At 37.6% G+C, this 54,215-nt stretch overlaps 7 protein-coding genes and 2 long non-coding RNA genes across 20 annotated transcripts; 3 read left to right on the top strand and 6 right to left on the bottom strand.

Annotated features, from left to right (window-relative positions):
- Nucleotides 1-577: 577 nt before the first annotated feature.
- On the bottom strand, nt 578-2,579 carry LOC135620050 (uncharacterized). Of its 3 annotated transcripts, none has more exons than XR_010489613.1 (6): nt 2,200-2,579; nt 1,789-1,847; nt 1,573-1,684; nt 1,352-1,503; nt 848-1,129; nt 578-713 (listed from the first exon to the last, which is right to left on the bottom strand). It is a non-coding gene; the product is annotated as an uncharacterized LOC135620050 (long non-coding RNA). The 3 variants fall into 3 exon arrangements; XR_010489614.1 differs by having other exon boundaries at nt 610-746; nt 2,013-2,579; XR_010489610.1 differs by having other exon boundaries at nt 610-746.
- Nucleotides 2,580-2,897: 318 nt separating this feature from the next.
- On the top strand, nt 2,898-7,708 carry LOC135620044 (uncharacterized). The gene is made up of 6 exons (XM_065122642.1): nt 2,898-3,181; nt 3,383-3,448; nt 4,063-4,137; nt 6,700-6,829; nt 6,951-7,067; nt 7,376-7,708. Exons 1-6 carry the CDS (start codon nt 3,006-3,008, stop codon nt 7,517-7,519), a joined length of 708 nt encoding a protein of 235 aa, XP_064978714.1. The 5' UTR covers nt 2,898-3,005; the 3' UTR covers nt 7,520-7,708.
- Nucleotides 7,709-9,234: 1,526 nt separating this feature from the next.
- On the top strand, nt 9,235-9,950 carry LOC135636906 (heavy metal-associated isoprenylated plant protein 47-like). The gene is made up of 3 exons (XM_065149066.1): nt 9,235-9,309; nt 9,413-9,488; nt 9,582-9,950. Exons 1-3 carry the CDS (start codon nt 9,304-9,306, stop codon nt 9,872-9,874), a joined length of 375 nt encoding a protein of 124 aa, XP_065005138.1. The 5' UTR covers nt 9,235-9,303; the 3' UTR covers nt 9,875-9,950.
- A 1,396-nt stretch (nt 9,951-11,346) lies between these two features.
- LOC135620039 (kinesin-like protein KIN-14F) lies at nt 11,347-25,072 on the top strand. The gene is made up of 17 exons (XM_065122636.1): nt 11,347-11,593; nt 13,034-13,197; nt 13,467-13,610; nt 13,750-14,109; nt 15,665-15,733; nt 15,857-16,024; nt 18,157-18,238; nt 18,325-18,420; nt 18,492-18,671; nt 19,138-19,244; nt 19,858-20,038; nt 20,216-20,378; nt 21,400-21,653; nt 22,174-22,337; nt 22,422-22,598; nt 24,085-24,701; nt 24,808-25,072. The coding sequence occupies exons 1-17, from the start codon at nt 11,482-11,484 to the stop codon at nt 24,959-24,961; spliced, it is 3,192 nt and encodes a 1,063-aa protein (XP_064978708.1). The 5' UTR covers nt 11,347-11,481; the 3' UTR covers nt 24,962-25,072.
- Nucleotides 25,073-26,573: 1,501 nt separating this feature from the next.
- On the bottom strand, nt 26,574-30,491 carry LOC135620031 (leucine-rich repeat receptor-like serine/threonine-protein kinase RGI4). The gene is made up of 2 exons (XM_065122623.1): nt 27,209-30,491; nt 26,574-27,107 (listed from the first exon to the last, which is right to left on the bottom strand). Exons 1-2 carry the CDS (start codon nt 30,030-30,032, stop codon nt 26,650-26,652), a joined length of 3,282 nt encoding a protein of 1,093 aa, XP_064978695.1. The 5' UTR covers nt 30,033-30,491; the 3' UTR covers nt 26,574-26,649.
- A 5,851-nt stretch (nt 30,492-36,342) lies between these two features.
- LOC135636098 (F-box protein At3g07870-like) lies at nt 36,343-37,494 on the bottom strand. Its single transcript, XM_065147651.1, has one exon. It carries the CDS (start codon nt 37,441-37,443, stop codon nt 36,343-36,345), a length of 1,101 nt encoding a protein of 366 aa, XP_065003723.1. The 5' UTR covers nt 37,444-37,494.
- A 5,006-nt stretch (nt 37,495-42,500) lies between these two features.
- LOC135620028 (uncharacterized) lies at nt 42,501-44,245 on the bottom strand. Of its 2 annotated transcripts, XR_010489600.1 has the most exons (4): nt 44,098-44,245; nt 43,818-43,912; nt 43,118-43,223; nt 42,501-42,839 (listed from the first exon to the last, which is right to left on the bottom strand). It is a non-coding gene; the product is annotated as an uncharacterized LOC135620028 (long non-coding RNA). The 2 variants fall into 2 exon arrangements; XR_010489599.1 differs by lacking the exon at nt 42,501-42,839 and having other exon boundaries at nt 42,997-43,223.
- Nucleotides 44,246-46,209: 1,964 nt separating this feature from the next.
- LOC135619996 (putative F-box protein At5g50220) lies at nt 46,210-52,480 on the bottom strand. 9 transcript variants are annotated; one of them, XM_065122574.1, is made up of 8 exons: nt 52,201-52,480; nt 51,876-51,970; nt 51,729-51,777; nt 51,583-51,645; nt 51,107-51,222; nt 50,820-50,870; nt 48,552-48,642; nt 46,210-47,563 (listed from the first exon to the last, which is right to left on the bottom strand). In XM_065122574.1, the coding sequence occupies exon 8, from the start codon at nt 47,505-47,507 to the stop codon at nt 46,392-46,394; it is 1,116 nt and encodes a 371-aa protein (XP_064978646.1). In that variant the 5' UTR covers nt 47,508-47,563; nt 48,552-48,642; nt 50,820-50,870; nt 51,107-51,222; nt 51,583-51,645; nt 51,729-51,777; nt 51,876-51,970; nt 52,201-52,480; the 3' UTR covers nt 46,210-46,391. The 9 variants fall into 9 exon arrangements, with proteins under 9 accessions (XP_064978646.1, XP_064978637.1, XP_064978653.1 ...); XM_065122565.1 differs by having other exon boundaries at nt 48,577-48,642; XM_065122600.1 differs by having other exon boundaries at nt 47,512-47,563; nt 52,094-52,480.
- A 594-nt stretch (nt 52,481-53,074) lies between these two features.
- LOC135636091 (F-box/kelch-repeat protein At3g06240-like) lies at nt 53,075-54,193 on the bottom strand. Its single transcript, XM_065147646.1, has one exon. It carries the CDS (start codon nt 54,191-54,193, stop codon nt 53,075-53,077), a length of 1,119 nt encoding a protein of 372 aa, XP_065003718.1.
- Between the last annotated feature and the right edge of the window lie 22 nt (nt 54,194-54,215).

The following is a 54,215-nucleotide window of genomic DNA, read 5'->3' as shown; positions in this document are numbered from 1 at the left end:
GTTACCCGCCGCGCTACCAGGGCCTTGATCGAAGACATCACTGGGACCCATGTTTCAGAAGAGGCACCGGGACCCACGCGTTCATTATCCAAGTCACGTAATTACCTCGTCGGTCACTTGAGACTTCGGGACTCCGTCGAAGACCTGGTCTATGATTGGAGTAACCGGTGGTTCCAGAGTTGGGTCCCACCGATCCAGGTACGTTTTGAATCCAATGCGTCGGTACCGGCCTGTTTTTGCGACTACAGCCGTCACCGTCACCGTATCAAACTTAGAGCCCCTTCATCTGTCCTTTATATATATATATATATATATATATATATATATATATATATATATATATATATATATATATATATATATATATATATATATATATATATATATATACACACACACTTCTCCAAGGTCCAAAACCCCTCCTCATCCTGCGAAAGAGAGAACATTTCTCTTTCGTGTTGGCTTTCTGTTGCCTGTTTGATAAAGATTGGCAAAGGAGAGAAGAGATCGATCATTATGTGGTGCCCGAGCCGGTGCTGCTGCCTGTGCTTCATGCTGCTGGTGGTGATCCTCCTCGTCGGGCTCGTCTTCGGCTTCGACGTCTTCTTCCACGGTTTCCACAAGATCAGCAACGCCTTGCACGACGACACGCCACAGGGAGGCGGCTTCCCCGGTAGGCAGCTCTTCTTCCCTGGCGGCGCCCCTCCTGCTTTCTGAAGAACGGATTCTTCTTATTTCTTAGATCTCTGCGTGTTTTAATTTTTTTATTTGGATCTGTGATATCTAGCTTTGATAATTTGGTTCTTTAATCGTATAAAAAAGATAGATTCATAAAGATAGCCGTTACCTGATGGATGATAGCTTGTGTATAATAATAATGATATTTCACAAAGGTAGGCTCTTCCACATCCTTTTCTTTATTCAGCAGCGTCCATCGAACAACTCAACTCGAGTACAGCCACCCAATCCACACTGTTGTCAGGAAGTATGTGGTTGATGATTGATCAAACCATTGGTTATGCAGTTATGCAGGAATCTTAGCCCATGCTAATAGAGAAGAGAAGGTGGAGAGGATGAGCCAAACAAGTGAAGTCAATGGTTCCAGTGCCGGTCAACAACTGTCAGATACCTGCCAATTTCCAAAGTGTCATCAATCAAATCATGTAATTGTTTCAGGCATAGAATTTTAACTGGTGCACCGTATATAGGTGATGTATGTAACATTTGCTGACACAGAATATTGATGACGAGGAAACTAATAACAAATGAGGAATATTGCCAGCAGTAGGACATCTTTTACTTTATGTATTGGGAGCTTTACAATGAGCACAGAACAACCAGACAAGCTCACCTCCTCTACATCGGGTGCAATTCCTACCGAGGCTTCCATAAAGATCAAGCCAGGCTCTTTGGCAAATTGTTATCCCTCCTCAGTGCTGCAGCTTCTGTGAACATGATTGAGCATCTTCCAGCCGGCTTTCGAGATGATTGAATGTCTCCCTCCTGATGATGAACTCATGAACGAACAGTCCTAGAATCTTGAATTCATTGTATCTAATATGTAATGACTACCTGGTGATGTCATGGACAAGCAATGCACCAGAATCACCTTATATAAGATATGGTGATTGATGTGAAAGATCCTTGTCCAGTCTATAAAGCTTTGCGTCAAATGCTTGTCATTCTGGATGAAGGGGCATATCATCAATTCACATATAGCAAGCAAAAGAACAATCGAATTTACACTGCTTTATTGGTAAAAGCAATGATCATAATTAGAGTCCATACCATTTTGCTGGCTGGTTCATCCAATGAAATAGTATCTTCGCGTCAAGCAACTAAATTTTCTGCAAATTTGTTAGGTCACATCAAAGAAACCCACATAATTAATTTTCAGAATGATATCATGAACTGAATAATCAAAGAGGAATGCAGCAAAAAGGAGTGCATCATCGTCGAACAATACTACAAACGAATATTGAAATCCGAAAATCCCAAAAGAACTAACTTACAGCAGTAGGCATTGAAGCAGGAAATGCGCATTACAGATTGATGCACAAATTCTAAGACCATAATCCCAGATCAAATTGATTAATCTTGTCCTACGTATCCTACCAACAAGACACTAGCAGAGATGTATCCTTGAAGAAATCCAGAATCAAGAAAGAGGGAATCATTGTTTCCGGTAGTACAACTCACCGAAAGAACTGACTCAGGAGACGACTCTCGCGTACCGAGCAGAAAACGATCTGTATCGCCGATGATGATGTACTTGAAAAGGCAATCGTATCTCCGCCATCTTTCCACGCAACGAAGCCCAGATCCGAAAACCCTGATCGACCGAGGCAATGATACAAGAGATCAATGCGATCGAAGATAGATCGAGAGGAAGAAAGATCGATCGCTTGAGGGTGATTCGGTTTCAGGATTGCTTCGAGACGGAGTGTGATGAAAAAATTACGAGGTTTATCCGCAGTTTCCAACAAGGGCGGGCTGCGATCCTCTCCAAACCACACAGGCCGAGTTCTCTCTCCAAGTCTCTCATCCTCGCACCTTCCATCTCTCCTACCCTCACATCTCAGCCATCCCACTAGTGCGAGCCCCGTCGATGGCCTATCTATAGTTGTTCAATCACACGTCATTTGACACATGGATGGTTGAGATATGGAAAGGGAGAAATGGAAGGCTGAGATTAGATTAGAGGAGCTTTAAATATGAGCATCATGGAGAGGATCCTTCCTACACAAGATAAAGAGAAGGCGGCCCTCCTAAGGGTACCAATGAACGCTCCCATTATCTTTCTCATCCGACGTGGTTCTCTATACGCGAGAGATCATCTCACCGTAGGACCCCGCAGATGAGGCAGGGAAAGGGCCTCCCTCATTACTTCCTTGGTGCGAGTCCGAATCGGAATCGTTGGTTTGGGCTCAGCACCGGTGCGTTGCTCATCCCTCAGGGTTTTAATGAGGATTCCGCAAACCCCACATCGTTAAGGCGGCGGAGAGATGCGGCGATCTGTGGCTCCGCTCCTCCTCCGATCCCGGCGGTTCGCCTCATCGACTGCCGTCAGTGGCATCAGTAGCAGCAGCTCGGACAAGATTGTCGCCGCCGTGCTCTTCGAGCGGCTCCCAGTTGTGATCCCCAAGATCGAGCCCATCGTCTACGCCTTCCGAGAATTCTCGTAAGCTCTAATCCTCCATCGCCCTCGTCGGGTCCGATTCGTTCCGTTTCTGTTCGAAAGATTTTATTTTTAACGAGAATGAGATTGGGGCTACTGTTTTAGTTGCTCATGTATTCTTGTACTTGTCTTTTCTCCCTCTTTAGCCTATTGTGAATGGGAATAGACGGAGTTTATTGGATGATTGTGGAACATATTTTGCAGGTTTCGATGGAGACAGCAGTATCGTCGGAAGTACCCTGATGAGGTCTTGGGAAAGGCGGATGCAAGGTAAGGTTCATTTCTTTTTTTGTTTGTCTGTCGTCTGTACTTTGTGGATCTGATTTTATGATTAAGAAGTTATAATGATTTGGTTTTTCTCAAAGTGGCTTTCTAAATTAAAATTTATGAAATGTTTATGGGCTAACAAACAAGCTGATAGTTATGTTTTTCAGCTTAGCTTATGAAACGATTATGTGACATGTTAATTATCTAAATTGTACAATGAAGCCTCAGAAGACAAATGGATACATATCAATGCTTTACAAACTCTAGCATTAGGTCCAGGTGGATAATTACAGAAAGAACTGTTTATTATACTCTGCAAAGGAAAGTTGAATGTGATTAGCACAGGTAAATATTAGTAACTAGATGTTCCTCATGGTGTTACTGTGATAGGAGGCAATGTTAGTTTATATTTATGTTTTTGTGATGAATACTGGATTTTATTTTCAATTGATTGTTAAGAAACACAGTTCTATGTTCTTTTTGAATATTTGGTATAATGCTAAGACCTGTAAACTCACTGGCACTGTAAAACATTATGTTTGCTAGTGTAATTTTCCTATTTAATTTAAAACATATACTTTGAAATCTGTCCACATTGATGCTTATTGTTTTAATAGGGGGAAAGGTGACTATCAAACTGATTATGTACCTGCTCCAAGGATCACAGAAGCTGACAAGACTAATGATAAAAGGTAAATCTGGGTTTGATTTTCACGCTGCATTTGCTTGACGTTATATTTTTATTCAAAAAAATTCCAGTTTTTGTTGGCATCTTATGATCAAAATATATGGAAGTACTACTGCATGAGAACTGCGAAACTGCCTGACGTTCTTGTTAATGATGGTGAATGTGAAGCAATGACGTCAAACATTTAGCCCCATATAGCTGGATCTTATTTACGTTGCGTTTGCTTTTGCATACTTTGTTTCTACCTCTGTGGCCTATGACCAGTCTAATATACAAATGGAACCAACATGAGTTGCACTCAACTATGTTGATAAACCATGAGAAACTGCAATATATTTTTTTTGAAGATCATACTGGTACTCTTTGTGGGTGGAGCTTAGTAAAATGGTAAGGTTGTTCCCTTGCAACCTGAGAGACTAGGTTCAAATTGCAAAAACAACCTCTCTTTATATTTAGAGGTAAAATTGTGGACATTGGCCCTTCCCGGACCCTGCATTGGCTGAAACCTTGTGCATTGGTACACCCCTTTATCGTATTGGAACTCTTTGCGATACATCAAGAGCTTAATAGTCTTGTTGATTTGATTTTTATTAAGTGATCATAGATTTCTCTGTCATGACCAGTCATGTAGACTGAATATACTATCTCAGTTCTTATTCAAGCTTAATACACTTGATTGCCCCATTTCAACATTTTCTTATTCTCTGATATCTTTTTGGGATATTCCATTGCAAATTCATGTTAGAAGACTGTCAAACAAAATTTCACATTGTTCAGTGTCATAGAAGTTATGCTAATAGTCTCCTTCCATTTCAACATTTTCTATTTTTGATATCTTTTTGGGATATTCCATTGCAAATCCATGTTAGAAGACTGTCAGACAAAATTTGACATTGTTCAATGTCAAAAAAAGTTGTGCTAATAGTCTCCTTCCCTTTTATATATACCATGATACATTATCCTCTAATATTAAACTTGCTTTCTCTTTGACTGTCAAAATATTTTTTGTGTGCTTAAATGGAAGATAGCATAAACTGGAACACAACAACAAAGCATCAAGTTCCAAAAAAATTGCTGTCAACTACATTCACCTTTTGATGAAGACATTATTTTTTGATTTATCTCAAAAACTCCCGAACTCGCCAACTTCACTTTAATCATTCCGATTTTCAGGATACTTTGTTGTTAACTCCTCAACTTTTTGTAAGAATACTGACCATTACTCGAGCTGTGTTACAGAAATTACCTTTCAATTGAAAAGGCATCCGGAGAGATACTCTAAAGGCACCTACTTAAATTGACTGTGCTCCTGTTTTACAATTAACATTCTGTTAAAAGTTATAAGAAGATGCCTTATGAGATATGCTTATGAAATGATAAGGAACCATTCTGATGAGTATTGTATCTTCGATAAGTTGCTACCTTTGAACCCAATACTTTTGTCGTTGCAAATCTAGCACTGGAAAAGAAAATAGCTGAGTAAGTTCCTCTCTTTGACATGTACTACAATTTGTCACTTAAAATTATGGCCTGGATGCTGGTTCTTGGAACTGCAAGGTTTGGTGCCAAATTGACCATGCTAACTTTTTTCTAATATTTTCTTTTATTATCTAATCTTATAAAGTTAGTTCTATAGTTAAAGTTCACTTTCTTGAAAATGCATGGTTTTTCAATTTTAACATAGTTTTTCCTGGCCGGTGTTCATGCTGTTAGTTTTTCCTAGCAGGTGTTCATGCTGTGCTATATTTTACATAAGTTTTTGTGTCTTTTGTGTGAAGATTTTGCTAGCATGCTGTTTTCTTCTGCAGTTAGTATTGTGGTAATAAAAGTTCCCAAACTAATTCCACCCGTTTTGTTTGTGCAAAATTGCATTCTGATGCTAATGTTCGGTCATACCTTTAACAGCTTTCTCAATGAACTATCATTTTAAGGTCTGTTCTGTAGTTATTATTCATTATATTGAACATGCCTAGCTTGGCAATTTTAACATAATATTCACTGGCTAACTTTGTGCCATTCCATATTTCACACAAACATTTTCATCTGTTCCTTGCTGGATTTTGCTAGCACGTCAGTTTCTGATGCAGATTTTACCATGATAGCTGATGTATCTCAAGCTGGTTTTGCGTTGTGTGCATTAACTGCATATTGTTGCCATGATAGCAAGGATTTCGTTTTCCGTGATTAACAAGTCAGGATGGTAGGGCTCCATGCCAGTCAGCACAAGCCGAAAATTATGAAGTGGGTTCCCTGTTACACACTTGGCATGGGGTAGGCTTCCATGCTGGTAGAATTTGTAACAGTCACTGTGCTTCGTGATGGCTGGTGCGAGCCACACTTTGTTGTTGCAAGTAAATATGAAGACACATAAATATTTTCTTATATAGATGTTCTGCTTGAATTCATGGTTGAAACATAACTTGTGAGTTCTTTACAGCATTCTGTTTTGATATTTGAGAGGTTTTTTCTACTTGACAAACCCAACTTTATTACAGCTCATTAATACATTTTTCACTTTGCCATCACAAACTAAATAACATAGTGGGTTTCTGTTTGATTCTTTTAGGTCACTGCAAAGGGCACTTGATAGAAGACTTTATCTTCTCCTGTATGGCAGCACATATGGAACTCCTGATACGGAACCTGTTTGGCATTTTCCAGAAAAGGTTTATGAAAATGAAGAAACTTTGCGTCTGGTACTACCTTTTCTCACTTAAATCGATACAAAATGTGACTTTTTATTTGCGTTTTCTTTTAGAACTGTGTTATTCTCAGAGTTCTATTTCATGATAGCTTATTGAAATTGTTAACCTGCAGTGTGCAGAATCAGCACTGAAATCTGTAATTGGAGGGCTCAATAATACATATTTTGTGGGCAACGCTCCAATGGCACAAATGGTTGTGGAACCAAAAGAAGACTTTGCACTTTTTAAGGTAGGTGTTTATATTTGCAGCTATTTTTTCATGTGTTGACTATCATGAAGATGTTTTTCTTATCCTTGTTTAAGGTTAATAGCATAACTTCCCTTTAATTATTCTTTCTCAAAATGAAGATTTGCTTATTTTGATTTCTTATACTTGCAGCCTTAATTTATTAATTCTTACGATTGATAATTTTTTTCATCAATCTTGTCTATAATTGACTTAGAAATTTATGTTTCCCTGTACATCTCAATCCAGTTCACAAGACATTTCAGAACTGTTTTCTCTTTTCTGCTTTTCTGACAATTGTCTTTTTTCAGCGGTTCTTTTTCAAATCGCAAGTAATTGGTACTAGCAAACTTCAGATTGGAGATTGCAAAGATTTTGTCTGGGTGACCAAGGATGAGTTGATGGAGTACTTTCCAGAGCAAGCTTCCTTTTTTAACAAGATGATTATCAGCTAAGATTGCCTTGGATACTCGACATTAGATAAGCATGTTTTTGATCAGTTGGCTTGGAGTCCTTTGTTTAAGCTTTCAGATAGCCTGTATTTTTTCTGGCATCTACAATAGATGTATGTTCTTGGACTGAGAGTTGGTGAAATAATTTATCTGAAAAGGATCCTTCAAAATTACTCAACTTGTTTTGTTTGAGGTTCAAGCGTCTGCTTCCTCTTGTGGATAAACTGCCATTTTTGGCCTCGGATAAACTCTACCACATGGATGTGATGGTTGTCTTCTTGTCAGTGTTGCAGTTGTACACTAATTATGTTTTAGGAATAAAAACTCTATTTGGAGACACATGGTTATTTCCTTTTATTTTTGTAAGCTTGGGAACTGAGAAAGATTTTGATCTGATTTAACAATCAATTTTACTTGGTCGATAATAATTACATTCACTAGAGACTCTTCTAAGTACCCAATATTTGTCAGGCTTCTTATGCTTCTTGTGTTACCTTTTTATCAATGCAAAGAATGAACAACAAGTTAATCCAGAGGAACTGTACACCAATCAAGAACAAGTTGTCGCATCGGAAGATAACTATCTGCGCAAATACGATCACCAACACTGAATGGTTGAATCTCCGCCGTGTAACTGTCTTCTTGATGTCAAAGCCGCCATTGGACGTGACGAGAGCCGTAGTTGACGCCCACTTGTGCTGGCGGTTCTCCGTCCGACGGCACTCCATATAGCTTCCACTGGCCCAGTACCAACTCGCCGATCACTGTATTCATTCCGGGGCAGAGCCCGTCGCAGGTGAACTTAGCCACCGGAACCTAGAAGTAGATCGTCTGGCAGAGCCACCGGGTGCGGAAGGCGAGGATGTGAGGTTCGAGGATAATGTGACTGAGGCTGACGTCGGACGGGGTAGTAGAAGGGGCGCCAATCGATGGAGTCGGTGAGGTTGGGGAGGTAGTCGGAGAAGTCGGTAACAGTCCAGAGAATGAAGGTCCGCCACCGTCTCCGATGGCAGGGCGGCGTTGGTGGTGAGTGGCCGATGGAAGAAACTGAAGATAGTAGTAAAGGACGTCGAGTGTGCAGACGGTGACGATATATGCCACTAATAGAAGGTGCCTATTTGTCTATTTTCAGAAACTCCGGCACTTGGGCCTGTAGCCCAAAAGGCCCATATACCACAGTACAAGATTTCGCACCGCAAGCCGATCCACCCAAAACGGGTCAAAGTCAACCTTCTCCGAACTGGTTTACCCACCGGGTCAAACGAATCAGATCGGAACCAACGAGTCCCAAGTGTGGGCCAAGATGAAGAGTGCACACGGTCAATCACTACGTCAACCTCCAGTACGTGCTTTGACTTTTCGGGTCTACTTGTAATTAATTCCACGCTACGAACCATCTTGGAAGGGATTGCAACCATTAATTTTAGTCAACACTTGGTCTTTCTTTTATGCACTCAACTGACTGAGTTCTCAAGTGGAGAATTCAGACTTCTTCACGCGGTTATTGTGGTAGCTGTATGTGTTGAAGCTCATGCTCTGCATGTTCCTGCTTAGAGTCAACGAGGTCTGGAAGCTGATCGACGACTTTTGAATTGTCTTGACTTAAATAATATGCATTGACTTGGTTGTAATAGTGCCTTCTTGGTCTTTTTATATCGACGAACAACAGTGACGACATCGTGTATATAAGTAGCTGTCTTCTCTTCTTCGCCATAGTCATCGAATTCTTCTCATTTGGATCAAACACATACACATCAGTCTCTTCTCCGTCATCAAGAGACAGAAGCATGAAGGTATGCCCCACATCCAATAGTATGTTGTTTGGTTTTGCTTGATTCTTTTCGCAAATGAGATAAAATATTTTCCGTGCTCAAATCAATAGCCTCGTCATTGCAGCAAAAGATAGTGATCAAAGTGCAGATAAACTGCAACAAATGCCGCTCCAAAGCAATGCGGCTTGTTGCTTCAGCAGGTATATATGTTGCTGAAACTAATCAGACGAGCATATAGTACGACTACTCGATTACGGATGGCTGAATCCAAGTTTTTTGTGATCCTATGACAGAAGGGGTTGACTCAGTCGCAGTGGAAGGGGAGGACAAGGATCAGTTGGTGCTAGTCGGAGATGGCGTCGATCCCGCTGACTTGACGTGCACCCTGAGGAAGAAAGTAGGGCATGCGTATATAGTCAAAGTAGAGGAAGTGAAAGCGACTACTCAGCCAGAAAAGCCACCACCGGTGGTGAAGGGAGTGGAGGTTGGGTGGCCATGTTATTCCAGTTACCCTCCATGTCCGCCGGTGGTGTTCTATGAACACGGCTGCAGTACTCCCAGTCCATATTCTTGTCCCATCATGTAGTTTTGTCTTGCTGGTTTATTCGTGTGTTATTGTGTGCTAAGGGTGGAATAATGTTGGACAGGCTATTTAAATTACACGTATACTTTTTGACTGCTTTCCTTTTGGTGGTCATCACTACATAATCTAATGAGTCTCACATGGTTGTCCTTGTTGCTTTCTTCTTGAAGCTTGTAAACCTTACTTGTGACAATTGCCATCGATTGTCTCAAAGAATAACCTTGAGAAAGAAGGTAGCATTGTCGAGTATTAAGTTTGCTGTCAACACTCTTAAACATACTCTTCTAAAGGGAATATGAGATTTTCTCATGGACTGTATAAGTATAAAGGTATTTTAATATGTATGTCCCATCATTCATATTAAATTTGAAGCAAATGGTTCTCCTATGGCTCTACTAATGGATTGAGGAAATGTTTTTTAATTAGATTAATTTTTTGACTAGTCAAAGCCTCTTAACAGCATATCATTAACATATACATGAGGTGATAAACTTTAATTTTCCTTTTAAAGCTGAAAGGAAGTGATCAAGCCTCAATCACGAGCATACTTGAAAACACTCTCCCCAATCCACAACCCTTGCTCGAGGGGTTGGGACAAATCTACCTCCATACATATATGCATGTCTTACCCTCTCACATCTGAGGGATTTATCATCCATTTTAATTTTAATTGGGAATCGACTGATAGATGTGATGACCAAAAATGACTCCCGATTCTATTATTCCACTAATATTCTCATATTTTTGGTTAAAAAATTATTATTTCTATATTTACATGATTTAAGGAGGTTTTAAATTAAATTTAGATAAATTCACACTCAGACCCTATCTAATAATTCTTAAAGGATGAGAACACCCTTGTCTTTTTATCATCTTAGAGGTGTCTCTTTTTATCATCTTAGAGATGTCTGTAGTTAACATTCTCAAGTAGAATTAGTTTAAGTTAGTTAAAATCCTAACGTGCACAGGATGCCAACGGTCGATCTTTTCAAACCCACGAGCCCGCGGTGTCGTTCTCGATCCCGTGGACCCGCTTATTCTCACGGCGGTCCCACCAAACCTTCTACGTACCCATTGGTGCTTTACCGTGTCACCAACCTGCTTAGTGATTGGAGATAGCAGTTGGGGGCCGCTGGGCCCCCCTCTAACCGTAGTGAATCGCAGGTTAACGTGTTGCAAACGGCATTTATTACACTTCAGAAAAGAATACGTGCACTGCTGATCTCGGATCACGTGACATCGAAGTCACCCGCACACGTGGCACATTCAGGTTGCATGGTTTTCAAAAACTGATGCCCGCGTGGGACACACGTCGAAATTTCTCGGCCTTCCGTAAGTCCGAACCGCTGTTCGCTGATCTAGCAGCGAGAGCAGATGCGAATCGAGTTCAACAACTGCCAGATTCTCCAACACTGCGAAGCCGATTAAAGAAACCCACCGTTGAGTTTTCAAATGTGTCTCCCCCACACATAACACGAGAACTCTGCTCTCCTCCTTCGTCTTCTCCCATCCCTTTCTTCTCTGCGTTCGCGCTTGCAAACAGCGAGCTTCAGATCTCCATTGCCACCTCGCAGCAGGAGAAGGAGAGGAGGAGGAGGAGGAGGACTGCAATGGCGCTGTTAGGAAAGATTATAGGACTGCGAGGAGGACGGGGGCTGAAGGAGCTCAGAGCTGATCAGAGCATCACCGACGAGCTGGCTATTAGGAAGGCAGAAGAAGCTGGTATGCATTACTAGCCTCTCTTTCCACATCTTGCACATATATAAAGCTGTGATCGCACAACCTGAGACATCTCTGGTCACATTGCTCTGTTGATGCTTTGCTGCGCTGGGAACGAGTGTGGAAGCAAATCAGATCTCAGATAGTAGAAACTACATGGAAAATGGATCTATTAAGATCAGAAGCAATGATGCTTACTGGATCAAGACCTAAAGAGCTGCTAGTGGCAACTTTAGCATCTTTGGTGGTAAATTAATTTCCGCTAGAAGGATATATATGCGATTAAAATATACTTATCACGAAAAGCAAGGATTTCGTCGGTTTGTTTTATTCTACGATCAAGAGAGTGGTGTTTAGTTACTGCTCTGCTGTTGCTTCGTAAAAATCACCTGAAGAATGGTTGTGTTTTCACTTTGTGTGTGTGTGTGTGTGTGTGTGTGTAGATCTGTCTTCTATTGCTTGAAAAAGTAAAATATTATCCTTCAAATGGACCTTAATTTATTTTTTTGCATGAATGCAAGTACTTTTCTGGCTCAACACAACTGTAAAAAGTACAGAATTAATGTTCCTAAGATCCAAAGCTCAGGTGTGGTTGAGACCATCAGGAGTTGATACAAATGCTTCGAAAAAAATAAAAATGGTAGTAAATACTTTTATCGATTCTTCATTTATTGTTTTCATGCAAAAGAAACAGAGGTAGTGCCAAATGGCCCCCCCAGACTTTATTTGGTTCACATGTTATTACTGAACCAAGAAACCTACTTGCTTATCATAAAGGAAAATAAATATCATTATTATTTTTTCAACACAGATTTAGACTATACAGTCATAAGCATACAATTCTGATTAGAGACCGCATGTATTGTCAACAAAAGTCTAGTTAAAATGTTGACTGTAGTGGCTATAGTTAAACTTCATTTCTTTCTCTTTTGGATTTTCTCAAATTTTTATTTAATTCGATTACTGAATTTACACCTGTGAAGTGTGCCTTAGCTTAAATCGTTAGATTTTCGAATCCTACCTGATAAATTATATATATATATATATATTTTAATAATTAAGAATGTGATAATTTTTTTTATGAATAAATGCCGAAGACGGAATATGATCATCGTAGAGTGATCTCGTAAGGCATCTTCAATTTTTACTTAAGATCTTAATGTCAAGGATGACGTAATAAAGCGTTTGACTTTGGACCAACACTAAATCTTTGTGATGTAAATTTAGTAGCCATTGATGTCAGATATGTAGGACAGACATACATTGTCGGGAACAGGGCCGCTTCCCGAGTCGGGAAGACATGGGAAACATTGTCCTCTCTCAAAGCGACGCCAAGAGAGAAGCCTTGTTCTTCTTCGTCCTTTCTCTTATACTCCGTCCTCTTTGTGCTTGTATTACTTGGAATTGATTTCTAATGCTTATTTCCTTTTTAATGAAAATTAGCTTCAAGAAGATATCAAGCAGCGAAATGGATGCGGCAAATGGACCAGGGAGCGTCGGAAACCCTGCCGGAAAAACCCACGGAGGAGGAATTCTGCCTCGCTCTGCGCAATGGCCTGATCCTCTGCAACGTCCTCAACCGAGTCAATCCCGGCGCTGTCCCAAAGGTTCGCCCAAATATTTTCTCTTCACAAACCGCTTACTTTCGGCTGCGATGCTCTCGTTCTCAATTCCGGTTCCATCCACGATCTGGTTGTGGATTGCTTAAGTACTAATTTAGATGTGCATAATGACGTCAAGTTTGTGAATAATGGGGAAAAAGGTATAGATTTTTTATCTAGTAAACTATATTCTATGGTTCTGTTTGTTTGATATTCGTTAAATGATATTTGAAATGCCTGACTCCTAAAGGGATGCTTGTTTGGTTTGGTAAAAGGTTGTAGAGAATCCTGTTATTACTATTCAGTCGACTGATGCAGCAGCTCAATCTGCGATTCAATATTTTGAGAACATGCTGAACTTTCTTGTTGCTGTTGGGGACATGAAGCTGCTGACATTTGAAGCATCAGATTTAGAAAAGGTACATTTACTCGATAACTATGTTATCAATTAATAATCTAGCCACTTCATTTGAAGCTCTGTTTTTTAATATTGAAGAATCAAGATGTACATATTTGAACAGAAAAATGCATTTGTATCTAATTGGCATTCATGGACAGGGTGGCTCATCAAACAAGGTTGTGGATTGTATCCTTTGTCTCAAAGGATATCATGAGTGGAAACTAGCTGGTGGAGTTGGTGTCTGGAGGTATGGTGGGATTGTCAAGATCACAACTTTAAGCCAGAGGTTGCAATCCTCTTTTCTTGGTGGTGGAAGTTCAGATGAGCCAGCAGATGATTATAGCTTGCAGAACAACCAACAATTTTCTGAATTTCTACATCTGGTTGCTGAAGCCACCCTAGAAGAGTCCAAAACTTCTAATGCCCTTAATATCCTCTTTGACCAATTTGGCATCCAACTTTTAAAAGCTTTCCTTGCAGAGTGTGGTGATGCTGAAGACTTTCCCATGGTAGAAATGGTAGGTGAGGTAGTGCATGTTTCTATGTGACATGACTGTTAGATTTCTTATCTCCAGATAAAATTCTTTTCTATAGTAACAGAAATGCAAATTTGTTGAATATGCTTGATTGTGTTTTCAGACTACTAGACTAATATTTAACACAATTTCTAGAGCAACTCAAGATGGCATGATGATTGACACTATAAATTAGACTCGGTCATGTTTGTTTTATCAGATTCTTAAATCTGTATGCTTCTCATCTATCTGGTGCTTTCCATAGCAGGAATTTGCAACTTTTATAGCTACATATTTGATTATATTGCAGGAAGATATTGTGCATATCTCACATAGAACATAAAAATTGAGATGATTGATGGCTTTGATTACATTTATTGATAACTATGCCAATATTTGCTTGTTTGTGGCTATAATTAGTTCTTTCAGTGTGTGCATAAGACAATGTTCTATGTTCTTCATCAATTTTTGATAAGATAATATAGTTCTCTGGCAATTGATCTTTTACTATGCTATACATGAGAAACGAATGTTATGTTTCATGATAATTGCTTGAAACCATTCTCAGTCTAGAAAAGGAATTAAAATTTACAAGTATTATGATTGGGGCATGCGTACAAAACCTAACAAATTAGGACTAGCATGCCAACCATTAAATTGGTCAAGAAGCAAAGACACTTTGGTAGATATTCTCTTTCGCCCCAATGAATCTAAATTATGGGAGAGTTGAATAAACTTAGAACATTTTAAATGGGTTCTCATGTCCTATGACTGTAAAAATTTTGAATTGTGTTATCTATTTACAACCTTGTGCAATATAACTATAATGGCATATGTGGCCTACATGCTGGAAGTGCATTGTGTTATCATTTAAATTTCATTTAGTTTACTTATTTATATATATATATATTTTTTACATTTTTTCTCTAGACTGAAAGTGCATTAATATGTGGACCTGATTATAGACACAATTGCAACACTTTTTCATATGGATTACCCATCTCACATAGCTGCTTGATGATTGGAGGCAGTGATGGATGATGGTGCCCATGCAGGACCTTTTATTTGCCATTGTTGCATCCTATTACAAGACAGATAGGAGACACAAGTAAGCCATAAATGAGTAGGAAACATATTTTTGTAGATGGAAAGACTGTAGAAAACACTGTCCAGAACCAGTTTCCCCACTACCCTCATGGGTTCTAAAATATTTCCTTACTCCTCAATGTACTCTATCAATTCAATGTTGCAGCATACACATGGAATTCTATAAAAGCTATTTTATTGACATTCTTAGATAACAGCATCATTGATGTAATAGAGGCATAATTAGTTGGCTGAGTGATGGTGCCATGATTAGTGCTTGATAAATATTTGCATAGGATTATTTGTCTGTATTGCAATAGAGATTGTTCTATCTGAAACTCTCTTTTCTTGCTAATCACCTGTTTTATCCCTCAATTCTATGACCACAAAAAAATGTTTATGTTAGCAATTTTCTTCATGTCTTTAAGCACTTTAAACACTCTGATTCACTTCTTCATTTAAAATTTTGTAGTTTATTGATTTGGTGCTCGATCAGGCCGTTAAAGAATTCCATATGTCTCTTGCATCTCAAAAAGATCAGGTAAAATCAGAATGATGACAGATTTGCTTTACATATTTTCAAGATCGTTGACACTGGATACTAGTTTACCCTGCACCAGATTTCTATATGCTAGATCTTGATCTTTGTGAATATCTTCAACAGCTCAGCTTGCTTTTGAAGGAGGCAATGAAGGGTCAGAATAAAACTGTGACAAAGGCACATTTGATGGAAGCTGTTTCAAAATTTCTTATAAGAAATACTTGTGATTCATCTTTTTCATTAATGGAAAATAGAGAGGTCAAACTAGAAAATCAACAAAAACAACTAGAGGTAAGATTGCATATCTTTTATCGGTTTGACTGATATGTAAACCATATATGCTTGTGTGCAAGTCCTGTAAATTTTTCTTGTAGTTTTGTAATATCTTCAAAGAATGTCTTGAAGATGTGCAAATGCTTTATAAATAAATGAAATAATATCTATATTTTCCCAATGAGAATAGAAAAATAAATTGAAGCGGAAATAAACTGTAAAAAAAGAAAAAAATAGCCACACTAGCAGATACAATAACTTTGATAAACAATTTTGTTTAACAATTTATTTATACTTCATCTTGCTTCAAAATTTACATATGTTCATGCCTTAAGGTACAAAATATTGATATTAGTTATTGAATGTGCATTTCACATAATCTAATTTAGGATTGTGTTCCAACACATGACAACAATATAAAGGGGAAAAGAGCACTCAGAAGCATTAACTACTATTCCACAAAGTTTTTGTTATTTTATCAGGGAGAATATAACAATATAAATAAGCTTTCTAATTAAAGAAACATTGTCAGATTCTTTATGAATCAAGATACTTTAATGCAAGGTTTGTCTTATTAGTCCGAATTGACGTGTTGGTCGGTTAGCGCGGCATGATACGTGCTACCTCGTACTGGTGTGCCGAGTGTCGGCATAGCAAGGCATGCCTAAAATTACCTAAAAATAGAAAAAAAAACTTATATTAGGATTTTTAAGTTGGAAATAAATGTAAATTTAGTATAATTTCAGTAAAAAATATTCTAAATTAGGAAAGAATAATGGTATATATCTTTTTTGAGCTTTGAGGAGGATCTTTGTGACACGTTTTGGATTGTCCTTCAGTTGAAATTGAATAATCTATAAAGAAATTATTTGAATTGTTAGATTTCGAGGTAGACATTAAGATTCAAATGAATGAAATATTAAATGGATCAATTGATGGATATATCCATTTCTACCACCATAAAGAATGAGAGGACTCCACGAACAGTGGATTGGGGTCCTTGATCTTATATATCTATAGATCAAAATGATATGTTTGACAGACCCAATCCTAAAATTGATCCCACGATATAGTATACTGATACATCATATGTCATTGGTTCATCAATGTGGTAATGGTCGTAGTCTGATTATTATGAACCACATGTCTAGGCGGATCTCGAGTTAAAGTACAATATGGCATGTATTGGTGCAGAGGTTGGAGAATGTTGGACTTCTACTTTCATCACTGATCCGCTACTTCGTATTATAAGATTGATCGCTGTACTGCTACTCGAAGAACAATGACCAACTATCATCGTACTGTTGTTGGCCGTAAGATTCTCCATAATACAATGACTAGGAATATGATGAGCTCTGCTTTGTGTCTACGTTGTGTGGGATCTATTGTATCTATTCAAAATCATTCACTGCCTTCCCCTTTCTCTTCCATATATAAACTCAACTAGTACTTCATCGAGCTCCATGATCTGAATGTTTAGTGACATGCGTAAAATACTGCTCATACATAAACAAAAATCTTTGCACTACATAATCAAAGTGTTCTTCCTCAAACTTAGATGTTAATCTTCCTAAATTAGCCTCACAAACTTGATCCAATTAACAAATCACAACTTTATGGAGTTTAAGAGAATGCAAATGTGAGAATGAGAGAAAGATGTGAGTACGAAAAGAGATTGAGAGACTAGAAGAGTTTGAGAGAGTGAAAGGAGACTAATGAGGGGGTAGAAAGGGTTTAGAAGCCCCCTTAGATCTAGTTCAAATGGTCAAATGGACTGTTTGAATTCAACAAATCCTAGCCTTTCATCGGTGATGGTCGAAATCCGATCGTTCCACCCAGTACAGACCCTGTATCACCTGATATAGGCTCCCCTGTTATGGACTGCTTGGTACTTTGTGGTCCACGTGCTGGTTCCCTATCGGACCGGTACATACAGCCCGATATAGGGCGGCAAAGAAAAACTTGCTTTGATGATTCACTAGGCTAATCCATAATTTATGAGTAGTTTTACATTTTTTGAATTTGTGCTGAACTTGCAGATTATTTACTATGTAATCCTGATATCTTTCTTTCATAATGTAATTTTATATGTAACCTAGCACTCTGATTGGTGGACAAGTAGTAACTAACCTTCAACTTTGAATTTTTAGACATTGAAAATGTCTTTTCATGAAATTAAAAATGAAGTTGAATGCAGCCAGAAGAAATGGAACGAGGACTTCGAAAAGCTTGGTAAATAAGTCTTGATATTTTTCTTTATTAATTAAGATGAGATTATTCAATTAGCTTATTTTCTGGGCTCTGTGTTATCACCTCAGAATGCCAAGTACAAGGCCTCAAACTAAACAGTTCTTCATATTTGAAGTTGCTTGAAGAAAATCGTCTACTTTATAATCAAGTGCAAGATCTTAAAGGTAATAATTTGATGCTCTAAGATACTAGTGTCTCTTTTATCATAAAGATTACAATCTTTATGGCTTCACAGGTAATATTAGGGTATACTGCCGAGTGAAGCCATTCCTACCAAAGCAATCTGACAGAAGATCAACCGTTGAGCATATTGGAGAAAATGGAAATATTGTAATTGTGGATCACAATAAGCAGGGGAAAGATGCAAGGAAGATATTTGCTTTCAACAAAGTCTTTGGAGAAAACACCACCCAGTGTATGCTGACTTCCAAATGAAACTTCTTGTTTTGTGGAATAGGATCAGGATTCAGTTCACTAATCATGTCCACTAAATTTTTGGACTTTATTTGTTATGCTTAGGCCTAGAAGAACTTTCTGTCATATGTCTCATCATTCCAAACATGAAAAGAAGAAAAGGAAAGAAAAATTCTCATTCTTTGCTTGATTACAAGAGAAGCTTTTAAGATTCATACATAGTGCTTGCACAAATATCAATGACAATGACACTTTTAACTTGTTACACTCTTAATTGAATTGTTCTTAGTTTTTAGTCATTCTCAGCATGAACTTGACAGCTAAAAACAAAGTAAAATTCATATTGTTTTGTTTGCTAATGTTCAACTTAATTTATTATCTCTTCATGGTTACTGTTTATAATATGTTTTCTTTTTATTAGCATATACCTAACTGTTTGACTTAATGTGACTGAATTTCTATGACAGCCGAAATCTTTTCTGACACTCAGCCATTGATAAGATCCGTTTTGGATGGTTACAATGTTTGTATTTTTGCCTATGGACAAACAGGATCTGGGAAGACATACACAATGGTAAAATTAAATTGCTATTTTTATATGCACAGCAAATTTATATTTTAGTAAACACTATTAAGTAGCATGCATATAAACAAACATATACATGTTTTGTGCTCCTATGCCTTTGAAGGTTTGATTAGTTCATTTCTAGATAAAAGCTGTTTGTGCATTCTGTTTGGTTTGTTTTGAGGTTATGCTGTGTGAACCAAAACAAGTTGTCAACAGCTATGAATTTTACATTAATACAATTCTATTCATGCCTATAAGTAGATTTTACTGGATGTTAGTTTGCGAGAAACACTGAGGAATGTGAATATACTTTTTCTTCTCCCTCTTTGAATTTATTGAGGTGTTGAGATTGGAATGCTTGATATTGATAGTTAAAGAAGTTCTCAAATCACCATGTACTCTATGATCCTATTCTCTAGGTATACAGAAAATCTAGAAGGTCTTTTCCGAAAAAAAAAAACTTTGCTGATATAACTACAACATCTGTTTTTAAAATCTTTGCAGCAAAATTTATCTTTTTTAAGCCTGAAAATTTTGGGTAATGCTGACATGTGTACTACTTTAAGCGTGCATAATCTTGAAAACTACACTTTCATTGTCGCCATCTTTTACTTCTCAGAGTGGTCCAGACATAACAGCAGAAGAAACATGGGGTGTGAACTATCGAGCACTAAATGACTTATTTGAGATATCACAATCAAGACAAGGTATCATCTCATATGAAGTGAGCATTCAGATGATTGAAATATACAATGAACAAGTGAGAGATCTCTTAGTGGTGGATGGTTCTAATAGAAGATATCCTTTCATCCTATTGTGTTATCGGGATCACAATTAGCAGTAATATATTATCTTTCTTTCTCATTGGACAGTTCTACGCTCTTTTGTCATTTATATGAAAACATGTTACGAGAAGCAGTCAGCATTTTGTTATCTATTTGAAGTTGATGCTTGATGGCCCATAACTTCTAACACATTAGATATACGGAACTATTCTCAATTAAATGGCCTCAACATTCCAGATGCAAGTTTGGTTGCAGTTAAATGTACTAAAGATGTACTTGAATTGATGAAAGTTGGTCAGGGAAATCGTGTGGTGGGAGCTACTGTATTAAATGAACGCAGCAGCCGTTCTCACAGGTAACTCAGAATTAAATTGCTTTTCTCAAGTCCTTTGGGGAACTAAAGGAGTATTTTATGAAAGGATCATTATTTTGATTATGTGGTGCAGTCAAAGAATCATCATAACTGATACACTATAGAAACATTACACTGGTCTTTATTCTAGAATTGATTTTAATCATATGGAACTACCAGGACCAAAACCCTGCTCTTACTGATGCTCTTAGATTATATTAAACAGATCACATATGCCATTATTATGCATTTGCATGAGGTCTTTTTTAGGAATAGCTACTAAAATCATGATTTTCAGCCAAGTTGGAACTGCAATAAGAATAAAAAATATGTTGCATGTGCTGACATCTAATTAAGTCCAAAGTCCAAGCTGCATGCATAAGTTTCTGATCACCGTCTTTGTCAACTTTGTAAAAGTCAGTGGATGTACTGATTATATCCATAAGGCAGGATTGATTAACAAGTTTGTTTTACCCTTAGACTAACTAATTATAGATCAATGATAACCTCTTAGGTGCAAAATTTTTATCTATTAAAATTTGATCTAAACCAATTAGCATTGATTGAAAAATTTAATATGAACCATGTAATAGAAACCCAAGGCAAGTTGATAAGGTACCGTATCATCTTCTTACTAGAGCAGACTAAATAACACTTGTAATTAACCCTATCAAAGTAATGTATGTTTTGGCCAATTGTTGGTGTGTAATAGCTCTTGATAGTTCACACAACACCAGCTTCTGGTTTCACCCAATTGCTGGCATGTAATGGCTCTTGATAGTTGACACAACACCAGCTTCAGGATTGCTGCTACGGCATTGGCAGGTACAATCACAAGTCACCTGTAATGTATTGTGCTGGAATGTAGTTAGTGCTGAAAATGAAACTGATAACTTGGTCACATGTGACTTGTAATATTTTACTTCTTTGTTAATTCGTAGAATGCATCTTCTATTAATTTTAAGTTTGCTCTCTTCTGTCGTGGATGCTCATTCGTTGTACTGGATTTTCTATTTTTCTCTAGTGTTTTGACTATTCATGTCCAAGGGAAAGAATTAGCTTCTGGTTCAAAGCTAAGAGGTTGTCTTCACCTGGTTGATCTTGCTGGAAGTGAAAGGGTTGATAAGTCTGAAGCTACTGGAGATAGATTAAAGGAAGCTCAACACATAAACAGATCACTGTCAGCACTTGGAGATGTTATCTCAGCACTTGCACAGAAAAGTTCCCACATTCCATACAGAAATAGCAAACTTACACAAGTACTGCAGGATTCCTTAGGTACTTAAAACTTGTAGAATCCCATATTATTTTCTTTTGCATCTTTTACTTCATTTTTCTATTTTGAGTTCTATAAAAAATGGTTATAGATAACCAGAATTTTTTTCTTAAACACATGGATATAACTAGTTAACTGACAAGGTCTATCAATAGTCAACTAGTTTACAAAGTTTCTGTGATTTTAAGTCTAGTGAGCTAGTCAAATATTCTCTTTCCAGAGATGTATCAAGTTGTGATGTTTTATTGTCCTTTCTTTAGTAAGCATGGTATAGTTGCACTAAGGATTCTATATTGTGAATTAATACAAAACTTCATATCCTTATACTAAACAAACTTAGGAAGGAACATCATTTTTACAAGTTGAGTAAGAAATTGAACTTCAAGTTAGCAAGGTTCCTGCAAATGGCAGGTGGTAGAAAACTGCATTTAAAAAAGAAAGATAATTTTAAGATAAGGAAAGCATAAGAATGTTGTTAGAATTACTCAGAAATTGATTCATTTTTGTTGAATTTCCATGCAGGTGGGCAAGCCAAGACCTTGATGTTTGTTCATTTAAACCCCGAGGCTAATGCATTTGGAGAAACAATTAGCACACTCAAGTTTGCTGAGCGTGTTGCTTCGATAGAGCTTGGAGCAGCTCAGGTTAACAAGGAAGCTGGTCAAGTTATAGAACTCAAAGAAGAGGTTTTGCCCTTTTTTTGGCCACTTTGAAGTTAACAACCATCTTTTTAGTAATGGAAATGTTGATCAGTGTTTTATATTGTCTAGATCTCTAGAATGAGGACAGCGCTTGAAAGTAAGGAGTCTGAAGTAAAGCAATTGAAAATTTTAACTCGTCAGATTGCCTTTGAGGAGCAAAAGACAGGAATTAGATCACCATCTGAGCTGATCATGAAGAAACCTGAACTTAGCCAACAGACAATGGGCAAATCAAGAAAACATGAGGTAAATGACAAAATCCTTTGACAATATTGTTTAAGAATAATGCTCTTAAATGGGCAGTGCTACCTAATTTAGGAATTGGTTGTCCTGTTTTTCTATGCATTAAAAATCAATACAATTTATAAAACAACATTATTTCGAATCACCAGAAAATTTCCAAGTTTAAGAGATATTTGCGAGATGCTTTTTGATTATTAGCCTGCACGAAAGCAAAAGCAGATCTCATGCATGCTGACAAGGGCCTTTATGTAATGTATAGGCTTGTCTTGCTCAAGTTATTTTGACTAAAAAATTCATTTAAAGAACTTTTAGAGCCAAAAATGCAAGAATTCATGCTTAAGCTTGTTGTAAGTCGTATAAGTTGCTAAAAAAGTTATTGCTAACAGAAGGATCTTGATGATAACTACGGTGTAATAGAAAAACTTCACCTGGCATTTTTAAGTAGCGTTTAGTGGTCAATTGCATAGAAGAGAAAATTTCAACCATGAATATTGGTATTGACATTAGAAAAACAAAAAAACATATATAATGATGATTTTTTGTATGCTTACCAGTCATTGTTTGTAGAACTGAAATGCATTTCTCATACTTCATCATGCTTTATTTTTTTTCATTTTAAAGCATGATATCTAGATTAAAAGAAAATATCATAAGTTTGAATGTTCAGGTGTGAAGTTCACATCATGTCATCCTTGAGATGTCAGTGCTGTATGGGCTTGATTAGTTTTGTCAACATTCTTGCTACTTCGTTGCTAGCATTATATGAACATATGGGTCTAGACTTAATAAAATGAATGATATTTGATCAGAGTTCTATTACCATATTTGCTTACACATGGGTATCAAAGATGCTCTAAAAAATGGTTTACTGTACTACTAGTTCTCTTTATCAAAAAGCATTTTTCAATCTTGGAGTTAAACTAGAGAAGAAAACGTTTACTTGGATCTTGGTACCACTGACTGAATGTTATATCAGATACATGTGAATCAGAAAATTACAACACTAATTGTTTTCTGGTTGTTATGCAACTTGAAGCTAGTCCTTAGATTTCATGCTGATCTTTTGTATATTAGAATCCTTTAGAGCCTAAAAGGCATGTTTGCTGATGTAAGCAACTTAAACTGTCTGGTACAACCAAGAAGAAACTCCAAGTTCCTCTCAGGATACGAAGTATCTACGATAAAGTCAAGTACAGGGTTTAAAGATTCTGTTAGTTGCCTTCCAATAAGCTACCTTAAATGCTAAGATGAAGCAGCCACAACAAGATGGCCTACAGCGAATAGGATACTATCCCAGAAGTTCAAAAGGAAGAAAACCTGGGGACCATGTGGGTTCCAAATCTAAATTTATAAGCTGCTTATTATTATGTATCAGTCAGTCACTTGAATATTTAATCCTGGTAAAAAAAATATATTCTAGAAAAAAAACAAGGATCTGATATTGAGAAGGAAGTAGGTATATGTGCTAATATGGTTTTACATTGTGCAGTCCAGAAGCTGCTCATCTGTAAAGCGCAGAAACCCCGTTCGATCTTCTATGTTTTCAGATAAAGAAATTGATTCAAGATCACCTTTCACTGGTGGAGAGAGCTGCAATTCCAGAAATCTGAGATCCCCATCACCGCCCATAAGAAGATCATTATCTACAGACCGTGCTGCTGTCATGAGGAGAAAGACTAGGATTGAAACCCTTGATGAGAGGACACCATTGAAATTGCAGTTTTCGGAGAGAGCTTCTGTCGACAGATCCAATGCGACTTTATCATCAGTGCTTACAAGTGAGAGTTTAAGCAGATGCTGGGATCCACAAGAGATTGGCAATTTAAGAAGACTCAACCCTGAGCAAGGAGACAGGAAGTTCAAACCAACAGTTTATGTGAGACATGGTGAAAACCAAAAGATTAATGCCGAGAATAAGCCTAAGGCAAAAAATGAAGAGTTGGTTGGATTTCAGACATCTGATACCAATAGCAGAGTGAATGAACCGACAAAGAACAGGAGTGAATCTGAAAATGAGTACACCCTTTTCGAGTGTGTAAACGATCGTAGCCAGAAGCTGAAGAAGTTTCAGCATAATGCAAGGACATCAGCACATGTCAAACCTAGGTATCTTCGTAACTGGATCTTTGTTCTGTCATATAGTCATCATTAGGCTGTGTTCTTTATTCCCCCTTAAATTTGACTTGCTGAAAGGGAATGCTCATTTATTCAGGGCCCCAGTTCAGGCAGAGGAGCCATTGTCAAATGGGAAGCACCTGAACAGGCCTCCGAATTCTGCAGCTCAGAACATAAAGGAACGCACTAATGCCATGGCTTCTGACATGAGAAGTAGTAAAGCTTTGCCTCATGCAAAATTCATTTTGTAATGAAATTTCACCTCTTTCCCTGTTATTTTTCGATACGAATATGTTTATTTATATGCTTCATCATTAGTGTATGTACATTATTTCAAGTAATAAAAGAAATAGGATTGCATTTACTGCTTCAGCCAAATTTGCATAAACTAGAGATTTGTGAACTCATGGTTTACATGCTAGGAGAATTAGCCATGCCACAAATTAATGTAGGGAATGCAACAACATGCTTGGCAATAGCTTTGTCATATATGCTGCTGTAGTAGCTGCATATGTATGTACTGCTTTGGTGGTAATGTTTATCTCTAACGAGATTAAAATTAAATGATGATAGTAATTGCAACAAAGCTTTTGTTTTAGAATGAATAATTTCTACCATAGTTAGTATTTGGTAATGGTACTGTAGATTCCATAAAGCACTAACATATAAAACCAACCACAATCTGACAAGGGTTTTCCTCCCATATTCATAATTGAATTAGGATTCTTCATCCAGGGCTTTGAATCTTCCAGAAATCTTACATTATAAAAACTTCACTTCTCTCTCTGTAAACAAGGAAAAAAGGGTTTAAATGCAACTGAGAGAAAAGGGCTTCTGAAAAAGATTAGAAGGAAGCATTTTCCTCCAAAACAGAGAAACAGAAGGAAACAAACATCTAGTCTTGAAGACACATTCATTAGCAAGAGTCCAATGTCTCAATCCATCTCAACACCTTCTTCTTCAATCATTGTTGGTAGCTATTAGCCAAAGGAGGATTGCACAAGGCTGGAGGTTAGACATGGCTCTCAATGAAAGCACTCAAGGTGCATAAAGTAGTACTCAGATTCAGCATATTGGCATTGGCCAAAGGGAAACTGACATGGATGGCAGGCTGGCAAAGCGTGCTGCTGATGGTGAGAGTGACAATTCTTAGGTCACAAGTTCTCCATCAGCTCTGCTAAACCAATGGATATACTGCAAGTTCTCCATATCTCGTTTTCTCTATTATTCCATTTTGCCGCCTTGTTTCTTTCTGCTTGTACTTGTGTTCATTTCTTTTTCTTCGCTTTTATATATATTGCATTTTGTTGCAAAGGAAATAATGTCGATTTACATAGCTTTATGATCATCTTGGCTCATCCAGTCTTCAGCTACTTGTTCCACACCATGACCATATGCTCTTTAGAACTGCCATCGATCTATGATACAGAAAATATGTAGAGGAATAGATACCATCTGTTCTAACACATTTACTTGAAAGCCTGATTTGAGCTTAAAGTCCATGAAAAGCAATGACAGAAAGAAGACTTGCTCGATCTATCAAACAGTCATTTCTTATTGCTTGTTGAGGTCTTCTGTCTCTACCATGTGGGGAGGTGTATTGATAGCATCAGGACATGTGATTCTCTTGCCGGAAAGAGTTTATTCTTTTTATCAGATCTACTGTTTCAGTCATCTTGGCAATGTTTTAACCCCCAATCAATGGATCGACTTCAAGACAGAAAACTCCATCTCTTATCCCTCGTGTCTCAACACATCCTTCACCTGTCCTCGGCATTTCATGATATAAAACTCGAGTGAATTTGACAAGATTAACATGTATCTGAAGTAGCAGCAATCCCACAAATGCAAGTAAAATACATGTACAGTTATGATGATTTGCATTTCTTTTTACTGAATGATAAGTCATTCCAAAAACTGTTACCAGTGCAGTCTTTGTTCAGCTGGAGTAATCCGACATTGCAAATGAGCAATTGGAAGAGCCTACCAAGTCCACATTCCGGACGGGAGAAGCAGCGGCGGCGGCGGCGGCGGCTGCAGATACCGCCGCCGACTCTTTGGGCTCTTCGTTCGCCGGCCGTCTGATCTCCTTCAACAGTGCAGCCACGTCCTTCATGGTCGGCCGGTCTTCGGCCCGCGCACCGACGCACAACGAAGCGATTGCAAGCGCCTGCTGTATCTCTTGTGTCTGGTGGTCCGGCCGGCCTCGTAACCTGGCGTCGAGCAGCTCCACCGGGTCGCGCTTGCTCTGCAAGTGCTCTCGCGCCCACTGCACCAAATGCATTCCCCCGGGCAGCGACGGGTCCAGTGGATGCCTCCCTGTTAGGACTTCGAGCAACACAACACCGTAGCTGTAGACATCACTCTTCTCTGTTATCCGTTGCGTCGAAGCATACTCTGATCAGATACAATCCCTTCAATTAGTCCAATCACAACCTATTCTGAACTCATTTTGTTCATTGTTCTTTCAAGGGAGAAAAGATGAGACAGATTGATACCTGGAGCAATGTATCCATAGGAACCGGCAATACGAGGACATGCTTTGGACTCCAACTTGTGTGTAGTATCACCACGGGTTAGTACTCTGGCCAGGCCGAAGTCCGCCAAGTATGGTTCAAATTTCGACCCCAGCAGCACATTCATGGCCTTGACGTCTCCATGCAAGATGGCCGGCACGCAGTCATGGTGCAGATAGGCTATGGCGTGAGCCAGCCCGATCATGATCTCGTACCTCGTCTCCCACTCCACCTGCTCCTTCCCGCTCCGGTGAAGGAACCCGCTCAGACTCCCGTTCGGTAGATAGTTGTAGAACAGCAGCTTGGTGCTCCGGTTGGCGCCCCACCCCAGCAGGCGCACGATGTTCCGGTGCCTTATCGAGCTCAGGGCGGCGATCTCGTTGCGGAACGCCCCTGACTCGTCCGACGACCACATCTTCTTGACGGCCAGCGTGTCGCCGCTCGGAGTCCCGACCTTGTAGACCACGCCGGAGCTTCCGGTCCCTATTACGTTCCCCGATGTCAGTCCCCGGACTACGTCGTCTGCCGAGAAGTCGAGCTTTTGGTAGAGGGTGATCTCCCACGTGTCGTCCGCGTGTCGGCGAGGGGCGGTACGAGACCGTACCAGCACGTAGACGGCCGTCAGCAGCAGTAATGCGCTGACGCTGATCAGGACCGACATGGCGAGCTTCAGAGCGGAGATTGCTGCTCTGCTCGATGGTTCTTGTGTTGCAGGGCCGTTGGCTATGAACAGCCCATGGTTGCCTTCGAGATCGGAGAGCGGGAGCTTCCTGAAGAAGGGAGTATCGGGCAGTTCGCCCGAGAAGGCGTTGAAGGACACGTTAAGCGTGACGAGGTTCTGCAGCACGGCGAGCACGTCGAGGTTGCCGGAGAGCTCGTTGTGGGAGATGTCGAGGCATCCAAGCTTCTCGAGGGCGGAGAGTCGGGCCGGGATATCGCCGGAGAGATGGTTACAACTGAGATTAAGCGAGATCTCGAGCGCCGGAAGTTGGCCTAGCTCGCCAGGAATCCTTCCGGAGAAAGAGTTATCACCGACGTCCAGTAGCTGTAGCTTGCTGCACGATCCAAGTTCTGCTGGGATCCCACCAGAGAGCTGATTTCTTCCCGCGATGAGCTTGGTCAGCTCCGGCAGTGAACCGATAGCGGCGCTTAACGGTCCGCTGAGCCTGTTGTCGGAGACGTCGATGAATTGTAGGCTCTTTGGCAGTGACTCCGGCAAGCCTCCGGTCAAAGCATTGGAATGGAGATCGAGGAATTCGAGGGACTCGCATCCCGATATCGCCGTCGGGATCGGACCTATTAGCAGGTTGTTGCTCATGTCAAGAAAATTCAGGCTCTTCAGATTGCCAATTTCCGCTGGCATGGTTCCCGCGAGCCGGTTACCATTCAGCCGGAGCCGGAAAAGATTTGTGCAATTGCCAATATCCGGTGGTACAAATCCCGACAGTTCATTCCACAGGAGGAGCAGTTTGGTGAGGTTCTGCAATCCGAACAGGTCCTTGGGAATCGGCCCGGTGAGATTGTTGTACGAGAGATCGACGGACTGCAAATTCGGACATTGAGCTAAACTGGCCGGAATGCTCCCCGTCAGCCTGTTCTGCCAAGCATAGAACAGAGTGAGGTTCTCCAGCTTTGCGAAGTCGATTTGAATCTCGCCGGAGAGCTCGTTGTTGTCGACCTCGAGATCGGTCAGCGCAGCACAGCTCGAAATCTCCTGCGGAATCAGGCCTGACAGCTGATTAGTACTCAACTGAAGCTGTTGGAGATTGGTCAGGTTCCCGATGCTCCGGGGAATGCTTCCGGTCAGAAGATTCATCGACAGGTCGACGAGCACGAGCTGTTTGCATCGGCCGAGCTCTGGCGGGATAGAGCCGACCAGGCTGTTCTGCCACAAGAGCATACTCCGAAGGTTTTCAAGCTTGCCAAGCTCGAAAGGAATCGGGCCTGACAGAGAGTTCTGATACAGATACAAGCTGGTTAGCTCGGTGCAGTTGCCAATCTCTTCCGGGATCGTACCAGAGATCATCGCAGTGTAGATGGCGATGGTTTGCAGCCTTTGGAGCAATCCAATCGTTGAGGGAAGCTTCCCCGAAATGCCGGTTTCTGCGAGGCCCAACATGACCAAGTTGCTGCAGTTTCCAATCTCCGGGGGCAACGAGCCTTTGAGATTCTGGTTACCGCCAGACCGGAAAACCTCGAGCTTCTGCAGTTTCCCGATGCTCGCCGGGATCTCGGAGCTCAGGAAGTTGTCGTAGAGAGTCAAGTATGTGAGGCTGGAGAGGTTTCCGATATCAGCAGGAATGGCGCCTTGGAGAGAATTGGAATTCAAAACGAGCGACTCGAGTTTGCTGAGCTTGCAAACTTCCGCAGGGATCTCGCCCGTGATTTGGCTTCTGCTGAGGTCGACGATGGCAAGCTCGCGGTAGTCGCCGAACTCTCTCGGGATTGGACCAGTGATGTTGGTAACAGACAGAACAAGAGTCTTCAGGGACTTGAGAGGTTGAAGATTGGAAGGCAATGAGCCTTGCAGATCGACCGACGTGATGCTCAGGCTGATGACCTCTAGTTTGGAGTTGCAGGAAACTCCAAACCACTTGCATGGATCGGGGTCCGAGGGCTTCCACGAGCTGAGTGCGTCTGTGGAGCTGTTGAGGCTGCGTTTCCATGACAGCAGAGCTAAACCTTGCTCATCAATGGCCAGGCAGCAGGAGAAGAAGAAGGGAGAGCTTGCGGTGAGCAAGAGAATTAGGGAGGTGAAGATGGTGGGGCTCCTGTAGATGGCACGTATGTTTGAAGGCAACCCCATGTCGGGATTGGGGGAGGGGAGGGGAGGGGAGGGAAGGGGAGGGAGGGGAGGAGATGGTCAGTGGGTGTTGGGATTGTAGAGGGGGAGACCCCATGTTTTGTTTATAGTAGAAAAGCAGGAGATCTGGATCCAAAGAACATGTTAGCTTTTCTAATTTTTTTTCTGTGTCATTGCTGTTGTTCTGATTGAGGGATGGACGGAGACGGGGGCATGGTTTTGTTTATGGGATGAGGTTTTGGAGTTATATGCTGAGGAGTTTTAGATGGCTGGGTGGGGATAATGTGGAAGGCAGGATGGTTGGGGTTACTGTCATCTATCAACTTGAGGTTATATTTTCCCTAGATTTCTTGTCCATTTAGTGACACTGTTGGCAACCTCTACTTTTTCTTTTTAGCTTAAACTCAAAACAGTGACATTTCCTCTCTGTTCTCAAGCAAACATCATTGTACTCTTTGTTTCATCTTCTTGAAAGATGGCTGGTATTTCAATCTCCCCTGAACACATTATTCTTTCCACTGTTATCTTTATAATGAATTAAAGCATTTTATAGAGAAAAAAATTAACCTTTAATATACTGCTTGAAATCTAGAGCTCTTAGTTCATCAAATAATAAGAGCATAGTTGTTCATAATTGCTTATGGAAATGGAAAGGTCTTTCAACCATCAGCTGGTTTAAGTAAATTGCCAGTTAGACCTACATAGGTTGCTTGTGTTCTTGTGGTGTGAAGTATAGAGCAAAAGACATCTACTGAGCTGGCTCTCAGTTTGAAGATGGACTCTAATAAGAAGAGCAAGTGAAGGAATCTATCTCCCAATGCACATGCTAGTGAAGGAGGAGAAGGTTACTGTTGATCCTAAAAAAAATTAGCAGCAATTGCTGGAAAGTAACAAAAGGGAAGCCAAGAACATGAACATGTCTTTGAGTGGAAGGGTTTGCAAGGATAATATGGTGCCTCTGCTCTATTTTAATCTTTGCCCATCCATGTCATTACCAGATGGCATAGTTAAAGAGCACAATGTTGGTGGGGTTTGATGTCCATTAGCCCAAATAATCAACCCTAGATAAAGTTTCTGTCTCAACTTTGTAACTTTAGATCTGAACTAGATTTGTGGTTTAGCCATTTTATGGAAAACTTGTGTCTCAATTATCAAAATCTATGGATTCTTATTGGTCCTGATGATCATCATTATGCTTTGTGTACACTCTGCATTATAGATATCTGCTCATTGCCAATCAAATTCTACAAGCTACAATAGTGAGAAGGACAAGTTCAAATGGGGTCAGACATTGACAGATCACTGCATAATGTTCACAAGGTACAATATTGAGAAGGACAAGTTCAATTTGGTTTAACATTCACAGATCCACCACTCAGATTGTGAAGATTAGGTTGAGTATTTTCATTATATACGCCTAGCTGTGCAACCGGCACATATATCGGATTTCATGTCAACTTGGAACTTATATGTGGATCATAGATTGTGAGATGATAACATGACTGAAGATTAGATCACAAGTGCTTTCACATGCTGAACAAAGACATGTTTGGGGACAGACACACAGGGGCATATTGTTTCTGGAATCAAGATGGAAGCATCATGGGAACAAAGAGGAAAGAAATCTATAGAGGGAGAATGACTGAAGACAAAGCAGATCATATCATGGGGGGGGTGAGAAGCTCATGTGGTGATGAAACATGGTTGGCTTTATTAAGCAGAGATTGTCCCTTTGCCAAGGTGTGATGCATGTTCTTCGCATCCAGTTCTCCTAGTTTTCTCTTCACCTTCTGACACGGGCTGTTTAGAACCTCCTCTTACAGGAATCTGTGCATGCACTTCCTTTTACAGTAGCAGTAGCAAAGTTGTAAGAGAATAAATAGCCACTGACATGAACAGGGGAACATAAAATGTTTACCTTCTCTCACAAGCTCCACATCATATTAGGTCAACAGTCTCTCTTTCAACCTTTTCCTTTTAACCCTAGCATGGATTCTAATGATTATATATTTCAATTTCTTGAAGTAAATTCTCCTTTGAGCAATCAAACTTATTACAAGTTGAAGAAGAATAACAAAGATTGATGTTCTTCTTTTATTCACTTTCATGGGAGGAAGACATGATAGGTTGCAATTGAGTGCATGGTACACTTAAATCACAAGAAATACAATTCAACTTCTTACTTCTGGATAGACCAAAAGGAAAAAAAAAAAATCTGAACTAATTTTTTGGTCAACAAATAGGATATAAAACTTCTACAATAAGCAGTCTTATAGACCTTTCCATGATGCTTCAGATAAAAATAAGGAGTCCTAAGACCAAATGCTTCAGATGCTTATACTATATTTCATGCTCTCTTGAAAAAAATATACTGTAAAGGATGAGAGTACTTTCTGTTTTCCACTGCTTGTAATGGTAAGACCAAAAGAAAAGAAGCATAAAGGAAAGAACTAACTTGGCCTCGACGAACAAAGTGCTTAAAGGGCAAAAGTTCCAAGTCTTCATGGATTAATTTAGGAGTAAGATCATGTCAGAGCACATGCAGATAGGAAGCTTGCTTAGCTTTGTAGATTAAGCATTAGTTAGCTGTTCTTCACGTGACATACACTTACCAAAGATCTACTGTTGTATGATGCTTGTGTCAGGAGATTTAATGCAACTTCCTAAGAAGAGAAAACATTACAGGAATTTGTCATCCGATAACTTATTTTTGCATCAGATTGGATCAGTTTAGAGACGGAGGTTAGGATATATTCCTCTGCAGATTCTACTAAAATTAGATTGTTATGTTCACATTTTTCTTAGAGACTGATCTGAATTCTGACAGTTTATTGTTTATATGTCCCATTTACTGCTCTGAATTTATCATAATGCATGATCATGAAGCCTGAGCTTCCACCGCAATCAAATGTTCTTTGAGCACCCCCTGAACTAAACAAAACCACTGGTTTCACTGTAAACATGGTCAAGATAGTCGTATATGATGATGCAGTTCAATTCTTTTATCGTTTAGATGCTGTCTATATGATGGAATATGTCGCCACTCATTATTTCAATCTTCTTTTTCTTTTGGTCGTGTCTGTCGATATCGGTTTAGCCAATTCATAAATATGATAGATTTAGGAAAGCTTCAGAATTTTTATGTTCTTCCCCCAAAGTATCAGTAAACAGTGTGAAATAAGCACAGGTCGAAGCAATCCACTGCCTAATCATCACCTCTCAGCTCTGGAGTTGCAGCTTTTGGCCTTCTTTCCGAGCACTACTCTCTGTTCTTCCCTATGAACTCTGCTGAAAGGTAGCTGAATTGTCCATCACTTTGGATCCAATTAGGGACCCATATAAATCTGTGTCTCCTCTTTTCTGGTCTGATCTTACAATTCATTAATGTACAAATCTGCCTTTTTCTTAGTGATGCAGCATTAGAATAGCATGAGGTTGCCGGGTTGAACTCCATGGACGTCAATTCATTGTCTCCCATGCACCATGCAGAAGTGGAATTGAATCATCTTCCCCGATTCCAGGATTTGGTTGTCTTAACACCCACCTCACCCAGCTTTCTTTTGCGTTGGTAGGGATTAAATATGGGGAGTGGATGGAAGAATTGGGTACAAAGACTTGCTATTCCTATAGATTAATCAAGCAAGATTTGGAAAATCCACCATATGATGATGATGAGATGAGCAGATTCCATTGCTCAGCTCCACACTAGTGCTTGGTGCTCTCCAAAAGCATTTTAATGGCTGCGTGGTGGGTGAGCTGATCGATCCATGGTCCTACTAGATCAAAGTACAGATATGAAAGCCTGAGCCTGCCGGCCATTCGAGAACAACAAATAGAGAGACACCACATAGTTGGATGGTTTGGCTTGATTATTTTAGCTTGGGTGCTTCCACAACTGTGATTGGTAGTGAACATCTCATGAAGACTCATCTCTCTTCTTTGGATGAATAGGTTACAGTAGTAGCACTTGTAGTTCGAAGTAACCCCCGTAAGATACCTACAGGTGTAGTTGTTTATGGACTCTCTTGTACTGTTTGCTTTGCAGTGGCATAAATAAGTTCAGTAGACTTAGTAGAGCCTCAAAAACAATTGGGTATTGATGCATTGCTTGCAACGCCCCCAATCCACCGGAAAGCTATAAACCCTACAACGTCGTAATTCCCATTAATTTTCTAATAACAATTATGATTTAAATAGCTTACTATCCAAATTTATGCATTTAAGACAACTAAATCAATTGTCTCACAAAAAAAAATATAAACATATTCGATAAATTTAATTGTATTATTAAGATTCAAAAAAAATATCTTATTGGTATTGATACATATAATGACATGCTAATCATCCAAAAATAATAATATCATATCGGTACTAGTTTGTCTATCGAAACAATTGTCCTCTTATATTATTATTTAGCATATTTATTTTCACAAAATCTTTCATCAAATCTAATATTTATAATATGTATATTAAAGATATTTTTAAATAGACCTAAAATATTAAAAAATAAAAAATAAATTATAAATATACTATTAAGATGTTATTTGTGTATAGTGAAAGATTGAAATATAATAGTATTAAATGATTTTCCGAGTTGGAAATCGAGTCAGAACCGATCAAGGTCTCTCTTTTGTACTAGTTGACATCATTCTCGTCTTGCTCCAATTATGTAGAACCATGCAAAACTCTATCAGAGCATTTTTAACAATACCCTTTTATTACCCAAGTTAAAATAAATTAAGATGATTTGACTTATACTCTTGGGAGAAAGAGATATATCTTCTTAGTACGTTCTCAAGGGAGCTCTTTTACAGTGAGCTCCTACTATCATTACTCCCACAGTCAATGCTAGTTATGGAGGTGGCGTGTCTTTTCTAGACTTAATTATGATATATTGAATTCGAAATAATAACATTCGGTCTATTCAACTTGAGGCTAAGGTGTCAATCATATGATGTTAAAATATTAGTCCACCAAGAGAGGCCATATGATATTGGTGTTCATATTCTTATCCCATAATATTATTTGAGGCGTCTACGATGGGATATAGTGAGATCGAGTATTGAAACAAATTATATGAGTTGTTGGGAGTCGATTGTTTTGGTTACATTTGTTGTAGAATCACTGTATGTATCATTAAAATATACTTTGAGAACAAAAGACTCAAAATTAAAGTATATGCAACCTTAATTAGTAAAATATACTTTGAGAACAAAAGACTCAAAATTGAAGCATATGCAACCTAAGATACTTTCTTGTTTATTTGCTTAAACAAAGAACCCCATAACTAAATCACTCATCTATTAACCGCTAAACATCTCTATTGGAATTTTCTTCTTTTTTTTTTACAACAAATCATAAATTGGCACCATACTAAAAAATTATAGTTATTATAAAATTGAGACATTCATCGTAGGCTTGAAATCTTTTTCCTTTTTTATTACACACCAGAAGAATAATGAAGTTGGTTTCCAAGAACCATTCTATCACGAAAGGATTGATGACCATCAACTTCTCGTTCACTAATGAGAGAGAGAAACAAGTGTTGCATTAAATGTTTGTGACAACAAAATTCATCTTCCTTTAGTTTTCCGAGTTCCAACCTTGGAATTTTTAAGGATGTATTAAAGCACAGTATTTAGCTTGATAATTATATGATCCTCTCAAACACCAAAATAAATCCTCAAACATTGTGCTTCATTTATCATTTCTACATAAAGTTTTGAATTCTATTTTTTTTTATTTGAAGTAAACAATCAAGAGGGAATTTGATCCCAAGATGTTCTCAGTAGTTAAATCTTTTACAATGTAAGCAAAAAATATTTTGGATGAGATTTTAAATCCTTAACATTTATAAATGAGTTTAGTATATCAACATCAGATTAATATTTTAAATATAGAATTATAGAATGAGCGTTTAAATCCTGAAGAGTTGGCATAGCATATTCCATCCATACCAATGTTTAGATTTGAAGGTTGTGAACACATCCACCGAAGTCATAAGTTTGAGGACCTCTGAAAGCATTGATTCGTTTGACAAGCTATTCCAAAATGCAGTAAACAATATATATATATATATATATATATATATATATATATATATATATATATATATATATTAGGCCAAATAGAGAAGTCAGAACAAACCTCTTCACTTCAGTCCAAATATAAAGCATGCACAAAGGCATGAGAATCCAATTATGATGACTGATCCAGAAACTTGCATGATCCATCTACTTAACAATTAAATCAATAAAAAAACAAGAAAAAGAATCAAAAGGACCAGCAGCAAGAGATAGCTATGCATCAAATTCTAAAATGAATCAAGGCTTTCGACGATGACAAACGGAAAGAAATCATCGTAAGCTTGAAAGACCACTTCATACTGGAAGCCCTTGCTCCCCAGATCGTAGGACACTAATCTTCGGCAGTCGCTTATCAGAATCTTGCCCTGGTTTATGAGAAGAGGCGTAGGAGGACGTAATACTCTCTCCACTTGGCCTACTCCCCTCGGCAATGCGCACAGACGGAGATGAAACTTATGGATCCACACTCGGTGGGCACCCGACTCTTGCAACATCCAAATATCCATCCAGTCTACCATGGTGAACCAATGGACAGCGAAATGAATGGTGCCTTCCATCTCTATCAATGAGTTGTTACCGCTCTCATGTTGGGGTTCAATATCCGGAAAAGGAACTTCTGTGATCCTTTCATTTTCTAGATCAAGAGAGAGAATAGCGTCTTCCAAGAGGTTCCTTTGTCCAAGCCAATACATAGTTCCAGTTGCACTCGGTCTTCCCCTGTTTAACATCGTAAGCATACCGAGAGCGCTGCTCACTTCCACCTTCCTCCATGTACTTCCGCCAACAGTCAGTACTTCCATCACCAACGAGGTCGATCGGGTGCAGAACGTATGGATAACTTTGTACTGTCTTGAAACCGGATGATATCCTAAGCAAAAGTCTGAGAGAATTATATTGACGCTGGTAAAATTATGCGGTAAGGAGAAGCTTTTGCGGGTGGTGGGGTTGTACAGGCAAACGTCGAATTCTATGTCGACGTGGTAGAGGCAAACTAATCCATGGCAAGGAGGTGATACGGCCAGCAGTGGGCGGCTGTGCCAGACGGCGACATCCCTTGCAGCCCACGTTGCATCGACTACATCCAGACGAGACAAGAGAGATACATCGTCGGTAAAGTGTCGGTGAAATGCGAGGACGGAAGTAACTCGAGGGAGGAGTTGCTGTTGTTGGTGATGCAGTCGGATGAAGGCGAGGTCCGTCGTTATGGAATACCAGCATTTGCATACACACCGGAGTTTCAAGATGGCCCTGGCAGGGATCCATGATAGTATCTCCATGAAGAGGTCCGATGGAAGCTCCGTCGTCTCCGTGTTCTTCGCTTTAGACATGACCTTACAATTCAAAACATCCAGAGACAAAAATTTCTTTTCTTTCTCCCAGTAGTCCTAAAAAGTCCAACAAATATAAAAAATTGAACCTTCAAATTTCTATCATTATAGCACATTTCAAACATACAGAATTCTCATACACATAATTATCCATTATCATTCTTTTATTACAGTAGCATAGGTCGAACACTTAATAATATATTCTATCCATGTAGATGAAGAGACTTTAATCCACTGAGTGAAGTGAATGCAGTGGCATCATTCATATGCAAGAAGGGAATATAATTTTTATCTATATATATATAACAAAAATCTTTTTTTAAATACATACCTCATAATATCATCTTCAATCTCAACTGATGATTAAACTAAACAATTGGTTAACCTCTAACAAGTGTTTAAATTCATTAAAAATAAAATCTCTTAAAGAGTCCACTAAGACCTTAAGACCGGCTTGAATTTGAGGTGACATGGCCTGATATCAAGTTGAACTTGGTTGGATTCAAGCTGCACTGATCATTAATTGCCCAACTCGAACCAATTCAAACCAGACTAGTTTGGGTTTCACCCCATAGCGATGCCATTGGATCGTTGCTTGGGTCATGCAAGCCATGTCGAGTCGCACGCATTTGGCCACGCCAAGTTACGCTGGAACTTGTGGGGTTGCTGAGTCATCGCATTGGGCCACAAGCACGACCCCACCATAACTCAACGCTTAGTCGAGTTGGATTAGACCGTAGTTGGTGCTTGGTGGTTTGGCCCCACCATGCTAGATTGGGTGAGCATCAGGCCCGAGCCCACGTCCAATCCAATCCTAGATACAAGCATAAACTGGGCCTACTCCTATTGGACCCAACCATCATTCCCCCCTTCCCTTTTATTTTTGTCTTTAATCATAATTTAAATATTTTTAAAATTTAAAAATATAAACAATTTTCTTTGATGCTAAATAATTTAATATATTACATAACGACATGAACATCATTAAATATCAATTATAATTTTTTTTACTTCATAATATAAAATTTTAAAACAATTATTTAAAATTAATGATGCTAATATATATATATATATATATATATATATATATATATATATAATTTTTATTGAATATATAAAATTGATGAAGATCAAAATTTTGTGAAATATTAAGCCAAGAAGATATCAAGCAATAATGTTATTATTAAAATAAAAAACAGAGAACTTACAATCTCTTGAAAGTGTAACATTTCTTAGTCTTCCATTGAAGATCATCAGTCAAATTCCTCTCAAATAAGATGAAAGCGAGGGGTGTTCGCCAAGAATTATATAGGAGATGAGGAGGATCTCAACGGACGTAGGAAAGTGCATTCCATATTATTTTTATTGAAACAAAAATTAAATTAGTTATTTTTTTACTAAGGTATTTATAAGTAGGAAATAAATGCTAAATGATTAGATGTATTCTATGAAAAATTAGATGGCAAATAATGATGATGAGGTGCATATCATTTATGGTTTTTCAAATTCATAAGAAAACTACGGTGATTACATTTTTATGTCTCTTCCTTTGAAATTTGGTCCCCAAATTTGATTGACCTTCTTTTTAACATCATATTCTATTTTCCATGTGGCTTCATTCTCCGTATGATATTGATAACGAATTTATTCCATAGATCATGCTTATTTCTTTCCAAATCTAGGTTGGCTACCAATTTACTTTTGGAGTACTGACACATTGTGTATGTATCCACATTGACTACTAACACACACAACATTGTGTATGTATGCAAGTTTGTGGCATAACGACTATATGCAACTTATGAAATCTTTTATAAGACATCAAAAGTATAAATAAATTGGAATAGACACTTTTTATAATTTTTCAATAGATACTTGTAGTTCAGTCCTCACTTGTTGACAAACTATCTATTTTGAAACGTACTTAATTATGTCTCTAGGAGTCTCGCACACTACACATACCCTTATTTATAATCAATAGTATCATCAGTTATAAATATCTAAAGCTTAAGAAGATTAGTCTACTCTTATGAAGGTTGAGGAATTAGGGGAGGTTCATTATTTGAGTTTGCATGGTGAACTCTAGGAGCGTGTGGGGCAATATAAGGCCATCTAGGATCCATCCTCTCTACGATTCACGTATATAAGGCTACGCATACATAGAAATAAACTCAATAAGCCTGAAACGGATAGGTTTGTTCCCACTGATACCATAAAAGATGTAATGCTTAATGCAACACCCTTCTCCTAATTTCAAGTATTACATACATATGTGACTACAAGAAGATGTCACTTTACAATTTAGTTATGATATGATCAACAATATAGAGGGAAAGCAGATAAATTTGATACATGTTTAGCTTACTAAACAAGATAGCATAGTCTTTTCTATACAGTGTTGTGTTGATAGCTAGACATATGTTAGTCACATAAGTAACTACAACCAAATACGCATATCCTATCCAAAATTTATATATCTGATAGGTAGTTATCTATATTTGTGTTGACATGGGTCTTATCTACTCGCCTCACAACCTATCACGTAAGTGGATTATTAGTATCCTTACCTGCAAACAAAGTCTACAAATGATAAGTCCATTAGTATAAACCTATATAATTTTATATATACGAGTATCTATCATCATGTCATCTATGTAATAATTTAAAATCATATGCTTAACTAATGGTAAAATATCATCTTATAACCTCTTTATTGATATATAATTCCATAACATGGCACATATAAAAGTATAAAACATTGATGTAAAGTAAGTTATAACACATTTGTGCAAAAGTAAGTCATAGTATATACAAGAGAAAGTTATAATACACATGTGCAATCTCACTATGTCATAATATATATAGAACTCTCATATTGTACGTTATATGTGTAATATATTTTTATTATAATTCATATATTTCTATGCTTATGCAATGTATAAATTAACATTACACTTAGCTCGTAACTATCATATCATTCAAAACAAAATTTTAAAAAGTATATTATCAATACACAATATATATGACCATTATTTTTAGGTAAATTAAAAATATACTTGATTTGTCTCAAAATTGTAGTATAAAAAAAGGACCATAATTCTCAGTAGTGGCCACATGAAATAGGGAGCCGTAAACATCAAATTTTGAATACATGGTCTTGATATGTCTAAATGAAGAAACTTACATCTTTGAGATGCATATAACTCTTAATATAAATTATAATTTCAAGGAAATCTTTGGTAGAATCTCCCCTAAAATAGAATACACCCAGCCTACAAATTCATTTAAATTTCAACACTAATGCACCAACAACTCAATCTATAACCAAATGACATAGTTGTTCAAATCATACAACTACACAATAAAGTGAAATAATCTTGCTTCACAACTATTTATGGTCAAACTGTCTTATATGACCATAAAATTTTACAAGAACATAAAAGATATTTAAAACTAAATATATACAAAATTTTAGTGTAAAATATATCCATTTATAGGTTAAATTGCCATCTTAATACGTCAGTCACCACATATCCTATTAAAACTAAACTAATGATGTCTTAACTTTTAAAGCTCATATCTTTAAAATGTTATTCACTTAATTCTGAATCCTACAAAAGCTTTAGAAACTCTTCTAATACATATCAAAAGCACATAAGCTACTTGCATTATTAAGAATTTTCAATTGACTAGAACATGTATAAATCTAAGTTTAAAATAAAAGATGCAAACAAAATCAAAGACCCATGACAAAGTGAAGAGATGATATTTTCTCATAAGCCGCTTATGTAATGGGAGAAGTGCAAAAGTTTAGGACATACATGAAAATGACAAGAACTATCTCGTAAAACCATTTATTCAAAAAATTAAAAACAATAATGAGCATAATTTTCAAGAGTAACTAAAACTTGCATCAAACTCCTGTGATATTTACCATCTTGAAAGAATATGACATTACTTTAACAGTATTTAGCATCTACATGAACATTTATCCGACTAATTTGATCCCAACATGATCCATTCACACCTTTTTAATGTGTTATTTAAGAGTCATTGTTTCTCTATCCTTTCATGACTTCTTTTGTTTTGAATTAGCCTCAACACATAAAAGGACATAGACCTTATCGTTGCCCATGATTTGGCACTATCCAGCAGTTTTGGTAGTTCAATTAGAAAGTCAGCACCATTAAAAAAATTAAAAGAGAAAGACAAGATAAGGTAGCGAAAGGATAGAAGGGGATACCAAAAACATGTAAAAACATAGGCTCAAATACATTCTCCAAGACAAATTGGTACAAATAGAGATTATGTAATAGGCAAGAAGGCATACTTTTCCCACTCTTTTCTTCAAATCTGAGTTCTTTTATCAATCTTTTATTTATGTTCTCTGTGTTCCCTAATCCTTCCATCCATTAGCTCGGTGACAGTAGCAATCATGTTTAGTGAGTTAGATAATTAAAATCTGGAGAATTGACACTTGAAAGCAGGAAAAAATAACTACATTTATAATACATGATAATTTGCCACTGACCAAATTGTTAAACCAGATTTTGCAACCATTTTATTATTCTATAGAATTATTATTTTAAGATAAGCCTCTGATTGCATACATGGATACACTAGCGTATATAAGATAAATCAAAAGGTGAAGAGTTTTCACCAAATTATCTCAAGGTCAAAGTGGTAAACATAAGCCTCTGATAGCCACAAAAAAAAGGGGATGTTTCAGCCAATAAATACATATTTATTGGCATTCGATTCATTTATGATCAAGAACACATACAAAAGCAAACTAAAATTTATCTCGTTTTACCATAATTTCTTCATGTAATTTTTTAATGCTATCTAATATGCTCAAATATTGTAGTATATATAGAAAGCATACTTTTTTGCTCGTCCACTCTTTGAGAGGTAATTATTATATCTTCAGTAAAAGTCGCTTCAGTATTTTGTCCTCTTCTTACATTGCTGATTAATCCATGACTAGAATCTCTTATTCATTTCTAATTCTAGAGGAAAAGAATCATAAAATAACATGCAGCTCTTAACAAAATTGATGAAAGGTCAATGTGACAGACATTAGATACATAGTGACCTGTACAAAAATGAAATACAAAGCAGTGTTAATATAAAAGTTTATATGTACAAACTAATTAAAAATCCAAGGAGATTGTTATTCAACGATGTAACATATATAAATATACACACAATATATCAAGCTTTGTAAGTAATTGAATTGACGAGATAAAATTGCCTATCAAGTTGATATGGTGGCAGTAGTTGGCCCCATTGAACTTAGCACTACATAGAACAATAGTTGCAGATGAAATGGTTATAAAAATTACCGGCATGAAGTTACTTCTGTCCTATTACTCTTAAACCGGATATCTCGAATCCTGTAGATTGGTCGAGAGAACAAGCCTTACTGATTTCAGCATGTACATGATTAAACTTGAGAAATAAGAAATGGATGACATATTTTCTGCTGCATTGATATACTTTATGGTGGTGATAATTCATGATAGTGCATGTTGTAGATGACAAACATTGACATCAAATAACTACCTTATATTTCTGAGAAGCAAACTATCATTAGTAATACAAAAACAAAAAAAAAACACACTAGAACATACTCTCACAAAGGAACAGCCTTCTCTCATAGCTCCATACTCACCCTCAGCAGGTTGAGTGCATGTCTGCCATTGCTGAAAAAACCAATTGCTGCCCCTGCTTATAGTAGCTTATCGGATTTCTCCAGAACAAGACTGGTTATTCCTTTCCTGCATGCATTTTGCAACCAAAAAAATTAAAAATAAAGTTAACTATTCGTATATCACTATCCAGCACAATTGTATAGAGATGGTAACATACAGATAGATTACGCAATGAACTTTATGTAACATATAGAGAAATAACAACAATGATACAGTTTTATTGATTTCAAATATCTATTGTTGCAGTTGTCATAGATTAGGTTACTAAAACATCGGTACAAGAATGCCATATTTTTCGAGTACACAGTATACATAAAAAATAAGAAGAATTGGTGAGTCAATTCAAATATATTTCTAGGGTTATATTAGAAAAAGTTGGAACTGTCTTGAATAGCATGACCATCCTTACAAATCCGGCATCATCCGTACTTGCAATACCAACAAGTCTTGTTTGGAGAATGCACTTACAACATCATATCATAAACCATTTAAAAGGAAAGCCGTTGACATACCATTGAAGCTAGCATACCCCATAATCTATTTCCTGCAACTTCATTCGTTCTGAAAGTCGATCGGTGGTTCAAACATCACGACATTTGGAAACAAAGAGAAACTATATCATCGAAGGTGGAAAAGAAATCGTAGCTTCCATCTACATACCTCATCCGACTACCCCATGGATTCCTTGGCCCGCCGGCTGGCTCCTCTCCCTCTCTTCCACTGACGGCGTAGCAGATCATGATTGTTGGGCAGTACTGCAAAATAAGAGAAAAATAAAAGTGGTAGTCATGGTGAGAGGGACAAGGGTAGAGAAATTCTACTAGAACCGGAAGCCTAAGCAACGACGATCGAATCTCGACAACGACAATAACATCGATTAAGGCGGACGTTTGAGATCACCGACAGGAGACGAATGGATGTTGATTGCAACAGTGATTACCACGGCCGATTGAGGGAATCTAAAGGCGGCAGAGATCACCACCTTGCAGGATCTCTCCGGCGGCGACGGGTTTGCACGGTTCGGAGTCGCTAGGGATCATGACCAATGATATTTTTGTCCCGTTTGCTAAGTATGCAGCTTGCGATAACTCAACAAACTTGTTTTTGTTCTCATATTCGTTTTAGTTTATCTTTATTGATTGGTGCAAAGAATGTGTAACTCGATACCAAATGTCATGATTTTGGTCGGACAAATTAACTAATTTATCAATTTTGTTTGGACAGTCAAAATATTTAAATAAAAAATAATAATAATACATTCATTAGATACAAATCAATCTTAATCTTATCCATGTGAAATTAATCAAAGATATTATATTTATAATATATATAATAAAAATAATTTTAAATATGGATCTAAAATATAAAATAAAATAAAATATGAATTCACTATCACGATGTTATTTGTGTGTGAAAGGTTAAAATATAATGGCGTTAAGTTAGTTTTTGATTATCTAAATTAGATATTGAGTCCAAAGCCCTTCTTTTCTAATAGTCCTAAGTTGACTTTAGTCGATACCATTCTTACTCCCACTTCGATTTTTTCAAATCAGACAAAATCATATTAAGGGTATTTTTAATAATGCTCCTATCATGTCCAAATTAGAATGAGTTTAGATGATTTGACTTATACTCTTTGGGAGAAAGAGGTATATCTTTTTATAACAGGTGAGTATTTTTATAATGAGCTCTTATTATTATTACTCTCGTGGTCGATGCTAGATACGAAAAAGGTGGTATGCCTCTTCCAGATTAATTACGATCATGGTGTATTGAATCAGAGATATAATAACACCTGGTCTATTCAACTTAGGGCTAAGGTGTTGATCATGTGCTACTAAGACGTTGGCTATGTGACACCGAGGATATCGACCATATGATGTTGAAGTATCTTCCATGTTCTTATTCCATAATCATTTGAGGCATTCATCATGAGCTATCAGATCGAGTCGAAAAGTGATCCATTTTAACTAACCGACACTGAAGCAAATCAAATGAGATCGATCATTTCGACTACATTTGTCCTACAGATACGTTTTGAGTAAAATGGGTTATGCATATTATTAAAATGTACTTCGAGATAATTCGATCGTGTATGTCATCGAACCTTATTAAAAATTAATATATTATTAATTATTTAAACTATCATATATATATTTTTATTGTAGCATGATCATGAGACTGAAAAAAGAGTTTTTTTTTTTAGAAACCTAAAGAATTCTTTTGAATTTATAGAAGTACTATTGAGAAACAAATCATAGATGGGCACCATACTAAAAAATTTATAGTTATTATAAAATCGAGACATTCATTGTACGCTTGAAATCTTTTTCCTTTTTTATTAGACAACAGAATAATAATCAAGCTGGTTTCCAAGAACCATTCTATCTTTAAGGATCAAAAGAATTGATGACCATCAACTTGTTCACCAAAGAGAGAAAAATATTGCAGTAAATGTCTGTGACAACAAAATTCATCTTTCTCCAAGTTTCAACCTTGGAATTTTCAAGGGTGTGTTAAAGCACAGTGTTTAGCATGATAATTAATTATATGATCCTCTAAAACACCCAAATAAATCCTCCATCATTATGCTTCGTTTATCATTAATATATAATAAAGTTTTGATTTTTTTTAAAGTAAACAATCAAGATGGCATTTGATCCCAAGATGTTATCAATAGTTAAATCTATTACTAGGTAAGCTAGTTGACATTATAAAAAATATATTGGTTGAGGTCTTGAATCCTTAACACTTATAAATGGGTTTAGTATATCATCATCAGATTAATATTTTAAATATAAAGTTAATGAATGAGCATTTAAATCTTCAACCTTTGAAGAGTGGGCATAGTACATTCCATCTATACCAATGTTTAGGTTTTAAGGTTGTGAACACATCCATTGTAAGTCATAAGTTTGAGGATCTCTCAAAGCATTGACTCCTTTGACAACCTATTCCAAAATGCAGTAAACAATACATTAGGCCAAATAGAGAAGTAAGAACAAACCTCTTCACTTCAGGCCAAATTAGGAAGCATGCACAACGACATCTCTGTCATGAGAATCCAATTATGATGACTGATCCAGAAATTTACATGATCCATATACTTAACAATTAAATCAATAAAAAACATCATAATTAATTCAGCAACTGATTCATAGCAAGAACTTCCAAGAAAATGAATCAATCGGGACCCCTAGCAAGAGATAGCTATGCGCTAAGAATGGTCATGCATCAAATTCTAAAATGAAACAAGGCTTTCAACGATACAAAAGCAATGAAATCATCACAAGCATGAAATACCTCCTCGTGCTGCAAGCCCTTGCTCACCAGATCGTAGTAAACTAATCTTCGATAGTCACGTATCAGAATCTTGCCCTGGTTTATGAGAAGAGGCGTAGGAGGATGTAATACTCTCTCCACTTGGCCTACTCCAGTCGGCAATGCACACAGATGGAGATGAAACCTATGAATCCACACTCGGTGGGCACCCGACTCTTGCAGCATCCAAATATCCATCCAGTCTACCATAGCGAACCAATGGATAGCCAAATGAATGGTGCCTTCCATCTCTATCAATGAGTTGTTACCTCTCTCATGTTGGCGTTTAATATCTGGAAAAGGAACTTGTGTGAGCCTTTCATTGTCTAGATCAAGAGAGAGAATAATGTCTTCCAGGACGTTGTTTTGTGCAAGCCAATACATAGTTCCAGTTGCACTTGGTCTTCCCCAATTTAACAAAGTAAGCATAGCAAGAGCGCTGCTCACTTCCACCTTCCTCCATGTACTTCCACCAACAGTGAGTGCTTCCATCGCCAACGAGGTCGATCGGGTGCAGAACGTATGGATAACTTTGTACTGTCTTGAACCCGGATGATATCCTAAGCAAAAGTATGAAAGAATTACATTTACACTGGTAAAATTATGCGGTAAGGAGAAGCTTTTGCAGGTGGCGGGGTTGTACAAGCAAACATCCAATTCCATGTAGATGTGGTAGAGGCAAAATAATCCATGGCAAGGAGGTGACATGACCAGCAGTGGGCGGCTGTGCCAGACGGCGACATGCTTTGCAACCCACGGTGCATCAACTACATCCAGGCGCGACAAGAGAGATCTAACGTTGGTAAAGTGTCGGTGAAATGTGAGGATGGAAGTAACTTCAGGGAGGAGTTGCTGTTGTTGCTGATGCAGTCGGACGAAGTCAAGGTCTGTTGTTATGGAATACCAGCATTTGCACACACACCGGAGTTTCAAGAGGGCCCTGGCCGGGATCCATGATAGTATCTCCATGAAGAGGTCCGATGGAAGCTCCGTCATCTCCACGTTCTTTGCAGGAGGTGCTTCAAACATGGCCTTCAAATTCAAAAGATCCAGAGACGAAATATCTTTTCTTTCTCCCGGTAGTCCTAAAAAGTCCAACAAATATAAAAATTTGAACCTTCAAATCTTAGATGATGTGGGGAAGGAACTCCAAATATGATGTATCATTATAGCACATTTCAAACATACAGAATTATCATACACATAATTATCCATTATCTTTGTTTTATTACATAGCATGGGTCGAACACTTAATAATATTTTCATTCTATCAACATAGATAAAGAGACTTCAATCCATGGGATGAGTACTTATTACACTAAGTGAAGTGAATGGAGTGGCGTCATTCATATGAAAGAAGGGAATATGGTACTCTAAGGAATGGATGCAGCAACCATCTAGTCCCTATACCTACCTTCCTCTTGTATCATTATTCATAATTTTTATTTAGTCTATGCACTTTCAAGTATACAAGAATTTCACCATAACTAGTACATATATATAAGAAAAATCTTTTTAAATACCAACCTCATAATATCAACTTTAATCTCAACTGATAATTAAACTAAAAAATTGTTTAATCTTTAACCAGTGTTAAAATTCATTAAAAATAAAATCTCTTAAATTCGTTAGACCTTAAGACTAGCTTGAATTTGAGTTGAGCCCACGTTCAGTTCAATCCAATCGACCTTGAGTTGTTTACAAACATAACCTAGGCCTACTCCCCCAACCATCATCTCCCCTTCCCTTTTATTTCTATATTTAATCATAATTTAAATATATATTTTTAAAATTTAAAAATATAAACAATTTACTTTGATGCCAACTAATTTAATATATTACATAAAGACATGAACATCATTAAATATCATTTATAAATTTTTTACTTCATTATATAAAATTTCAAAACAATTATTTAAAATTATTGATGCCAAAATATAAATATACATATATATATATATAACATTTTTATTGATGATATAAAATTAATGAAGATCAAAATTTTGTGAAATATTAAGTGAAGAATACATCAAGCAATAATTTTATTATTAAAATAAAAAACAGAGAACTTACAATCTCTTGAAAGTGATCACGTTACCTAGTCTTCCAATGAAGATCCTCAGTTACAGTCAAATTCCTCTCAAATTAGATGAAAGAGGGGTGTCTGCCAAGAATTATATAGGAGATGAGGAGGATCTCAACTGACGTAGGAAAGTGCATTCCATATTATTTTTATTTAAACAAAAATTAAATTAGTTATTTTTCACTAAGGTATTTATAAGTAGGAAATAAATGCTAAATGATTAGAAGTGTTCTATGAAAAATTAGATGGTAAATAATGATGATGAGGTGCATATTATTTATGGTTTTTCAAATTCATAAGAAACTATGATGATTAAATTTTTACATCTCTTCCTTTGAAATTTGGTCCCCAAATTTGATTGACCTTCATTTTAACATCATATTCTATTTTCCATGTGGCTTCATTCGTTGTATGATATTGATAACAAATTTATTCCATAGATCATGCTTATTTCTTTCCAAATCTAGGTTGGCTACCAATTTACTTTTGGAGTACTGATACATTGTGTAGGTATCCACATTGACACCTAACACAGAATATCATGTATGTATACTAAGTTAGTGGCATAGCCACTGTATATGCAACTTATGAAATCTTTTATAAGACTTCAAAAGTATAAATAAATTGAAATAGACACTTTTTATAATTTTTCAATAGATACTTGTTGTTTAGTCCTCGCTTGCTGACAAACTATCTATTTTGAAATGTACTTGATTATGTCTCTCTTCATACCTCATCACCAATACCTTTGGTGCAAATCTTGATATATTTTAGTACTATCCAAATTTATGACAAATCTTGATTTATGGACTTCCTCCAATAGTTGCTTTTATATCATATGACTCTTTTAAACACATCATCCATGGTGGAATTTGATAGAAACATTGTCCATTTGTTGAAATTCTAGTCTTGAACATCGAGATGGTCCACCAACTATGGTTTTACAAGTATTTCTATTTTAAGTTTCTGTAATTTTTTCCACCAAGAAAGATCATATCATAAAACCAGCAAGAAACTGATTAGGTGTCATACTTAATAATTCTAGTCTTACGCTTATTAAGGTAGAGAAAGGATAAAAGGGGATTCATAAAACATGTAAGACATAGGCTAAAAAACATTCTCTAATACAAGTTGGTAGAAATAGAGATTATGTAATCGGCAAGAAGGCATCCTTGTCCCACTCTTTTCTTCAAATCTGAGTTCTTTTATGAATCTTTTATTTATGTTTTCTCTGTTCCCTAATCCTTCCACCTATTAGCTCGATGACAGTAGCAATCATGTTTGGTGAGTTTGTTAGAAAATTAAAATCTGGAGAATTGACACATGAAAGCAGAAAAAATAACCAAATTTATAATACATGTTAATTTGCCACTGAACAAATTGTTAAGCCAGATTTTGCAACCATTTTATCATTCTATAGAATTATTATTTTAAGATAAGCCTGTGATTGCATACATGGATACACCAGCGTATATAAGATGAATCAAAAGGTGAAGGGTTTTCACCAAATTATTTCAAGGTCAAAGTGGTAAACATAAGCCTCTGATAGCCACAAAAAAAAAGAGGATGTTTCGGCTTCCATATATGAAATGCAAAATATAAATAACTAGAAGAAAGAAATAGAAATCTCATGCTAATAAACACATATTTATTGGCATTCGATTCATTTGTGATCAATAACACATACAAAAGCAAACTAAGATTTAACTCGTTTTACCATAATTTCTTCATGTATTTTTTTTAATGCTATCTACATGCTGAATATGCTCAAATATTGTGGTACATTAGAAAGCATACTTTTTTTACTTGTCCATTTTTTGAGATGTAATTATTATATCTTCAGTAAAAGTCACTTCAGTGTTTTGTCCTCTTCTTACATTGTTGGTTAATCCAAGACTAGAATCTCTATTCATTTCTTATTCTAGAGGAAAAGAATCATAAAATAAAATGCAGCTCTTAACAAAATTGATGAAAGGTCAATGTGACAGACATTAGATACATAGTGACCTGTACAAAAATGAAATACAAAGCAGTGTTAATAGGAAACTTTATATGTACAAACTAATTAAAAAATCCAAGGAGACTGTTGTTCAATGATGTAAGATATGTATATACACACAATATATATCAAGCTTTTTAAGTAATTGAGTTGATGAGATAACATTGCCTATAAAGTTGATATGATGGCAGTAGTTGACCCCATTGAACATAGCATTACATAGAACAATAGTTGTTGATGAAATGGTTATAAAAATTACCTGCATGAAGTTACTTCTGCCTTATCACTCTTAAACCAGATATCTCGAATCCTGAAGATTGTTTGAGAGAACAAACCTTATTGATTTCAGCAAGTACATGATTAAGCTTGAGAAATAAGAAATGGATGACATATTTACTGCTGCATTTATAAACTTTATGGTGGTGACAATTCATGATAGTGCATGTTGTAGATGACAAACATTAACATCATATAGATACCTTATATTTCTGATAAGCAAACTATCGTTAGCAATACAAGAAAGAAAAAAAAAACACTAGAACATACTCTCACAAAGGAACAGGTTGAATGCATGCCAGCCATTGCTGAAAAAACCCAATTGCTGCTCCTGCTTATCATAGTTTATCGGATTTCTCCAGAACAAGACTGGTTATTCCTTTTTCCTGCATGCATTTTGCAACAAAATAAAAATAAAAATAAAGTTAACTATTCGTATATCACTATCCAGGGCAATTGTATAGAGGTGGTAACATAAAGATAGGTTAGGCAATGAACTTTATGTAACATAAAGAGAAATAACAACAATGATATAGTTTTATTGATTTCAAATCTCCATTGTTGCAGTTGTCATAGATTAGGTTACTAAAACATCGGTACAAAAATGCCATTAGGAGCTAAAAATTTATTTTTCGAGCACACAGTATACATAAAAAATAAGAAAAATTGGTTAGTCAATTCAAATATATTGTTAGGACTATATTAGAAAAAGTTGGAACTGTCTTGAATAGCATGACCATCCTTACCCATAAAACAAAAGTTTTAGCATCTTTCTGCTCATAACCTAGCAAATCCGGCATCATCCGTACCTGCAATACCAACAGGTCTTATTTCGAGAATACACTTACAACATCATATCATAAACCATTTAAAAGGAAAGCCGTTGACATACCATTGAAGCTAGTATACCCCATAATCTATTTCCTGCAACTTCATTCGTTCTGAAAGTCGATCACCGGTTCAAATATCATGACATTGGAAACAAAGAAAAATTATATCATGGAAGGTGGAGAAAAAATCGTAGCTTCCATCTACATACCTCATCCGACTACGCCATGGATTACTTGGCCCTGCGGCTCGCTCCTCTCCCTCTCTTCCACTGACGGCGTAGCAGATCATGATTGTTGGGCAGTACTGCAAAATAAGAGAAAAATAAAAGTGGTAGTCATGGTGAGAGGGACAAGAGGAGAGAAATTCTACTAGAACCGGAAGCCTAAGCGACGACGATCGAATCTCGACAACGACAACGATAATCACATTGATCAAGGCGGACGTTCGAGATCACCGAAAGGAGACGAATGGAGGTTGATTGCAACAGTGATTACCACGGTCGATTGAGGGAATCTAAAGGCAGCAGAGCTCACCGGCTTGCAGGATCTCTCCGGCGGCGACGGTTTTCCGGGTTCGGAGTCGCTAGGGATCAGACAAATGATGTCTTTGTCCCCTTTGCAATGTAAGTATGCTGCTTGAGATGACTCAACAACCTTGAGGTAGCTCGAGTCGGACGTTTGAGATCACCGAAAGGAGACGAATGGAGGTTGATTGCAATAGTGATTACCACGGCCGATTGAGGGAATCTAAAGGCGGCAGAGATCGCCGGCTTACAGGATCGCTCCGGCGGCGACGGGTTTCCGGGTTCGGAGTCGCTAGGGATCATGACAAATGATGTCTTTGTCCCCTTTGCAATTTAAGCATGCTGCTTGACATGACTCGACAACCTTGAGCTAGCTCGAGTCGAACCAAGCCCAAGAGTGCTTCTCGTTCAACAATTGGTCCAAGTCTTGGCCCATCTAAGTATGTCTTTGAGACGGCTCAATAAACTTGAGTTACCTCGAGTCGAACCAAGCCCAAGTATACTTGTGCCATCCTACGGTTTAGATTGTATGATCATTCTATATTTCGTCGTATATGCAAACTTAGAATTCAATTTGTAAATTAGCGACAATATATATAAGCTATCACTGTTAGTTGTTTAGTGACAACAAGAGTAATATTATCAATTAAAACATCATTTGTCATGATCCTAAAATTTTGGTCACAAAAACGAATATTAGTGACGATGCTATGACTAATTCATAATTCCAATAAAAAAAGAAATAGGGGGCCCTAAGAATGGTCATATATATATATATATATATATATATATATATATATATATATATATATATATATATATATATATATATATATATATATATATATATATATATATATATATATATATATATGCATCAAATTCTAAAATGAAACAAGGCTTTCCACGGTGACAAAAGCAATGAAATCATCATAAGCACGAATGACTACTTCATGCTGCAAGCCTTCGATCGCCAGATCGAAATAAACTAGTCTTCGACTGTCGCGCATCAGAATCTTACCCTGGTTGATGAGAAGAGGTATGGGAGGACGTAATTCTCTCTCCATCGGGCGTACTCCCCTCGGCAAAGCACACAGACGGAGATGAAACCTATGGATCCACAGTCGATGGGCACCCGACTCTCGTAACATCCAAATATCCATCCAGTTTGCCTTGGCGAACCAGTGGCTAACCAAATGAATGGTGCCTTCCAACTCTGTCAATGATTTGTGACCTCCCTCATGGTGGCGTTCAGTTTGTGGTAAAGGAACCTCTATGAGCCTTTCATCATCTAGATCAACGGAGAGAATAATGTCTTCCAGGGTTCCCTGCCTCAGTGCAAGCCAGTACATAGTTCCAGTTGCACTCGGTCTTCCCATCTTTATCGAAGTAAACGTGGTACGAGCGCTGCTCACTTCCACCTTCCTCCATGTACTTCCGCCAACAGTGAGTACTTCCATCCCCAACCCGTTCGATCGAGTGTAGAACACATGGATAACTTTATACTGTCTTGAAATTGGATGGTATCCTAAGCAAAACGCAGATAGAAGTATATCTTCGCTGGTGAAGTTTTGCGGCAAGGAGAAGCTTTTGCGAGTGGCGGGGTTGTAGAGGCAGACGTCGGGCTCCATGTAGATGTGGTAGAGGCAAATCAATCCATGGCAAGGAGAAGATATGTTCAGCAGTGGGTGGTTGTCCCAAACGGCGACATGCTTTGCAGCCCACGGTGCGTCGACTACATCCAGGAGAGACAGGGCTGCTCCATCGTTCAGTCGCTTGTGAAATGTGAGGACGGAGGTAACTTGAGGGAGGAGTTGCTGTCGTTGCAGGTGAAATCTGATGAAGACAGGATCGGTTGTCATGGAGTACCAGTGTTTGCGTACACACCGGAGCTTCAAGAGGGCCCTAGCGGGGATCCACGATAGTATCTCCATGAAGAGGTCCGGTGGAAGCTCCGACGACGTCTTCTCCATGTTGTTGTTGGAAGCAGGCGCTTCAGACATTGCCTTGCAATTCGGAAAACCC

Source organism: Musa acuminata, chromosome BXJ1-3 (assembly GCF_036884655.1).
Source record: "Musa acuminata AAA Group cultivar baxijiao chromosome BXJ1-3, Cavendish_Baxijiao_AAA, whole genome shotgun sequence".
NCBI classification, from domain to species: domain Eukaryota; kingdom Viridiplantae; phylum Streptophyta; class Magnoliopsida; order Zingiberales; family Musaceae; genus Musa; species Musa acuminata.
This window is presented reverse-complemented; position numbering and strand designations above follow the sequence as displayed.

Bases quoted from the DNA above. Each gene is read 5' to 3' on its own strand.
- LOC135620044 (XM_065122642.1), top strand. From the start codon at position 3,006: ATGCGGCGATCTGTGGCTCCGCTCCTCCTCCGATCCCGGCGGTTCGCC. The intron at 3,449-4,062 runs GTAAGGTTCATT...TTGTTTTAATAG, and splicing joins TTGGGAAAGGCGGATGCAAG to GGGGAAAGGTGACTATCAAA. The intron at 6,830-6,950 runs GTACTACCTTTT...GTTAACCTGCAG, and splicing joins ATGAAGAAACTTTGCGTCTG to TGTGCAGAATCAGCACTGAA.
- LOC135636906 (XM_065149066.1), top strand. The intron at 9,489-9,581 runs GTATATATGTTG...ATCCTATGACAG, and splicing joins GCGGCTTGTTGCTTCAGCAG to AAGGGGTTGACTCAGTCGCA.
- LOC135620039 (XM_065122636.1), top strand. From the start codon at position 11,482: ATGGCGCTGTTAGGAAAGATTATAGGACTGCGAGGAGGACGGGGGCTG. The intron at 18,421-18,491 runs GTAATAATTTGA...ATGGCTTCACAG, and splicing joins TCAAGTGCAAGATCTTAAAG to GTAATATTAGGGTATACTGC. The intron at 24,702-24,807 runs GTATCTTCGTAA...TCATTTATTCAG, and splicing joins TCAGCACATGTCAAACCTAG to GGCCCCAGTTCAGGCAGAGG.
- LOC135620031 (XM_065122623.1), bottom strand. From the start codon at position 30,032: ATGGGGTTGCCTTCAAACATACGTGCCATCTACAGGAGCCCCACCATC. The intron at 27,108-27,208 runs GTATCAATCTGT...GTATCTGATCAG, and splicing joins CTATGGATACATTGCTCCAG to AGTATGCTTCGACGCAACGG.
- LOC135636098 (XM_065147651.1), bottom strand. From the start codon at position 37,443: ATGTCTAAAGCGAAGAACACGGAGACGACGGAGCTTCCATCGGACCTC.
- LOC135619996 (XM_065122581.1), bottom strand. From the start codon at position 47,507: ATGTTTGAAGCACCTCCTGCAAAGAACGTGGAGATGACGGAGCTTCCA.
- LOC135636091 (XM_065147646.1), bottom strand. From the start codon at position 54,193: ATGTCTGAAGCGCCTGCTTCCAACAACAACATGGAGAAGACGTCGTCG.